General features: G+C 60.7%; 6 protein-coding genes across 27 annotated transcripts; 1 reads left to right on the top strand and 5 right to left on the bottom strand.

Annotated features, from left to right (window-relative positions):
• The first annotated feature begins 283 nt into the window (after positions 1 to 283).
• Positions 284 to 2,955, top strand: LOC101683564 (ret finger protein-like 4A). Its single transcript, XM_004776965.3, has 2 exons — positions 284 to 584; positions 2,083 to 2,955. The coding sequence occupies exons 1-2, from the start codon at positions 299 to 301 to the stop codon at positions 2,667 to 2,669; spliced, it is 873 nt and encodes a 290-aa protein (XP_004777022.1). The 5' UTR covers positions 284 to 298; the 3' UTR covers positions 2,670 to 2,955.
• Positions 2,956 to 5,162: 2,207 nt separating this feature from the next.
• EPN1 (epsin 1) lies at positions 5,163 to 19,658 on the bottom strand. Of its 6 annotated transcripts, none has more exons than XM_004776960.3 (12): positions 19,387 to 19,657; positions 17,067 to 17,227; positions 16,288 to 16,612; positions 11,998 to 12,247; positions 10,941 to 11,065; positions 10,541 to 10,615; positions 9,889 to 9,972; positions 8,377 to 8,662; positions 7,641 to 7,751; positions 7,393 to 7,476; positions 5,872 to 6,129; positions 5,163 to 5,772 (listed from the first exon to the last, which is right to left on the bottom strand). In XM_004776960.3, exons 2-12 carry the CDS (start codon positions 17,225 to 17,227, stop codon positions 5,564 to 5,566), a joined length of 1,968 nt encoding a protein of 655 aa, XP_004777017.2. In that variant the 5' UTR covers positions 19,387 to 19,657; the 3' UTR covers positions 5,163 to 5,563. The 6 variants fall into 6 exon arrangements, with proteins under 6 accessions (XP_004777017.2, XP_012903602.1, XP_044932825.1 ...); XM_013048148.2 differs by having other exon boundaries at positions 16,288 to 16,628; XM_045076890.1 differs by lacking the exon at positions 17,067 to 17,227 and having other exon boundaries at positions 7,393 to 7,473; positions 16,288 to 16,628; positions 19,387 to 19,658.
• A 523-nt stretch (positions 19,659 to 20,181) lies between these two features.
• On the bottom strand, positions 20,182 to 36,325 carry U2AF2 (U2 small nuclear RNA auxiliary factor 2). Of its 4 annotated transcripts, none has more exons than XM_004776980.3 (12): positions 36,134 to 36,325; positions 32,805 to 32,940; positions 32,030 to 32,074; positions 31,628 to 31,731; positions 31,176 to 31,327; positions 29,782 to 29,898; positions 29,512 to 29,650; positions 25,026 to 25,105; positions 24,821 to 24,943; positions 24,459 to 24,545; positions 23,966 to 24,214; positions 20,182 to 20,936 (listed from the first exon to the last, which is right to left on the bottom strand). In XM_004776980.3, exons 1-12 carry the CDS (start codon positions 36,180 to 36,182, stop codon positions 20,802 to 20,804), a joined length of 1,416 nt encoding a protein of 471 aa, XP_004777037.1. In that variant the 5' UTR covers positions 36,183 to 36,325; the 3' UTR covers positions 20,182 to 20,801. The 4 variants fall into 4 exon arrangements, with proteins under 4 accessions (XP_004777037.1, XP_004777038.1, XP_044932828.1 ...); XM_004776981.3 differs by having other exon boundaries at positions 24,447 to 24,545; XM_045076893.1 differs by lacking the exon at positions 32,030 to 32,074.
• A 1,442-nt stretch (positions 36,326 to 37,767) lies between these two features.
• CCDC106 (coiled-coil domain containing 106) lies at positions 37,768 to 42,415 on the bottom strand. 7 transcript variants are annotated; one of them, XM_045076894.1, is made up of 7 exons: positions 42,279 to 42,415; positions 41,539 to 41,675; positions 40,865 to 40,940; positions 40,601 to 40,708; positions 40,330 to 40,506; positions 39,067 to 39,279; positions 37,768 to 38,618 (listed from the first exon to the last, which is right to left on the bottom strand). In XM_045076894.1, exons 3-7 carry the CDS (start codon positions 40,893 to 40,895, stop codon positions 38,302 to 38,304), a joined length of 846 nt encoding a protein of 281 aa, XP_044932829.1. In that variant the 5' UTR covers positions 40,896 to 40,940; positions 41,539 to 41,675; positions 42,279 to 42,415; the 3' UTR covers positions 37,768 to 38,301. The 7 variants fall into 7 exon arrangements, with proteins under 7 accessions (XP_044932829.1, XP_044932830.1, XP_004777032.1 ...); XM_045076895.1 differs by lacking the exon at positions 41,539 to 41,675; XM_004776975.3 differs by lacking the exon at positions 42,279 to 42,415 and having other exon boundaries at positions 41,535 to 42,226.
• A 901-nt stretch (positions 42,416 to 43,316) lies between these two features.
• ZNF581 (zinc finger protein 581) lies at positions 43,317 to 45,352 on the bottom strand. Of its 6 annotated transcripts, none has more exons than XM_004776966.3 (2): positions 45,110 to 45,352; positions 43,317 to 44,364 (listed from the first exon to the last, which is right to left on the bottom strand). In XM_004776966.3, the coding sequence occupies exon 2, from the start codon at positions 44,343 to 44,345 to the stop codon at positions 43,749 to 43,751; it is 597 nt and encodes a 198-aa protein (XP_004777023.1). In that variant the 5' UTR covers positions 44,346 to 44,364; positions 45,110 to 45,352; the 3' UTR covers positions 43,317 to 43,748. The 6 variants fall into 6 exon arrangements, with proteins under 6 accessions (XP_004777023.1, XP_004777024.1, XP_004777026.1 ...); XM_004776967.3 differs by having other exon boundaries at positions 43,317 to 44,367; XM_004776969.3 differs by lacking the exon at positions 45,110 to 45,352 and adding an exon at positions 44,853 to 45,054.
• Positions 45,353 to 45,425: 73 nt separating this feature from the next.
• On the bottom strand, positions 45,426 to 47,450 carry ZNF580 (zinc finger protein 580). Of its 3 annotated transcripts, XM_013048126.2 has the most exons (3): positions 47,106 to 47,220; positions 46,454 to 46,458; positions 45,426 to 46,354 (listed from the first exon to the last, which is right to left on the bottom strand). In XM_013048126.2, the coding sequence occupies exon 3, from the start codon at positions 46,340 to 46,342 to the stop codon at positions 45,824 to 45,826; it is 519 nt and encodes a 172-aa protein (XP_012903580.1). In that variant the 5' UTR covers positions 46,343 to 46,354; positions 46,454 to 46,458; positions 47,106 to 47,220; the 3' UTR covers positions 45,426 to 45,823. The 3 variants fall into 3 exon arrangements, with proteins under 3 accessions (XP_012903580.1, XP_044932836.1, XP_004777040.1); XM_045076901.1 differs by lacking the exons at positions 46,454 to 46,458; positions 47,106 to 47,220 and adding an exon at positions 47,318 to 47,450; XM_004776983.3 differs by lacking the exon at positions 46,454 to 46,458.
• Between the last annotated feature and the right edge of the window lie 5,672 nt (positions 47,451 to 53,122).

A 53,122-nucleotide genomic window follows, 5' to 3' on the forward strand; every position in this document is an offset into this window, starting at 1 on the left:
GGGAGGTGCAGGCATCCTGAGGTGGAGTGAGGCTCAAGGAGGAAAGGCACAGCCGGGGAAACAAGGTCAGTGGTACGGCACAGACCCTCTCAGAACCTCGCCTGGAGCCAGACAGTGGGTCCAGTCCTTCGCTCCAATCAGCATCAGAAGCCCCAGGCCATGAGTCCTGTTTGCCTGGATGCAAACTGGTTGTAGGGACAGCAAATGACCACGCACGTCGATGTGTCAGGGGCCCAATGCCTGATGTCCCTCTGCCTCCCGGAAGATCTCACCTGCCACCTTTCCCCACACAGTGGTCATGGCCGCACACTTGCAAGACTCAAGCAGGTGTCCTGTGTGCCTGACTTACCTGGAGGTGCCCGTGTACCTGAAGTGTGGCTTCGCCTGCTGCCTCCACTGCTTCGATTCCCTACAGAGGGAGCCCGGCAAGGAGGGTTTCCGGTGTCCCTCCTGCTCCGCACTCTCTCAGAGGAAGGACCTCAGGCCAGGCACGCATCTTGGGAGGCTGGTCTCCAGGATCAGGGAGTTGGAGCCCCAGCTGAAAGCCGTTCTGCACATGAACCCAAACGTGCACAAGTTCCAAGGTATGGCCTGCCCTCCCCCGCCCCCACAAGAGTCCCAGAAAACACAACTTGCCTATAGCTCTCCATCACACAAGGGCATGGGCGGCAACGTTGATCTTTGCTTTACTTACCCAGAAGTATAGATTAGAACCACCTATAAGAAGGGAAGCTTGACCCTGACCTGCACCTAAGAGAAATCACACCTGACTCTCTCACATCCCTGAGTTAGGGTGCGTTCTCCCAGCTCAGCTGCACAGCTCACTGGCTCAAGGAGGCCAGGCAGGACCTCCCAGCCTCCCTGGAGCCGGCTGAGTCCCTGCTCCTTCTGGCTCTGTCCCTGCTCTCCTATGATGGGTCCTGAAGAGTGGTGGTCCCTTGGTCTGAAGAGTGTGTGAGCAGTCCAGTGTCCTTGTGAAGGACAGGCGTCACCTCGTGTTCTGAGTGCACTCTAGCCCCGTGCAACTCGAATTCGTGATGGTGAACCCTGTCCCTGAAACGTGACAAGTCTTGTCAAGTCCCTGGGATGGTCAAAAAGGGAGCATCTTCCACAGAGCTGGGTGTCAGGTCGCCAAGTGAAAGACTTGGGCTCTGGTCCAGAGGGCTTCTTTCTTGGTTTTTTGTTGTTGTTGTCTAAGATTTATTTGACAGAAAGAGCGAGAGGGAACACAAGCAGTGGGAAAGGGAGAAGCAGGCATCCCGCTAAGCAGGGAGCCAGATACAGGACTCGATCCCAGAACCCTGGGATCATAACCTGAACTGAAGGGAGCCGCTTAACGACCGAGCCGCCCAGGTGCCCCCAGAGGGTTTATTTCTGATACTGTGTTGGCTCCATTCACGTGGTCCCCTTAGGATAGCCTCCTAGCCTCCTGGTGTGTAGGCAACCCACAAAGTCCCTGTGCTCCCATCTCCCTGCCCTCTGAGCCATGCCCTGCGACTAAGTCACTGCCAGACCCCAGCACAACCCCACTCATGTCCCTGGGGGCCCTTCCTCAGCCTGGGCTGCCCAGAGTTCACCCGGCTCCTCTCAGAACCCCCAGCCTTGTGTGTTTGCAACCCCAGGAAGCCAAGGGCGGGGGTGCATTTGCCTGTTAACAGCAGGAAGCGAGGAAGAAAATTGACAAGAACGAAGATGGGAGCAACTTCCAGATTCAACATTCTGTGCCAAGTATAATAGTGGCCACATACTTGCCGGGTGCCCATTTGTCAATGGAATGTGAGCTGGTTTGCATATTGAGAACAAACACGGGCACGGTCTCTTCATGTGTAATCTGTGCCAAAGGAAGGGGCACCTGTAATTTAACAGAGCATTTAATGTGGAGAGAACACCTAGTAGGAGTCAGAGGGACTCATTCTGATTAGGATCGTTCTCTCTCTACATCTGACCTCATCAGGGGCCAGAGACATCTCCCCAGGTAAATTCTGATCAGGGTGGAAGCACGGGGTGGAGAGAAGACAGGTGAGACCTTGGGGCTTCGTAGTCAAGTGCATGTTTGCTGATTGGCTTGTTTTCCCACCCCAGTGGAGGTGACCCTGGATGTTGACACTGCCAACCACTACCTCATCATTTCTGAGGACCTGAGGAGTGTCTGCTCTGGGTATTGCAAACAGACCCGGAGCGCTGGGGCCCAGAGGTTCGACTATGCTCTCTGCGTCCTGGGATCCCCTGGGTTCCCCTCTGGCCGCCACTACTGGGAGGTGGACGTGGGGATGAGCAAGGCCTGGGATGTGGGTGTTTGCAGAGACTCCGCTGACCGGCAAGGGCCCATTCTACTGTCCGCAGAGCTTGGCTTCTGGACAGTGGGCTTGAGAAAAGATCTCTTCCAAGCCAGCACCAGACCTGTGACCATGCTCTCAGTGAGCCCCCGCTTACACCGACTAGGGATTTTCCTGGACATGAATCTTGGCACCGTTTCTTTTTATCACGTGAGCGATGGAGCCCACATTTTCACCTTCACTGGAATCCCTGCTGTGGGGCCGCTGCGTCCGTTTTTTGCTCCCGGGAGTCCCACCACGGATGGTCAAGGCTTCCTGAGAATCTGTCCTGTGAGGAATCCAGCTGCTGCCAGTTGCTCTCCAGTGGGCTTGGATACAGAACACAGTTTCTAGAGAATTCCTGTGTGCTCACAGCAAGAGCTGAGACCCTTCCTGCTTGTTACTGTGGATGGTACAGAGAGCAGATGAGAAACATGGTAGAGTTGGCGAATCGTGAGCACTAAACAGATAAGGGAGAAGTGCCTTTAAAGCATGAAGTATCGCACAGTCGTTCTCGTTGGGACTTTCCATGTTTCTGTTCCAATGAATGGGTTCTGGTTTTTCAAATCAATTTCCAAATGTATCTATTTTTTGCAATATTAACTTAGTGTTAACGGAGGTTAGAAACTGAATAAAAACGTGGATGTCGCCTAACAGATTAATGAACTTTCTAGGTGTTATGTGAGCAAAACCTACAGAGACAGTAAATACAGGTGAGTACGTATGAAGTTCCCCCAAGGGCTGAAATGCACATTTGTGTGCACACCATGTGGAACACAGGAAGAAGGTGGCAGGGCAGTCGGGGGTGGCTTCCACTGAATGGGGGTACAGCCTGGCACCATAGGTGTGCCCCCTTAAAGCAAGAGATACCCCCTTGTGCAGGGGGGCACAGAGGGGGGCTGTCCCAGGGGTGGGAGCAACAGGTCTGCCGTCGCCGGGACAAGGGGCCGCAGGGAGCCAGCGGGGAGCCACCCCTTCTTAGTCCCGTGGTGACTACATTGGGCTAGAGAGCCCCGTGGTGTCTGCCACCCCTACTTCAGGCTGCCTTTGTGGGTGGAAGCTGCCCTAGAGAATATGGAAACATGGGGCTGTGTTCCAGTAAAACTTTATTTACAAAAATCAGCAGGCAGCTAGACCCTGGCTGGCCCACCTCAACCTGGGCGTCAGGCGCGGACTGCCAGAGGGTTCATAGCCCAGCGCCGGCTGTGTGCACACAGAAAGCGCAAAAGGAGCGAGGGATCCGAGGTGCAGGGCTGGGCCGCATGGGGGCCACACCAGAGGACATTCTGCACAGAGGGTAGACCGAGTTCTCAAGGGAAGGTGAGGCAGAGGCTGGCTAAGATAGGTGAGCAGAGGGCACACAGAAGGCGTGCGAGACAAGCTAGGCCGAAGTAGTGGGCCGTGTGCGCGCAAGCGCACCGAGGTGCCTATAAGTGGCAAGCGCCATCGGGGTGCAGGCTTGTGGGCTGGGATCCCCCCCTGCAAGCACAGCGCGGGGGGGCCTCCGTCTCCAGTACCACAGGCCAGTCGCAGGCCCAGGCGCTCCCCTGACAAGACCCCAGCCATCCTGCCCCTGTAGCCCTGGGGCCCTGCAGACACACCCATGACGGGGCAGTGGGAGCAGCTCCACGGAGCCCAGCGAGAGCCCGGGGCAGGGACATCTGGATGGCTGCACTCCTTCAGCATGGATCGCGAGGGGTCACTGCAAACACAGGCGCTACTGAGACATGGTGGCCCGCAGCTTCTGGACAGATGAAGGAGCGTGGGAACAAAAGGTGTTTGGAGCCCAGGGGACTCATGCCGAAGGAAGGGAAAGGAACTGACCCCAGAGCGAATGCTGACACGTGTGACAAGGAAAGAAAGGCAGACTGTCACAGCCTTCCCGGAGAGCGAACCCAGGTCTGAGTTAAGGGCTGCTTCGGTGTCTTTCCAAAGGAAGTGGAAGAAGGGCCCACAGGGCTCCCGGAAGAAGAGTACCACAGGGGTGCAGTGCTGACCTGGCCACCCTGTGCCGCCCCTGACCCCAGCCACAGCCCCGCACCCTCCCAGGTCAGCCAGGGAAACACTTCCTGCAAGTCCCCAGTGCCCCCAGGCACTTATCTTCTCTGGGTGGGGGGACTGCTGCTCTCCCCTCCGTCCACCCCCAAAATCCTAGTCTCCCCCATCTGCAGGAAGGAGCCCACACTGACCGCCGTCCCCCCCCACTGGACAGCAGGGACACAGTCCCACTGCCCTTCGCCCGAGCTCCTGCTCTGCATTCTGTCTCAGCCCCCCCTCCCCAAGACTGTGCCGGGGCTCACAAGCCACACTCTCAAGTGGGCCACCTCCTTGGGGAGACACGCTCAGTCCTCACCACCCTGGGACAGGGAAACATTGGGTGTGGATCAGCAGAGGAAGACCACAGCCCTGGCCAATAGGTGGCCCTGGGCTCCAGCAGAAGTGGCCACCAGTTTCTCAGGACCACTGGCTGGACGAGGAACATGTAGGGAGCTGGGGGCGGGGGGTCGTATCCACTGGGACATAGCATGGCAGTGCCATCGTGTGTCAAACACACGCAGTCCTCGCCTCAGGAGGAAGCCTTACCGCAGGCTCACCCTCAGCTCACGAAGCCTGGGACAACCCCCAACCCCCATGTGCCGCCTGCCAGCCCCCACCCAACAATGCCATCAGCTCCCCAGCCCTGAGTGGGCAGTGATGCCGCCAGAGCCGGGGTGCTCCGTGGAGCCCCACACGGCCCACCCCCAGGAGAGAAAGGCCAGGGAAACGTAGACCTCTGAAAAGACTGGAGCCTGGGGTCCCACAGCTGTGGGTCCTGTGAATCACGGATGGGAACTTGGGGGAGCCACACCCATGAGAACTGCCATTTATTCCCGAAGTCGCCAAAATTATCACCAAGGATTCACCAGGGGGTGTGCATGGGGATGAGAAGGCTCAAACACTGATTGAGGGGCCAGTTGGGAGGGAGAGGGATGGTGGGGGGACCCCCGGCTGTCCCTCCCCTCTCTAATGCCACAGGAAAGGGGTCCTCCTCTGGCCAGCACCCCTCCCCATCTCCCATGTCCAGTTTCTCTCCGGGGAGGTGGGGCGGGGGGACATGGAAGAGGGTGTAGTGTGAGTGGGCCCCAGGAGGGGGAGGGTGCTGGGGTTAGGGCGGGGGTCCCCCGCTTCACATGCACTCACAACACTGGTCTCCCAGGGAGCAGAAATGGGGGAAGCCAGGCCAGGCCAAATTCCCCCCTCCTCCTGGATTATAGGAGGAAGGGGTTAGTGTTGGGGGCCGGGGGGCCTGGGGGCATCATGGGGGGCAGGCCAGGGCCCCCACCAAGGGGAGAGATGTATGTTGGTGGTGCTCCAGGGACCGGGGGCACAGGGCTGAGCCGGAGCTGGTTCAGGGTGAGCGTCGCAGGGGGTGTGGGCTGGAAGGGGTTTGTGATGGAGGGGCCGGAGGTCGGGGCTCCTAGAGGAGAGAAAGAAGAGGAGACATGCAGAGCAGAGTCAGGGCTTGGCCCGGGGAGGAGGAGTGCGAGCGGGACTGGCCTGGGAGGCCCCCACTTACCGCTTGGCAGGAAGGGGTTGGAGGCCTTGGCTCCTGGGGGCGCAGGGCCCGGCCGGCTCACCAGCGAGTCCAGGTCGACCAGGGCTGCATTAGGGCCCAGGAAGGACTCCGGAGTCTTCCGTGTGGGTGGTGGCGGCGTTGGAGCAGCTGCAGGTGGGGGGCTGCCCACAGCCTCAGCCAGAGAGCCCCCGACGCCACTCATGTCAAACACCCCAGGACTGCGGGCGGGCACCTCTCCGGCGAGCAGCTCCAGCTCCCCTAGAAGGAGCCAGAGAGGGAGTCAGGGGAAGACGGGAGTGAGGGCCTCAAACAAGGAGGCCTTGGTGCTGAGAGACAGAGCTCAGGGACACTAGCCCAAAGAACAGCAGTGGATGACCCCCAGGGCAGAGTGCCAGGGAGAACCACCAAGGGATAAGTGTACCCAAGAGGTACTCACATGGCCCCACAAGAACCCCACCAGTCCCATGGTCCCAAGCAAGTTCATGGTGAACAGACAGCAGCAGGCACCAAGAAGCCCAGCAGCCTGGATGACATTTGTTAGCACGAGATCTGATTTTCTTAAAGAGAGGTTTTGGAACCCCATCTGATGTTGGGAGACGCACGAACTGGTGCAGAGAGAGAAGAAAAAGCCCAGAGGAACGCCAACTGCAGACCGCACAGTGACCAAGGTGGGCCTGGGGGCCAGGAGGAGACCGCTGGTGCCCCATCAGTCCCATGTCCTCCTGCGGGCCCACGTCACTCAAAGACCAACATGGAAAAGAAACAAAGGGACCACACTCCTGTGGGAGGAGACAGCGGGCCCCTCCTGGTGAGAGGCTCCTGTGTCCTCCTGACATCTCGCAGGGAGGGGTCTTCTAGCAAGGACAAAGCCAGCCTGAACTCTGCCAGAAGGAGGATACACAAAAGCCAGGGCGTCCACAGGCCAGGTACCCCGTGGATGGGAGGGCCTGGCCGGAAAGATGTGCTGAGCCCTGAGGCCCCAAAGGGCAGCCAAGGAAGGCGACACTCACCAGAGGCCCCCTGTGATCACCGCACCGCTGGTGACACAGGGTGCAACTGGCCAGGCCCTCAGAGACACCCAGAGAAATGTTCCAGGGGACAGAGAAATCAGGTTAGTGCTTGGGGAGGCTCCAGAAACGGGACTCTTTGCACTATTCTTGCAACTTTCCTCAAGTATAAAACCACTGGAAACAAAGTTAAAGCTTCTTTCCCAGCATAAACCATCCAGCTCTGAAAACACAGCCTGGGCTCTGGATCCCGTGAGGGCTGCAGTCCACCCCACTTAACCGTGCACTCAGAAGGACACCCACCTGACCTGGAGGGCCCCCTGCATTGGGGGAGGGAGACCATACAGGGTGGGCAGGGCAGGATGTGGCCTGGTCAGTGAGGCCTGATGGGGATGGGGACAGGGAGGGGTGCCCATGGGTGCAGCGGGGGCATGACCTGGGGTGGGGCACTGCGCAGGCAGGAGTGTGGGTGGGGGGTGCAGCAGGGCTCAGCGGGGCAAGGGAGGGGGCTCACCCGTGCTGCTTCCAGAGGCCGGCAGGGCCGTGCGCAGTCGGTCAAAATCAGAGAACTCATCAGGCTCCGTGTCAAACCCCACTGCTGTAGGGGCCCAGTATGTCAGCTCAGCTCACTGAGGGAACCAGCCTCCCGCTCCCCCTGCACCCCCAGCACCCAGGAGACCAGACACCTCACCCTCCCCTGCACCCCCCCCCCCACACACACACTCTGACCCCCTCAGTTGAACCCCAGAGCCCACCCAGTACCTGTGGTGCCATTGGTGCTGGGCTTGGCAGGTGACCCTCCCCAGGGGTCTGAGAAGGCCGGGGCTGGAGCCCAGGGATCTGAGGCAGGGGGTCCTCCAACTGGAGCCCCACCTGGGTGAGGAAGGAGGCCTGTGAGAGGCTGGTGGTTGGAGCACTCATCACCTATGGATCTGTGCCCGCCACCCCCAGCCTTCCTTCTCAGCCCACCCCTCCCAGAAGTCCTGCCTTGTCCCCATCCTGGGACACAGTTGGACATCAGGGGGGCTCCCAGCCCAGCCCCAGCCAGCCATTACCCCCTGATCCCTACCATCTAGCACGGGTACATGTATACTGCTGGGCCTTTGCCCACGTGTCCCTTCCTGGCAAAACCCTCCTCAGCTATAAGGCCTCTGGAAAGCCCCCAAGAAGCAACCCAGCTGGTGAAGGGGCCTTGGGTGTGTGCCTCACCTAGGCGAGCCCAACCCCCACCCCAAAACCCCCACCCAGCCTGCCTGGACCCAGCCTCACCAGCCACACCATCCTGAGTCCTCCCGAGCAGCCTCTCTGCAGCCCGACACCCCCTGGTGCCCTGCCCGTCATCCCTCAAGGCTCCCTCACCCACCCTCCTCTGGGCTGTCTTATCTGAGCCCTGCAGCAGCCTATCACCCCCTTGACCTTCTCTGCCCCTGTCCCCAGGGTGTGCCCCAGACTGTACACTGGATGTCGAGGCTGCAGCAGGCAGGCAGCCAGCACTCACCGTCAGAGCTCCCCCACGGGTCAGGCGTGGGCCCCTCTCCAGCTGCAGGGGCCTGGGTCCCACCCCAAGGGTCAACTGGGGGCCCCGTAGGAGCAGCAGGCCTCCAAGGATCCCCAGAGGCTGCTGTAGGGGCCGGACCCCCCCAAGGATCAGCAGCTGGAGGGACAGGGCCCCCACCCCAAGGGTCCGAGGTGGGGGCGCTCATGGGCGCTGGGCCCCCCCAGGGGTCTGAGGCTGGTGGTGGAGCGGGGGCCGTGAAGACATCGGCAAGATCCATGAGGGATGACTGCAAGACACAAAGGGGAGACTGCACATGAGGCGCGAGCATGCCAGGCCAGAACACTGGGAAGAGAACCTGGAAGAGAAATGGCCCCAGAATGAGAGAGGGAGCCGGGCACCTTGGGGCGAAGACCCACCACCAGAGAGAGATAGCCAGGGGCCGTGAGACAGAAGGAGGTGGCCTCCCCGCCCCCCATTCCCACTCCACCCCGCTCTGTCCGCCTCCCGCACCAGCCCAGCCCCAAACGCTGAGAGTCTCACCTGGTCCTGCCCCCATCCCTCCATTCACTCCCCAGTTCCCACTGGGATTGAGGACAGAGGCCAAACCCAAAACCACCCCTACCAGCCTGGCCCGTGCAGCTCCCATGCACTCTAGGAGGTGTGTCCAGGGTCGCCCACCCTGTCTCGGGCCGCCGGCTGAGGCCCAGTATGCGTCCCACGTCTCCGCACACACCGGGCTTTCCGTGCTTCACGGGAGCAGCATACGTGTCCCCGTGTCCTGGCGGTGAGCCCAACCAACCAGAGTGGCTAGTGTCTCTGAACACGGTGCGGCTGCGCCACCCGTCCCCACAGCACGCAAGGAGCAGAGTGCTGGGACCGACCCTCCTGAGCACCAGGGAGACCCTTGGCCGAGGACGGGAGGGTGTCTGTGTTCCTCCCATTGGAGCTAGCCCCGTGGCCCACCCCACCGTGAGGCCGACTGTGCCACAAAGACGCTCAGGTCTCCCACAGCACCCGGTGTGAGGCCACAGAACACGCCAGCTTGGAAACCCTAGCCGGTGACTGACCTTGGCCCTGATGTGCAGAAGACACCCATCCACCCTCAGAGACAAGAGAAGGGTTGAAACTGCGCAGACGGAAACATCAGCCGACATCGTCTGTCTCCCCTGGGGGGACCGGAGGCCCAGCAGCTTGGGGACCAGACTGGTCTCGCTCGTGCACCGAGCCTTGGAATCCAGAGTGCGCGCGGACACAGAGAAGGTACCCAGAACACGTGCGTGAGCACGAGCTCGATGCCATGCCCTTTCCGCCCAACCAGGCCGCTCAGCAACAAGGACCGAGCAGCACCAGCAGCGTCTCCGACAGCAGGGGCAGACAGCAGTCGCGCCTCACACATGGAGTGCTCTGGGCACTGATGGAGCGCCCTCCAGTCTGCACGTTCGTCCATGAGAAGACGGCGCCACGCCCACGGCCCCAGAGCGCACGTAGGCAGGGTGGCCTGCCCATGCTCACCTCCTCCTGGCCGCCGGTCTCCCTCCTGCTCTCCTCTATGGCCATCTGCAACCTCAGATCATCCCCACGGCGGATCCGCTCTTCCTGTTGGGGTCACGGAAGCAGGCAGCAAGGGAGGATTAGAATGGAAGCCACCAGGCTGGCCACCCCCCAACAACAACCACACGGTCCCACCCAAACAAAAGTAACAAAATTAAAATGGGATGTGGACAATGTGTGGGAAGGGGGGACGGGGAAGAACGTGCAGTCCACGGGATAGGGACACAGGGGTAGTGTGCGGGAGACGGGCCTGGCCCGGTGCGGCTCCGACGGCTTGGGAAACATGGGGCCCCGGGGAGGACGGGCCCTCATGCCGGATGCCTGACTCTGCAGTGTCGGCTGCACTGGGTGGAGAGGACCAAGCCCTGGGCTGTGCTGGAGGGTGAGGGAAGGGCTCCCTCGCCACCCGGAACAGCTACAAGGCATCTGCCTCCCATGCTGGGACTGCACCCATCTGAGAAGCCATGTGACACAGGTCCGCTGCTGGAAATGTTGAGGCAGAGTGTGTGTAAACCGGGGATGGGGCTGGTGGGGGGGCGAGGAGGGGCAAGGAAGCGGGGACCTGGGGAGGGTCTGAGGGGAGCCCTGCAGAGGGTAGGGAGGCTGCTCTGACCTTGTCGTGCTCCTCTCGGCTCAAACTAATGGCCAGCTGGAGCTGGACGTCGTCCTCGGGGCCGCAGGGCGGGGGCTGGGGAGAGAGCGTGTGAGGGGCCAGGCGGGAGGCCAGACAGGGGAGGGGAGAGGAGGGAGAAGAGGAACGGAGGAGAGCATTGGAGGGAGAGCCAGAGATGGACAGAGCCACAGACACGGTCACAGAGTAGAGCACCCACACAGAAGAGACAAGAACTCCCAGGACGAGAACAGACGGTGGGCGGGGGGCAGGGGGAGAAGCCGGACAGATCAGAGAGGGGGCGCGGGGGCGACACAGAGAGCACTGGCCCTCGGGAGCGGAGCAGTGAAGGATGGAGACGGGATGGCAGAACCAAAGTCAAACCCCCGCTGTGCCCCACTACCTGGTCAGCCTCCTCCTTGCTCATGGCCAAGGCCAGCTGCAGCTGCAGCTCCTCCTCCCCGGTGCTTTGCGGCCACGCCTGCTCTGCCTCGGGTGGGGGCCCAGAGCCCACCGCTGCTGAGGAGGCTGCCGAGGGGAGAATCAGCTGAGACCCAGGTGGAGACAGAGAAGGGGGCCCCCGCAGCCCAGATGGCGAGCTTCCACTGGGGGTGGGGGGCGGACCGTGGGCCGGGTTTGTCCAGTGTCCCCGGAATCCCGCCAGGAGGGACGGAGGAAGTCCGGGAGCCTCAGAGCCCATGCCCCTGCTACCCACAAGGGGCACGCCTGGGGCCTGCACAGAGCCCGGGGGTCCCACAGAGCTCCCGCGTGTCCAGGGCCTGCATTTCTAGGGCTGCTGGAGATCTTTATGGCAGGACCAGCTGGGCGTCAGAGGAAGAACAGCACTGCATCCAGAGCCCCCCACCTCATGCTGGGCGCAGCAGACACCAGGGGTGACGTGGAATGAAGGAAGGCGAAACAGAGAATGGGAAGGGGGTGACCATCTGGAAGGAGGGACGGGCAGAGCGCAGGGAACTAACAGGCAGAGAACCAGCTAAGCTAGGGGGAAGCGCCCACCTGCCCCTCCCAGCTGGTCCGCCCTGGTTCTGGCGTGAACGGTCCCCCTTCAGAGAGCCGTCCCCAACCTCCCACCCTGGGCAGCCCCCTCCAAGTCCTGTTCTCTTTGTCTCAGGCACTGAGTACCCTTGGGCAGGACTGCGGGCAAACCCATCTGTAGCTACAGGGCCCAGCCTGGGGGCAGAGGCACACTGGGCCCTTAGGTGGCTCTCGGTTAACACCTGAGGGTGAACAGAACAGTTTTGAGCTCTTGGGTCCCACAACAAGGGGGACGGGACAGGCAAGGACAGTCGTGGAAGGGGAGAGCCTGCATCCGGAACTCCGGGCCACCTGGCCAGGAAGGAAGGGAAGCGGGAGGGCTCAGAGGCTGGGCTGCTGGGGCTTCAAGAAGAGGGGCGGGGCCTGCCTGGAGAGACCTAGGTTGGGAGCCCTGCAGCCCTCACCCGTGGCAGTCTGCGCCAGCTTCTCCTTGGTCTTGAGCGCATGAGCGCGCTCCTCCCGCAGCCGGTCCTCGTCCCGCAGCAAGGCCACCAGCTGCTTGGCCTTCTCACGCACGTTCACGCCCTGGTCCTTGCCGTCACGGTCCACGTACTGGAAGTCCTTCAGTGTCTGCACGGCGTACATGTTCTCCTTGCACTGCTGCGACACGCGCTCCGAGCCCGTCTTGATGAGGTACTCCATCAGGGTCATGGCCTTCAGGGCAGGAGCACACCGGTCACTCACGTGGTGGCCGGGAACCCCGTCCCAGCACCAGCCCGGGGGTCACCAGCTGGCAGGCCAACAAGCGTGGCCCACAAGCACCACGGACACTACCCAGTTGTGAGAAAGAACAGAGCACTGCACAGCGGCCACCTGCGGGGCCGACCCCAAAGATGTAGGACATGTGGCTGCACTCACACCAAGTGGCCTCGATGAGGAGGCTCACGGCCGCCAGGAGCTGGGGGTTTCTTAACGGACACAGGCTTTGTGTCCAGAATGAACATCCTGTGGACCCAGGATGCGGGGACGGGTGCAGCGCCTGGGAACGCACCTGCTGCCCTGGGACCGTACGCACGCTCTATGAGGGTGACCTGTGCCGCATGGCGTCCACACGTGTCTCAACAGGCACATGGAAACAGGGAAGTGCGGCCCCACCCGCACTTCACTCGGCGTTCAGAGCCCACTCTCGTTCTCTAGGAGAAGGACCCTAAGGAATGTGGCCACAAAGACCCGCTCATACAATCACGCTCCAGAACAGCCCAGGACACGGGCACGCGCCGCTTCTCTACTGTCCTGGAAGTCCGGAAAGTGTCGCCACTTCCAGTGTGAGACTTTACAAGTCTGAGGGCAACAAGGGGGAGACTCCCTCCCCCCAAATCAGCCGTCTGGAGGGAGGCACCGAACTGCTGGGTCTGGTCAGGCCTCGGCTCTCTGTAGGGACACACGCGTGCTGGGAGCAGCAGGATACCTGGCAACAGCAGCTGCGTTATTGGTCGGGAGGACAAATTCTCATTCCAACAAGTGAAAATTAAATGGCAGAGAAAACCACCAGTCCTCAGACAACAGAACACCTCAGAGTGTGCAGGGGGCCTCTGGGGCCACATGGGACCCCGGAAACCTCCCCAAGAGCACAGCGAAACAACACCAGGAGGCCCGGGCCAGGGGCACAGAGCTGGGTGGGCAGCTGGGGGATGAGCTGCGGACCATGCCATGGGTCATTAGTGACGCCCCACCGTCCACCAGCGCCCGACCTGGATCTGGCCAGCTTCCCGAAGGTGTGCAAACAGCAACCAGACGTTAGTCTTTAACCAGCCAGGAGACATCCATGCATCACGACAAGAGGGAAAGTGGCGCCCGGTGGGCATTGGGGGGCAGGCTCCCCGAGTCCTGGGCCAGTTGTGCTCAGACCACAGCGGCTGCACCCACACGCCACACCGGCCTCCCCGCAGGCCAGTTAAGCTACGAGAGCAATGGATCCACACAACCCACCTCAGTCTGGAATGGGACTCGCCCCCAGCGACTCTGAGACCTTGTTTCCAGGGCCCTGGAGACTTGGGCAGTGCAGTTAAACAGACCGTGAACCCGGAAACAACTCAAATGCCCACCGAGGGCCAAACATTCACGCACGACACACACTGTGCTCGTGGAGCAGGAGCGGCCCAAACACAGCAAGGTAGCTCAAGAGACCCCCAGACGCAGCAGACACAAAGGACTAGGAGTGGGAGCCCACGGAAAGTTCTAGAACAAGCCTGGCGGACCTAAGATACCTCAGGATGCTTCTGGGGAAGGGGTGTCTGAGCAGGCCCAGGGGTCCTGAGCCCTTCTGGGGAAGGGGTATCTGGGGGGGGGCGGGACACCCTCCATCTCATGTGGGTGCCAGCTCCACAGGTGTGTGCGTGCGTAAGAGCCGACCAAGTCACACACTCATAGTGGGGGCCACAGAGGCAAACATGTATGTTTTCTCAAAAGCAAACAATAGGACAACCCGACAGTCTCTGTTAATTTCCAAAACCACTTGCTCCCGGATGGCGGACGCCCGCACAAGAGAGCTAGTCTAAAACAGGGGACAGCGAACTTCTTTTGAAGGGCCCACGTGATCAATAACCCACTTTTCCAGCCACATGGCCCGGGGGGCAGAGGGGGGCCGGTGCACAGGAACGGGCCTGGCCCTCCTGCAGAGCTTCACCTACTGGGGGAAGCCCTGGGGCCGTCATGTGTTCACCTCTGGTTTAAGAAAAAGACCTTGAGATCCTGATTCCTCAGAGCAGGGAGGAGACATGGCCAAGTAGAAGAACAGGCTCTGGGGCTCCTCTCCCACCCCTTGCCCCTGGGTGGCCCCGAGCCTCCTCATGCCTTCGTGTCCCCACCTACAAAGTGGGGACATTTCACAGGGGTTCTGTGCCCACAGCAGTGTGTCTCCGGCTGAGAGTGTGTCCGGGCCCGTGAGGACTCACCTCCCCCAACACAGTCCACGAGCCCCACCAAGCTTCTCTCAAAGTTTCAGGAGGCCCTCCAGGTCCCATCCCCTCCCTTCACCACCACACGAAGGCTCACCCAGACCCCTCACCACAGCCACCCAGTCCTTCACAACAAACAGCCACAGAACAGACCCAGGAGAGAATCCACAAGAATGAGGACCCAAACCAGGGCTGTCGGGATGGACGTGAAAAGAAGCCAAAACATTTCCAGGTCTCAGAAATGTGGGAACCACCGAGAGCCAGGCCAGCCCAGGCCCCAGCTGGAGTCCATGGAGCAAGCAGCTTCATCTGCCTCATCCACGGCCACACACTGAGCAGACCCTCAGCTTGACCCTCACTGAAGAAACAGCAGCAGGAGGACCTGCCACCACTGCTGACCCTCCTTCCAGCTCCTCGCCAGCTGATAAACGTGTCTGAGCAGGCCCAGGGGGCCTGAGGACCCAAGGGGCCTGGGGATACCAGCTGCCTCAGAGAGGGAACTGGGCTCCGGACACACAGCCAGCAGTCAGACCCTCACACAGCAGGAAGTTCACAGGCCGCTCTGAGCCACACAGCCAGGAGTGGGACCTAGCCACTGGCCCCAGCCTGTGCCCACTGTGACTTCTTCTTCTTCTTTTTTTTTTTTTAAAGATTTTATTTATTTGTCAGAGAGAGAGAGCGAAAGCGAACACAGGCAGACAGAGTGGCAGGCAGAGTCAGTGGGAGAAGCAGGCTTCCCGCGGAGCAAGGAGCCTGATATGGGACTCGATCCCAGGACGCTGGGATCATGACCTGAGCCGAAGGCAGATGCTTAACCAACTGAGCCACCCAGGCGTCCCCCCCACTGTGACTTCTTGACCCAAGGGAAGGACACCAGGCCCCAGGCAAGAAAACGGAAAAACTGCTCACTGAGCATTGCCCAAAGTCACATTCCCTTCGACCACAGCTTGCGGTCTTGTCTGCTCACTGGATGAGGACACGTGCACGCCTCACTAGGGACCAGCAAAAGGGTTCCTGTGGAGAGCACTCTGTCCACGTTTATCAAAATGACACGTGCGTGTGCCCCTCGTCCCAGAAATCCCCGTTCTAGACAACGGCAAACGCACGAGGCTGCTCGCGGCAGTCTCGTTATCAAAAGCAAAACATCACAGACCGCTCAAAATTCAGCACCAGGCAGTTGTTAAAAAGGAAAGGAAAGAAGGATGGGAGAAAGGAAAAAAGAAACAAAAGGAGAAAAAGCTGACATGTCTACACTTTGACAGGGAATGATCTCTAAGACACAGCCTCACCTTCCTTTTCAAAACCGCGCTGTAGTTCACCCATGATAAGATTCACCAGTTCTCACAGGCAGCTCTGCGTTCTCTTAACTGCCTGTGGCCACGTCACCACTGCAGACACAGGAGAGCTCCACGGCCCCCGAGTTCCCCCGGGGCCCAAGGACATCCACACACATGCCTGGGGATACCAGCTGCCTCAGAGAGGGAACTGGGCTCCGGACACACAGAGGGACAAACGCGGGGTACCCACTTCGGCCTTCTCCATGGAGAGATCTCACAAACGTACCACGGTTTCAAAAAGAAGTTGGAGTCCTAAGACTTACCATTCTCCAAACCACATGTTTGTTACCTCAGTTAAAAGAAAGGAGGGACGAAGGGAGAGAGCTTGCACATAAAGACCGAGAACGCCAGCTCCTCCACAGCACGGGGGAGGTGGGCCGGGTGGCGCCCCTGCCTGAGCCCAGCGCCCGCCCACGCAGTTGCACACCCAGGAGGGCCCGCTGCAGGCCCAGGCACTGACCTTGTAGACATGCCTCCAGTTCTTGCCATGGTCATTGAGCCGCTTCCAAATCATGCTCATGATCTCGGAGAAGGCAACGACATTGTAGGTGAGGTCAGCGATCTCAGACATCAGGGAGCTGGATGGGCCCCAGGGGTCGTTGCTCGTGGCTTCTCGGACCTTGATCTCGGCTTCTGAGTAGTTGTGGACTATGTTCTTCATCTGGCGCCGCAGTGATGAGGTCGACATGGTGGCAGGCAGTGGCGAGGCGGCAAGCCCCCTGGGGTATGGTGAGATGGAGGACTCGAGAAAGAAGACAGCGGCAGGAGCTGGTGGATCACCACATCTGAGAAGGAAAGGCCCTTTGGAGACACAAGCGGGACCTGGGGCTGCACGGCCTGCACCCACACCCTTGTGGGGCTCCTCACTGCCCCTGGGGCCTAGACGGCTCTGGCCCTCATTAAACCCCATCTTAGTCACCCAGTCCATCTTTCAGTTCCTCAAACATGCCCAGCTCCTTCCTGCTTGGGGGCCCGGCTCAGTGAGGCAGGGAGGCACAGTGTGCAGTGGGGGAACCACAGGCTGGGGGCAACACAGTGTAGCGTGTCCCAGCCGGCTGCCTTGCTCGGGGGGCCAGGGACTCCTGCACCTCAGTTTTCTCCTCAAAGAAGTGGGGTTCGTTCCGTAACCCTGGGAGCTGAGAAAACTCGCTGCATGGGAAGTGCGCTATAAACATGGGCGGTCACGAGATGGTCACCTTGCTCTTCCTCTCCCCCACCACCCAGATCATGCCCACTCACCCTGAGAACTCTGTTGAAGCTTCCCAGATTTCCCAAACACCGTGGTCACTGTTTCCCAGGGGCCCCATGGGTAGACTGAGGCACCCTCGTGATTTTATACTTGTCTGTCTGCCCTTGTGGCTAAGGCCAGCCCATGAGCCCCATGGGGATAGAAACCACATCTGTATGGACATGAATTTTCCCATCAGAGCAGCTGCCCCCAGAAGAGCCATTCAATAAACCACAGGAAGGAAGGGAAGGAGGGAGAACAGGAGAGACCTCTGGAGCAGGAGTGGAGAGGGCAGAATCTGAGACAGAAACAAGGATACACAGGGAGACCATAGAGGGAACAGACAGGCAAGAGGCAGGCAATGCCAGGGGTACAAGGTGTCCCAAGGGTGGGGGAGCTGGAGGCTCAGGGAAGAAGAGATAAGGATGAGCAGCGGCTGCCTGGGTCCCAGCCGTTTGCCAGGGACTCGCTGACCAAGAGATGCCCATTATCCCACCCAACGCCACCAAGAGCATTCTAACTGATGAGAAGACGGGCGCTCGTGGAGGCTAAGCACTTCCACCAAGGTCGCACACCACGCACAGCAGCACAGACTGCACCTCTGGCTAGGACGCCCAAACCTACACTTTTAAACCAACCTGTGCTGAGAGTAAGGTGATGGGAAGAAAAAAGAGGACAGGAACCAGGCAGACGGGGACGATCACAGCAAGCAGCCACACAGCCCTTACCCTGTGCCAGGCTCTCTTCCCCGTGGTTCACACACAGTGACTCATTAAATGCTCCCAACTCCATGATTCACAGCACCTCACAGGCAAGGAAACTGAGGCACAGCAAGAGCCACTCCCCTGCCCTGGCTCCAGAGGAAACTCGGACCGCCACAGTCCACAGCCACACCAATGAGCCCTCCACAACGTGCCTAAGTCCTGCGACTGGCAGTGGGCCCCAGCTCTGAACTCAGGCTGGAAAGCAGGGCACTTGGAGACACACGTGAACAGCAGGAAAGACCCAGTCAGGGGGCCAAGCAGGCCAGCCAGACACACTGAGAGGAAGAGCTGGTGGGATGGACACAGAGGGACAGGAATGAGACAAATGAGGGGAGAAAGAGGCACAGAGAAACCCGGGCAGAGGAGCTACCCAGAGACATGGTGAGCAGAAGTCACAGGAGACAGACAAAAACAGGGTAGACAATGAGGCAGACGACAAAGAGGAAAGACTGAGACCCTGAACGAAGAGACAACAACCTGACACTACAGACTTACAGAGGAAAAACCAAGACAGAACAGAGAACATGTGAAACTGGGGCCCAAATCCTGGCCAAGAGCTACCAACAGGGCAACTTCCTTGAGACTGAGTTTGCAAGACTCTGACACGAAGGAAAGAATTCCTACCTGGCAGGTTATGGATCAAATAAGATGGGTACATACAGTGCTACAGTGCGTGGGGCCCTGCCCCACAGAGCGGAGGAGCTCCTTGAGGCTGCCGCCCATTATTATCAGAGCCGAAGAGCATTTCCCAAAGGGTAGTCCCAGAAGACGCCCCGCTCGAACGCTGTGAAATTGTACCAAAGTGCCCTACAGAATAGTGAATGGGGCACCAAAGCTAAAACTCCCAATATCGCTTAAAATGGGACCAAGCTTTTCAAAATAAACGGCCTCAAACACAAGGATCTGGTTAAACAGAGGACGACAGGGCAAAACTCCGCGAGGAGTGTTCAGAGGCCTGACGGCACACAGCGTGGAAGGGGAAATCTGGGGGCAATAACGGAATCCGGAGCGGCCAGCAGCTGACTGCAGCGCCAGCCGGCGCCGGACGTTCCCCGTACCACCTCCGTGAACACGCACGGCCCTGCCGTGAGAAGCCACCCGAGGAACACTACCGGCCGGCACGCAGTGGGCCTGATTGCAGAGCCAGGCTGCGGACCACCGCACCCGAGACCCGAAAACCTGCGCGAGGGGGCACGTCCCAGACCGAGCCGCGCGCGCGCGCAGAGGACCCCGGGCTCGCGGGGAGGTGCGCAGGGACGGCAATGAATGAGAAACGGGGGAAGAGGATGCCCGGAGTCCCCGGCAACTGCAGACGCGGAAGCCCGGGGGAGAGAGAGAGGCAGAGAGCAAGAGGCGCACAGCCGCCACCCCGACCACCGCGCGCCGACACCGGACACAGACAGGCGCACGGGCCCCCGCAGCACCGAGGCCCGGGCGCAGGCCAGCGGGCGCCCGATGCCGGCCAGCCGGCCTCACACACACAAAGGCCGCGGGGCTGAGCCGGGGGGGATCACACACGACGGACGCCCGAGCGGCCCGGCCCGCCGCGCCCCCGGCCCGCGCTCACCTCGGCCCCTCACGCCGGGCTCCGGGGGGTCATGGCGGGCAACCCCCTGCCCCCGCTCGGCCTCGGTGTCGCGGGGCGCGCGCCTGGCTGCGGGCGGCGGACACGGAGGCACACTCGGGCGCACGCGCGGACGCACGGAAAGGCCGCACGCCGACGGCCCCGCCGCCCCGGCGCCCGGGAGCGGCGCAGAGAGCCGGGCGGGGGGGAGGGGAGCCGCCGAGCGGACGGAAAGCAACCGAAGGCAGCGACGGACCGGAAGCGGAAGTGTCTGTGCGCCCCTCCCTCCGCACCGTACCCGAGGCCCCGCCCGTATTGCGCCTGCGCAGCCGCCGCTTCCGCAGCCCCGCTCGCCCTGCAGCGTCACTTCCGGCGCGCGGGCGCCGCCGTGAGGTCCCGAGGGACAGGCGCGGACAAGTACAAATGGCCTCAGCGGGGCGGGCCGGCAAGCGCGGCTGAGGCAGGCGGGGAAGGTACCGCGTCGTCGCCAGCCCGCGCGGCCACTCCGCCCCCAGCACTCCACGACGTCCGAGAGAACTCCCCCTCTCTCGTGGGGCAGGAGGAAGCGGCCGGCAGCCGCCCCCTCCACAGCGCCGCGGCCTCCGCGCAGCGACGCCCCCCCCCCCCCCCCCCCCCCCCCCCCCCCGGCGTGCGCCGAGCTGGCGGCCACGCTGGCGGGGTGTGCCCCGTGGGGCGCGCCAAGGACGCCCGGGCCAGAGGTCAGAGCGGTGGGGCTCCGCGGAACGGGAGTGGTGGGGGGCGGTGGGGGTGACACACACCGGACACAGAGCAGCTCCGTAAAGTAAAATACAACAAAATGTTTAATGAGCAAATTCGTCTTAGCAAATATGAAACTGCCACAGAGAGAAGAGGGACGGGGCCACGGGGCTGGGGCGCAGGTCAGGGAGACTAAAGAGGAGAGTCAACTACGTAAGAAACCAGGGAGGGCTTGGGGACCAGAGGCCAGGAGGACGGGAGCTGTGGTCCTGGAAAGGGAGAAGGCAGGGCACCGGGCGGACAACAAAATTCAAAATAGTTTGGCCATAAAATATAAACACACTATGTTTCTACAGTGGGGAAAAGGAGGAATTGGGGAGAAGGGAGAAGAGAGGCTGTTCTGGGGAGGGGCTGTGGGGGTCCTACCCCGCCCTGCTGTGCACCCCCTCCCCACCCCGACCCCTTCCCTCTGTCTGTGGGTGCATGTGTCTGTATGGGCCTGTGCGCACACTTCCCCCATTGCCCTCCCCACCCCTACCCCCACCCCACCCCACCCCACCCCCAATTGCTGCCATTCCAGTTGCTGCCGGCTGTCATTCGGCTGTCACTCCTCTGCCCATCTTCTTCAGAGGGGGAAAAGAGGGGGGGCGGGAGGGGGAGAAGCCCCCAACCAGCCCTGCCCCCACCCTCCCCCTCCACCTCTACCAGAAGTCCCGGCGGTGGTAAGAATCGGGGTCACAGTATTTTGTGACAACCACTCTGTTGGCGAACTTGCGCCCCGTCAGGCCCTGCATGGCTTTCTGGCAGTCAAACACAGAGGTGAACTCCACGAAGATCTGCGAGAATAAAAGACAGGTTGTGAAGGCAAGGTGGTCTCAGCCCCCAAGGATAAACCAGCTCAGCCACAGCAACCAGCCACCATCTCCCCAGAAATCTGCAGGGGAGGGAGGGAGGGAAAGGGCCTTGCTGCAGGTCTGGGAGAACTGACCCAAATGTCCCCCAGAACCCAGGGTCAAAGAATAAGAGTGTATAGAGCAGAGCCACATGGAACAGCAGCAAGCTCCTCAAAGAAAGAGGGGCACCTGTGTTCAGTGTCTCCCCTGTGCCACACACCTTGCTGGGCTTTCCCGAAGGGCTGTGTTCTCCCCAGAAGACAGATAAAGAAGTTTAAAAAAAAAAAAAAAAACCCGGGGGGCAGAGGGGTGACACTCCTGGGTGGCTCCATTGGTTGGGCCACTCCCTTTGGCTCAGGTCATGATCCTGGAGTCCCAGGATCGAGTCCCTCATCAGGCTACCAGCTCCATGGGGAGTCCACTTCTCCCTCTGAATTTCTCCCCTCTCATGCTCTCTCTGTCAAATAAATAAAATCTTAAAAAAAAAAAAATGACCTTGTGAAGTTTCTCATTTGTTTTAACCACCAGTTTACAAGGGAGTGAGCTAGGGGGAAGATAATACCGACCTAATTCACAACACGGGACTTCTTTAAGACAAATGCCCCGATGCTTCAACAAAATGCCTTGCCAAAAAACAGAGCATTATGTGCAACTGTTAAGTTTTAAGAACATTCTGAATAAAATTGCATGGACCCTTGTTTGGATGCTTAAACCAAGTTTTTATAAAGACACGTGAGACAGGGAAATCTGAACACAAATTTAAGTAAATCCTAAGAATAATTTTGTTACTGTAATAATGATACTGTAGTTTCATTATGATTATTTAGAAGTTAACTGTTGAAAGTTTAAAGCAGTAGTTCTCAACCAGCACAAATGTGTACCCAAGCAATATTTTGCAACATCTGGAGATGTTTTCGGCTGTCCACAGGAGGGGGGTATTAGTGCTGCCATGCAGGAGGAGCCACCATCTACCGGGAGGAGGCCAGGAATGGGGCTACACATCCAAACGTACATGGCACAGTCCTCAAAGCAAGACTTACCAGGCACCAAGTTATCTGTAGCTCAGACATTAGAGAAATATACTTGACTACTACAGGTAAAATATAGGAAATATGCTTTAAACTATTTCAGGAAAAAAAGTTGGGAAGCTAAATACAGAAATAAAGAATGACAAGCTACAGTTAAATTGAAGCTGGGTGATGAGGCACTAGGATATATAAATACTATAACAGAATGGAAGTGACCCACAGTACTAGGTCACTACATTACTTGTACTTTCATGTACATTTGAAAAGAATGACAAAGTCTAAAAACAAAAGATAATCCCAGACACCAGGCAGGTCTACCCGTTCATCCTTCCCACAAATACTGACTCAGTCCCTCAGGAGCCAGGCTCCATCCCAACACCCATGACAGCACAGAGTGTAACTAACATGCCAGGTATGGGGGCTTCCACCACACCATACCAATGAGGACTGGGCAGGAGAAGTGGGGGGAATGCTGCCTATCATCCCCCCAACACTGCTCCCAATCCTGTCCCTTGGCCCCTGACACTCACTCTACTGCTCCCTGGGCAAGCTCATGCAGCTGACACCAAAACAGGAACAGTGTGTTGAAGACGCCTCCGTTTCTATCAGACCTCAGGCCCGCAACACAGTTCTGTCCAGCTCACTGCTTCATACATCTCTGCCGAGGTGTCTCAGGACCTCAGACTGCCCGCAAACACTGTTCCCCAACACTGACCCCCACCCCCAAACCTGCTCATCTCCCTTGCTTCTCACCTGCCATTTCCACCCAGTCACCTAAGCCGGGAGTCAGAGCAGCTTACTCGACTCCTATTCCTCTGGCTCCAGCACACCCCAGTCAACCACCAGGATCGGAGTGTTTACAGGTACTGGGCCTCAAATCCACAGACTTCACTCCACCCTCTGGCTGCGACTTTCTCTCAGGGTCACCATCTTCCAACTGGCTGACCACAAGCTGTCAGCTCGAGAAGCTCGAGAGAGCACACCTCCAGCACCTCTGCCCCCTCTGCGTTTCCGCCTGCAGAACCCACTGCTGGGGGCTGGAGCGTAAGCAGCTGCCTAGCATCCCTGACTGCATTTACCTGGTTACGGGACCTCTCTTCATGTCAGGCAACCACCACACTCCACACCTCCCAAAGGCTTCCTTCTCACTCCAGGAACACCCAACATTTTTCTAGGACCCAGAGAGGCTGACAAGACGTGCTGTACTGGGCCCCAGCTCCCAACCTCAGACCTCCCCTCCCACCACTCTCTGCTTAGACTACACGTGCCTTGCCACTGTCCCCACATACACTGGGCTCCTACCCCAGGGCATCTACATTCACTGGACTCCCTGCTCAAGACCCTACCTGCCTGCTGGGATGATCTGGTGTCATTTGGGCCTACTAACGCCACCCCCTGACCTTACCTTCCTGTCTAAGAGCATCAGAGTAATTCTCCCTTCCCAGCTGCTACCTGAGGTAGCATACACGCTGTCTCTGACAAGGCAGGCCCCAGGACTTCCCTGCTTAAAGGCCTGAATCACTAGCTGTGTGGTTAGATGACCTAAGTCCCACCCCCACCCTCTGCCCCAGAAGGGTTCGAAGTGCTTACAACCTGGCACAGTGCCAGAAGCGACATGACTCAGTGGCCTGGGAAACCAGACTACAAGAATTTGAGCTCTGACCCTGTGGCCTGAATGCTGTAAAGGTCCAGAGGGGCCACAAAGATAAGCTTAGTGAGCACCTGGCCAACAGGAGATATAAGTGGGTCTGCTGCTATCATGACTATTTTTAGCACTTTTCTCCCCATTGCACAGACAAAACCAAACCACCTGCGTAAGGGGCATGACCAAGTCCAGCAGTTGCAGGGCCACGCTCTGGGGAGCCCCACACCCATCTGGGGTGTAGCAGTATCGTACACTTGTGGACAAGGGGGAGGGGGCGGGGCGCAGGCACCCATGCACACCTTTCCGCAGCCGGGCACTTCGACGCCATCCACAGGCCGGGGGATCTCAATGGACTTGACGAGCCCGTACTTGCTGCACTCGTCCCGCACGTCCTCCACAATCTCCTCATACTCCTCGTCGTCCAGCAGCTCCTCGGGCAGCACCATGTTCATGAGGCACAGCACCTCAGTTGGGTGGCCGCCCATCTGCACCTGGGAGCTCATGAGGCCCGGCACTTGCAGGGTCACAGGGGTCTGGTTGATAGTGCTCTGTGGGGAAACAGGCGGGGGGGGGGGCGGGAGAGGACTGTCATGGCCAGGGCCACACAGCACCCCCAGAGGCCTACCCAGAGAAAACCCCGCACCCTGCCCCTGAAGGCCCATGTGTCCACTGTCAGTGTGGCCCAAGAAGCCAGAGTCACAACTTACAGGGACCTGCTCCCAGCCCCTCCCAGTCCTCCCCACCCCCAGGTGTCCCTCTAGCCAATGGAAGATGACGTGCCGGGGGGCTCACCAGCGTGGCATTCTTGGCTCCCACACTTGCCCTCTGGACGAGCAGTTTCTTATCCCCCAGCTGCATCCCATTCAGCCCCGCGATGGCCTGTGTATGGAGGATGGGGCGAGGGGGCGCAGTGAAGAGGTGTGGGTCAGGGGCCAGGCGCCTGACACCTCCCTCCAAGCCCCAATAGCCCAGAGCTGGGCATTGGTGGGGAGAGCCTGGAAAGAGCTGGAACCGAGGGAAAGGGGCCGAGTCCCCCGGCAGGACCCTGCTGCAGGCTGGCCTCCTCCCTCCCACCCCGAGGAAAGCCCTCAGTGCGGACGCAGAGCAGGGTGAGGCAAGGGTGGAGGCAGCAGGGCCAGGGACCCGGGGCTCACCTGATCTGTAACGTTGATGTCCACGTACTCACAGAAGGCGTAGCCCTTGGAGAGCCCCGTAGCACTGTCCTTAACCAGGTTGAAGGCCTTGAGAGGCCCGAATGAGGTCAGCAGCTCTTTCACCTGCGGCGGGGCCGCAACTCCATGAGGGCTGGTTTGGGCAAAGACTGGGAGGGGAGAAGCCAGGAGGAGGCAAGGGGTCTACCTGGTCATCGTTCAGGTAATTGGGTAAGCCCCCGATGAACAGCTTGTGGGCAGAGTCGGGGACCACCGTGGACACAACTCCTGGGGAAAAAGGGGAGTAGACAGGCTTTGGTTTCCAGCATGAGGTCTCTCCCCAAGAGCCCCGGGGCGAGCGCACAGGGATAGGCCCGTTATGCCTGCTGTGACAGCAACAGGCCAGCATTCCACCATCCACTCACCTGCCCTAGCCACAGAGGCCCAGCAAATATTGTCTCGCAAACCCCCCAGATCAAGACTCACACTAGCAACTTTCCGCCACACTGTGACAGACCAGCGTGCACAGCAGCAAAAGTCCCCGCTCAGCAGCCACAAAGACACAAACTCACACCCAAACCTGCCAACTATAGCAGCTCGTGTGGGCTTGCACCCTCCTCCCTTTGAGGCGTCAGGATGACAACTTCCCGCCCCTCCCCAATCAGCCAGACCCCAACTCCAAGCCCTTTCCTCCCACCTGATGTTTACATCAGCCCTCCCAGTGGGACTCGTGGCCCTTTCCTCTATGGTCCTGTACCTTTTGCAACTACAAGCAAGACCTTCTCTGTCCTCTTGTGTGTGAAATCAGAAAGGCCTGAGGCTTCAGGTCCGGGAGGGCAGAGACATGCCTGATTCCCACAGACCCGTGACTAGAGAGACCAGCGAGGATATCACAGGGGGCTCGTGTCCACAAAGCGCTTTTAATGACCACTATGTGTCCACCCCCATCATGCCATCTCCACTCAACTTTGGATTCAGACACAAGTGCCTCCCAGGTGGCTCAACCCTTTGGTCCCACCAGCTTCAATTCCTGGAGGCTTCCTATGAGCTGTGAGCGACCCAAGCTCCAGCTGGCTGTCTGGGCTCTGTGTTAGAGAAAAACCTCAGCCACCCAGCCCAACCAGCCCCAGACTTTCCAACGGCAGCATGGCCTTGCCCACCTCAGTCCACACCGCCCGCCCTCCCGATCTCCTCCTGTCGTAGGGAGGAACAGGTGAGATGGAGGATGGGAGAAAGCACCAGACACTGAGTCACTGGACTCGAAGAAGGGTGCCCCCTCCTCTCCTACCACTACGCCAGCCACCTGAACAACCAGAGCCGAGCCATGTCAGGGTGGGGCCGTGGGGATGCAGACCACGGAGGCCCCATGTGTCCAAGGCAGGACGAGCAGAGGCCCCAGGCCAGACACTACAGGCAGACTCCCTGGATCCACTGCCTCAGTGCCCCCCAGGGCCTCACCCATGGTAAGACAGCACAAACTAAGGCAGAGAAAGGAAGCTCTACCCAGGATCCACACACGCAGGAAAAGCCATCCCTAGAGCCCCTGTGACCTATGACTCCACAGGCAGTTCTTGCCGCGCTGAGGCACCATCACTCTGAGCACCAGCAGACGAGGCTGGGGCGCATGTCCAGTGGTGCCAGAAGAGGAGGAGCAGCGCCACATGCACCTCGGCAGGCTCATACCCGCTGGTCGTGCACCCCAGGGAAGGATATGGTGCTGAGGGCACCAGGGTTGGGCTCCCTGGGTTCCAACCTGGGGAGCAGCCCCAAGTGAGGCTCCCCTGGGCCTCACCGTTCTCGTCCATGCAACAAGAAGAGTCCTGCCTGCGACAGAGAATGCAAACCACCCACGGGGAGTACGCACCCGAAACGGGGGCCTGAGGCCAGGCCGGCACCAGAGAGAAGGGAGGACCACAGTGACCCTGAGGGCGAGACGGTTTTGAAGCCAGGACAACAACACACAAGGTCATACAAACAGAAAAGGGGGATACAAACCAGCCCCGGTGCCCAAACATCAAGCCCCTGGGCAACCTCCTCTCCGAACACAACAGGGGGGCTCCTCGCTGACCTCAAACCTACGGTCTCCGGAGAGCCACCCGGCACACGCCTATCATCCTCTCTCTGGAGGGCCACCCAGCGCACACCAACTGAGCAATCTCTTGTATCTGGAATGTCACTTCCTCCTACCGTGCACACACCACTGGACCTGGCCGAGACCTCCACTAAGAGAGTGGGACTTGGCCCTGCACTGAGCAGGGAGCCTGGCTTGGCAGGGGCGGGTGGTCAGGGCTGAGCTGAATTCACACCCTGAATGGCTATTCGGCTTTCCTGCCTCCAAAGCACCTCCCGCACTCCATGTTCTCCCCATCGAGGTTTCCCTCTGGTCTTAAGAGGAGGACCAGGATCCCATTGTCACTCCCGAATAACTAGGCCTGTCTTCGGTGGGAACGAATGTTTAAGGTTTCACGACTCCAGTGGATACGAGCTTAGTCTTAGTTCGACATGCTTCCATCAAGGTCAAGAAGTCGCCTTCTGGGTTCCTGATTTGTTCCTCTCCCAACCAAGAATGTCAGCTGAATTTCATCACATGGTTTTTCCCCGTTAAGCTCTTTATATAACAAAACTGTTTTTATAAGTGAAAATTAGAGATCAGAACACAAACTTTACTATACAGAAACACCAACCAGAAAACGCTTATTAACCTAGAGACCAGATCCCACCTACTGCCATTTCCGGCCACACTCCCAGAACTGAGCATGCCCGCCTGGGCACTGGGACTGTAGACCCTCGGGCTCTCTGGGCGGACAAATCCCAAAGCAAGAACAGTAAGCAATCTTTCAGCAGCTTCATCACACCAACAGCCCCTCTAGAAAGGGGCCCATGACTCTGTGAAGACCATCCCAAGCAGCTGTCCCCGGGTCTAATGGTGGCCTTGCCATGCTTTCCTCCAGAGTAAAATGGGAACCCGGTGTCCACACGGTGGCCAGCACGCTGATCACTAAAGTGCTGAGCGGTGAACTTTTTGTTTTGGCCCACAGGGTCTCTGTCCCTCAAACTGGCCACCACTGCCCCTGAAACAGGCCAGAGACAGGCAACGGGCTGGGCTCTACTAACTAATCTTTACTTCAGAACAAGGCAGGGGGTGCCTGGTTCAGTCATTGGACCATGTGCCTCATGCTCGGGTTCGGGAGTTCGAGCCCCAGGCTGGACGTGGAGCCTATTCAGAAAAAGAAGGCAGTAAGCTGCATCTGGCCCCCCAGCTGTCGCTCACTGACCTTGTACTACAGGCTGTCACAAAAATAAAATAAGACACAGAGCCCACTGGGGAAAGCACCTGACAGTAAGTTCAGCGAGCGGACAGGCTCCTTACACGATCTACCGTGACTGGAACGCACTAAATTCCCTGAGCAAAGGGGCGCCTGGGGAGCCTCGTCAGCTGGCTGCTTGACTCTTGCTTTCAGCTCAGGTCACGAGCTAGCCATCGTGGGACTGAGCCGACAACAGGCTCTGCACTCAGAGCATGGTCTGCTCCAGGTTTTCTGCCCCCCCTCACTCTAAAAGAAAATTTCTAAAAAGTTTACTCTGCACAAAAGAAGGTTCCATGGCTTCATCTGGGACAAGGTCCCACAGATGCCAACCCACAGAATGTCACCGCGCCATGTGCTTAAAGCACGTCAGTGCATAGGACACTGCAGTCACGTGGAACCCCGGAATTCCACGGAACCTACCAAGTGATTACGGCAGAAGACACCAGCAATGAGCCAGCGAACCAGCACCCAGTCCTGATGTGCCAACCTCTCTGTGCCTCCACATCCCCTGCTTTGCCAGAAGTGGGCTTGGTTTCTAAAAGGTGTCCTTCAGGCCGAAGCCTCAGCCCGCTGAATCCCATGTACCACTACTTCCTCCCCACCAAGCCCAGAGCACTGGTGCTCACCCACCTCTCCCGGAAGAATTCCAAGGGCCTGAACCCCAGGACCCCCCCAGCTCCACTACAGCACAGGCTCCTCCAAGCCCACTTTGGTCCCTGCACCCCAGCACGGCCACACCCACCTCACCACAAGGGACGGTGACTAGCCTGCAGGTTTAGCCAGGCAGGCAGGCCATTTTTGCACAGCCTGCAAAATTTTCTAAGGGCTACTATACGACATGTGATGAGACAAGAATTGGGAAAGCCAGTACCCGTAAAGGACAAGGCCGTCCCCATTCACTCAGGGATCAGAAGGCTGCGTGTGGGCTGCCACATCACAACAGGACAACTGGGACCCAGATGGCATGACCCACAAAACCAAAGGTATCTACTGTCTGACCCTTTGCAAGAAAAACTCTCCGAGCCCAGGTCTGCTATGCTCTCCGCTGACCCAGAATACTACTCGACACGGCTATGAGAAACGGCCCAAAGCTCAAGTTAAGAGAAACCCCAAGACCAGAAAAATAAACAACTATCCACCTGCCGTCCCCACACTGGGAGCCTGACAGCTTGTACTCACGCTGACTGCCAAAGTCCCAGAACGAGAATGACAGTCAGGCTACAAACCCTTCACCTCCCTCAACATGTCCCCCAGCCACTGTGCAACCCCAAGCGAGAATGCCCAGCTCCAGAGGTTTGGGGAAATGGGTGAGAAGCACTCACACCATTTCCCAAGTTATCTCCAGCTAGGCCAGAGACAGAAGGGAGGGACAAAGCCCCAACTCACCAGGCACATAGACAGAGGGATTCTCTGACATGCCAGGCAGGGGCTGGTAGTCGTGAGGCCTGCGGATCTTCAGCGACTGGCCCTGGAAGATGATGCCGTCAAACGCCATAGCCTGGGTGGTCTCATCCACTGAGCGGAACTGAAAGAGTAGCAGGTGGTAAGGGTCAGGGAGCCCAGTGGACAACAGCCCGAGGAGACAGGGGCTGCTGGAGAGGTGGTGCTGCCGGGAGGAACACACACTTTCCTGACCCCACCATGCACCCGGCTCACCTCCAAGAAGGCAAAGTTCTTGTCTTGGTTAATCTGCACAGCCAAGACGGGGTTGCCAGGGGCCTGGGTCAGCCCCCCAAGGCGCATCTGGGCATTGAAGAAGTCCATCATGGCCTCCTGCAGAGGGAATAGGAGACAGGGGGGGGCGGGGGGAGGGAGGTGGAGAGAGGAGGGGAGGGTGAGAGAGGGAGACACAGAGGGGTTTGGGGGTGAGGGGAAGGGAGGGGCCAGGGAAGGGTGGAAGAAGGGAGGGAACAGTGGAATAGGGATGGGGGCAAAGAGATCAATAGTAGGAACAAAGGCAGGAAAAATGAGAGAAAATAGGGAAGGAAGGAGGCAGTAGCGAAAGACAGCCAGGGGCCAGAATTGTGGGGAGGGCCACGGGGGCCCCAGAGAAGAGACGTCGTTCAAGAAAAACACATGGAAACAGGGACAACAGGAAAAAAAAAAAAAGGATCAAATAGAAAACGAGTAGATTGAATGAGAGAGAAAAAGCATCCAATGGCAATAAGAGGAAAGTGGTAAGAAAGCAGCAAAGAAAGAGCAGGCAGAAACACAGAACACCAAGTCAGAGAGAAAGAGGAGCAAAGGGACAGGGAGGGTGGAGGGAAGGAAGGTGGGGTGAGGCAGGGTGGGCGGGAGGGGAGGAGAAAAGAGTGATGTGGCGGGATCTGGCCCTGGAGTCCGGGGGCTGCTTTATCAAACGTAGCAAAGTGCAGGTTGAGAAAGTCAGAATGGACCTTACTTGCCTTCGACGACGGTAGCAAACTTTTTGTTGCTACGAGGGATCTCAGCCCCACAATATTTCACTTTAAAGAGAAATGGAAACAACTCTTTGATCTCGGGATTCTCGGGGTGCCACGGGAAGGGGTTGGGGAGAGGGGAGGGGAGAGGAGAGGTGGGGAAGGTTGGGGAGGTCAGGGCCATCAAAAACAAAAGAGCAGCGACCACGGGAGGGACGTAGGGAAAGGACGGGGAACAGGCGGCAGAAAACCAGAAGTGTGTCAGAGAAATCTGAGGGGAGCGTGCGTCTGTGTGTGTGTATGTCTGTGTGTCAGCCTGCGCGCGCGTGCGAGTCTCCCTCTCTGTCTCTCTCGATACGGATTCATGGATTTTCGTAGGTTCGTTATGTGTGTGCTTGATCCCTGGGTTGTTGGAGGAGGTTGGGAAAGGGGAGACGGGAGAGGGGAAGAGGGAGGGAGGGAGAGGGCCACCCCCAGCCCGGCCCCTGGCTGGCTCAACTCCATCGGTCCGTCTGGGAGGGGGCCGGGGGGCCTTGCAGGAGCAGAGTCTGACCCGTGCAGGTTGAGGGAGGGAAGGGAGGGAAAGGGAGGAATGGGGGGGAGGATGGGGGAGAGGGTAGGGGCAGGGAAAAGGCAGGGGACGGGCAGTACCTCAGTGATGCCAAAGGGGATGTTGCCCACGTAGAGGCGCCGGGCCTGTCTGGTCATCTGGCTCCCGACCACGGGCACGGGCGTCGGGGTCACAGCCAGGCCATCAGGGGTCATGGTGGGGAGAAGGGCAGTGGCTGGAATCTGACCCGCAGCTTCAAGAAAGGTAGAACAGGATTATCCTCTACACCCCTGACCCGGTTTAGGGACCACCCAATGTACACCCCGAGAGCCACAGGAGGGCAGCTCCCCAAGGACCAGCCCGATGGGAGGCTCAACCCCACTCTGCCAAGGGAGTCTCCCAGCATCTCCTCTGTGGTGGTCTAAAAGGCAGAAACCAGGAGGCCCAGGACACAAAACTTACCCTGGCCCCCCGCCCGGCCCCCACCACCAGATCAGAGTCTGCCCCTCAGGCACCCAGCACACTCAGCCCATCACCTACTGAGATGTGGTACCTTGCATGGCCTTGTACTGCATGGGAGTGATGTGCTCAAAGCCAGGTGGCGGGACATCCCAGTATTTACGGACCTTCTTCTTCTTCTCGTGGCGGGGGGAGCGACTGGGAAGGGGGGAGGGGAGAGCGGGGCAGGACAACCTCAGTCTGACCAAAGGTGGGCCTGCGAGCACCCCAGGCTCCCCTCAGCTCCCCACCAGGAGTGCAGCGCTCTCCAGGAGGGAGAGGATCTGGGTCAGGGCCGCACCCAGGCCTGGGGGAGGGTGCTGGTTTCAAGGCCAGTGGAATCTCCTCCCCAGTACTTGGGCTGGGGCTGGCTGAGGACAGGGAAGGGTGCACGGGGGCAGGGGAGGGGACAAAGGGAGTGGACATCGGGGTGGAAGGGGCAGGAAGAGAAGCTCACATCAATCCACCGTGCTCCTCTTTAGCGCCTCTGGTCAAAGGTTTGCTGGGGGGTGGGAGGGAAAGGTATGGGGAAGGGTGACTGGGGACCCTCGTCTTCCCCACACGCCATACCTCCCCAAGGGCTCAGAGCCCCAGGGCTGGGGCCAGCAGGCCCCCTTGGCCCTGCCATGCCCCCCAAACTCCCCCACCCCAGGAAAGAGGGACTGAGGAAGGGCAAAAAGGCCACATGGACCACTTTCTACTTGGAGAAACTGAGGTGGAAGGAGGCAGGAGAACTTCCACCTACCCCACCCTTCCTCACCTAAAGGGACAGAAAACACAGAGCAGTCTACGAGGAAGAAGCGTTAGAAGAGCAGAGAACAGGCAGGGGTCAGAGATGCTGCCGCACTTCAAGAACCACCTCTTCCCAGGAGGCAAAGCTCAGGACCCAGCAGACGATCCCACACAGAACCAGACAGACAGTGGGAAAAAGAAACCAGCCCTGAGTGACAGAGACTGGGACAGGGTCACGAAGGAAGAAAGAATCAAGTGCCCTGACTCCACACTCAACTCCAAGATAAAGAAGCTACTGTCCTCGCCAACACACCAGAAACTGAAGGAAACTCCAGAAACAGGAAAAAAAAAACCTAGAACTCAAGCAAGGAACAGACCCCTCCCTCAGGTACAGAGAAAAGCCAGAATCCCAGGCACACAAGGTTTGAGCGCACCAACACCCCATTCCCAGGCCAGCCCACCCCACCTGTGCCCAGCCAGGAGTCCCCAAGCCCTGGTACCTTCGTCGCCGCCTGTCCCGGGAGGCGCTCCGCTGGTCCCGGTTGCGCCGGTCCCGACTCCGGCTCCGGCGCTTGCGGTCCCGGCTCCGAGAGCGGCTGTGGCTACGCTTCCGGTGCCGGTTCTCCTTGTCCCGCTCTGGCCCAGGGGGAGGGGGAGGAGAATGAGCTGAGGGAGGACACGGCCCAGCCCACCCACTCACTGGTGGCTAAGCCCCGAGCCCCAGGGAGGCCACCCCCAAGGGGAAGGGACTCAGTGGAGGAGGGCAGACAACAGGCTTCCTGGGTCCACAAGCCAGTCCAGGGACCCTGGGGGACCAAGGGCACGGGAGCTGGTTACCTGAGGGGACAGGGCCTGGAAACGCCCCCGGGGTGTAAGATACCTGAGGCTGCTCAGGAGGAGCTGGGGAGCCAGAGAAGACAGAGGAGGCTGGCTCCTGGTCCCCCTCGAGGGCTGAGGGGCCTGACCCCAGGGTCGTCCCTGAGAGGGGCAGGGCTAGAGGCTGGGGAATCAAGAGACCCAATGATGTTTTCCTGAATGAAGAAAACTGGCGACCCCTCAGGAAAGACCTCCTCAACCAGCTGGCACCCACAGCCCCACCATCAGGCCCCGGGGTCAGCTGCCAGGCAGGATCTGACATCCCCAGGAAGCCAGGACACCTGACGGTCCCTTCCCAACCAGGTGAAGAATGCAGGATGCCCTCCTCTAGGGACATGCCCCTTTCTGATCCTGGGCTACAGAGGAGGTACCTGGCCCCACCTCAGGAGCTGGGGGAGGAGCGTGCCCTAGCCCCCGCCCTCACAGGCTGGTATCCCAAACCACCCCATCCTGCCCACCCTCCCCCAAAGCCAGGGACTGGGGTCCAGGCCCCAGTTGGCTCCCTCAACCCCCTCAATGGCCTTGGGGTGGCAACTCAGAATGGAGCACAGCCAGGCCCATAAAAACACAGAAGCCTCCGCTCAAAGACCTCTCACCCCAGGAAGGAGGTACAGACCAACCCACCAGCACCGAGTCCCAGTGCATTTCCTTATTCTTTGGTTCGAAGTCACCCCAACTCCTCCACTACCACGCGTCCATGGACAAAAGCAGTGAGATGCAGTAAGGACAAGGTGGTGGCCTTTAGCCCCCTTGTTACTACCTCATCCTGTTTCCTGAGACTTCCTGTGTGAACTTTCTATAAATAAAGCTCAATTCCAGAACCACTAAAACTCAAGATAAACAAGCACCTCAGAAAGAGAAAAACCAGAGCAGCAGACAAAAGAATGCTCCTAAAACCCATCTATGCTGAGTAGCCCCACTTGCCCTCAGCCCTTCCTGTGCAGAAAAAACATTTCAACCCAAATAACATAAAGAGACCGGGGCCAACACGACAGTGTGCCCGGAAAGTGCACCCTGAAACGTTATCAAGTATGGTTAGGCACCTGGACACACTCCTTAACTCAGGATACGCAAAACCCTCAAGGGTCTGCCTAAAGCTGCCAGTAATGATGCTAGTATCCCTACCAAGTTAGGAAAACGAAAGCTGAACTGGTCCTAACCACGGTTGGGGTGCAGCAGGAACAGACCAACCGGCATGGCACCAGACATGCAGCAGCTGCGGCCTGGAGCTGCGGGCCTCTGGCTCCACACTGGTAAATGAACAGGCTCTGAGCCCCAAGAACTCTCCCTGAGGCGAGGGTCTGAGATGGACACACAGCCAGAGGGACGGCAGAGGAAGCAGAGATGCCCGCTGGATGCCTGCCACCAGAGGAGGAAATTCACTCTCAAGATAAACGTCTTGACACACGTGCCCCAGGCATGGGCTGAAGCTAGAGGCTGGCCCCCAGAGGGGAGGATCGGCAGGCAGAGCGACACGTGCACAGAGCTTCCCGCCTCCCCACAAACACAGCTCCACCAACCGCACTCAGGCTGGGGCTCAGGGCTGGCCCCCCAGTGCCGCAGAGAAGCCAGGAGTGGGAAAGAAAGGTCTCCAGCAGTACCGGCCGGCAGCCCGGCCTCCCACCGGCCAGATGCAGGGAGGACTGCAGCCTTTCTGCCTCCTGACGATAGGAAATCACGCAAACACAGCCAAACCTCCTTGAAACAAAGGTCCCGTGGGCCCACGCGGTGAGGATGCGGCCCGACGACACTTGCAAAGCACCTCTCGGCGCCGGCGCCACCTCCACGAAGACGGGCCTCTCCGCTTTGGAATGCGACAGCGCACAAAGAACAGTTTCACAAAAACCACGCCGCTTATCAAGCCCTTAGCGTATACCGAACACCACGGCACGCGCGCCTCTCCGTGTTCCCCGCGTGACCCGGGCTCTGCCCGGGACCAGCTGAGGTCCGCGGAAGTGCTGAACCCCGAGCCTGCCTCCTCGCGCAGAGCAAACACATCGGCTCCGCCTCGCGCGCTCCTAAGACAGCCACCGGCTCAGCAAACAGCCCAGCGCGGGGCGCGCGCCCAGATCACTAGCACTACGGCCCTCCTCGATGCCGCAAACGCAGGGCCGCGACACCCACACAGGGGTCTCGGGAAGCACGGCAGCCAGCGCACGGACGCTCGAGCAGGGCCTCTTCCTGGCCGCCCGTACCCGCACACGGACCGCAGCAGCGTGCACCTCCTGCCCTGGTGCTGACACCCCGCAATCCCCACGCCCCTCGTCCCACACCGCGCGGCACAACACGGCAAGGACCGCGTCCACGCGCCCCACCATGGGGACCAAACGAGCAGCCAACACTCCACGCCGCGGGCGCCGGGACGGCCCCACTCCCGCGCCCCAAGGACGCACGCGGGTCCTCTCCCATGAGGGACACCGCCGCAGCCCGCCGCCTCGGAGCGGGGGGCGGGGCAGACCCGCGCCCACGTGAAGGGGGCTCTCAACCGCCATTTTGGGACAAAAGGGGCGTGGAGACCCGGGCCGCGGGCCCGGCCGGAAGCGGAAGTGCCGGGGCAGCGGGAAAGAAAGGAAGCACCACGGGATCGATACACAGAAACCCTCTTTTCAGAGTATTTTAAAAAGGAAAAAAATAAAAGAGGGTGGCGAGTACGCGAGGAAACTCCCAGCTAGCCCGCGGGTCCGCGCCGCCTCCGCCGCGGACCACGTGGGGCGCAGACCGGAGCGCGCCGCGCATGCGTCCGGGACCCGCGCCCGCCGCCCCCTCCCCTCCCTTCCCCTCCCGCGCGCCGCGGCACGCCGGGTAGTCACGTGAGCGAGGCGCGCGCAGCGGAGCGGTGGGGGGGGCGCCGCGCGGCCCTGAAAGGAGGGGGAAAGAGAGGAGTAAAATGGCGCGGGACACGGAGAGACCAGGAGCCACGCCGCCCGCCGCCCCACGCCCCCGGCGCCCTTACCTTGCTTATTCTCGTTGAGCTGCCGCTCGAACTCGTCGAAGTCCGACATGCTGAGGCGGCCGCGTAAGGGCCTGTGCAGCTCTGGCCTCGCCTTGCCGCCCGCCCGCTCCGGCCGCTTCGGCTACTTCCGCCGCTCGCTTCGGCTACTTCCGGCCGCCGCCGGCGCTCCGCCGCCTCCTACCTAATCAAGCCCGGGACGCCCGCCCCGCCCCGCCCCGGCTCCGCCCCTCTCCCCGCCCTCCCGCCCGCGAACCGCCCCTCCTCCCCAGAGCCTGGCTCCAAATAGCGTCGGCTATTTCCGGGCCGTAGAAGAAATCGCGAGCGGCGGCTTCGGCAGCTTCCGAAAACACCCGAAGCGAGGATTTCACGGCTTCCCAGGCTATCGTAACTTTTCGGAAACTAGCTCTTCAACGTTCGGGCGTTTTCGTAGGTCCGCGCGTTCCTCTGCGCCCAGCGCCCCCCCCTCCAAGGGTTCGGCTTCTTCCGACAATTCAAACCGTCCCCTTCTCTCGCTGCTCCCGCAGATTCGACCCGCTCTTCGCTGCCGGCCCTATACAAGCAATCGGCTACTTCCGACAATCCTAAACGTCCCGCACTTCTGCGCTTTCTGAAGGTTTCCAGCGCTGGCTCTCGAACCCGAGGATTAAACCCGATGCCAAGCTTCGGCTCTCTCCGGACACTGCACTCACTCCTCCCCAGCCGGTGAACTTCGGCTCCTTCCGCCACCGCTTCGGGAAGGCCTCACTCACGGGAGACAGCTTCGGTTTTTTCCGTCGGCGCTTCGGCTCCTTCCGGCTTCGGGAACCGAAAAGGGAGGGAGGACAGAGACGAGGTTGGTCAGGAGAAGGGATACGGAAAAAGGGCGGGGTCCCGGCTCTCTGCCGCTGGCCCTCCGGGTGAGGAGAGCGGAGGAAAAGAGGGGCCGATTTCGCAGAGGTCCTAAGAAGGTTGCGCGAGACAAAAGCAGGCAGCGGGGTGAAGGGTGCGCGCGGCCGCTGCGGAGGTTGCCAGCGCGGCTTTGTGCGCCTGCGCAGAGTGGAAAAGGAGGAGAGCGAGTTGGGCTTCTGCGCCTGCGTAGAGGTCGGTCTGAGGCGAGGTTTCGCGAACGGGTGCCAGAGGCCCCAGCACGCATGCGCGAGACTTTCCCTCACTCCGGGAAAGGTACTGGATTCCAGACCGTTAGGCACAGCCGCCGTCTCCTGGTTGCTGTAGCAACAGCGTAAGCGCGCTCGCTCCCCTCCCGCAGCGCAGGCGCAGCAGGCGACGTAGAGGGCACTTCCGGAAGAGCGGTAATTTGGCAGTACCGCCTCCTGGCGGGTGGGCGTGGAAGCCTCCGCCCGAAGGTGTCTTTTCCCGGTCCCCGCCGGGGTCGCTCCCGCCAGCGGTCACTGAGTCCCGGCCCCTGCCACCGCGCCTCAAGTCGAGCTAGCCTCTTTGCCGGAGCTCTACCTCTCCGAGTTGCCTGGGGCACAGCTGCTTTCCCTCCTCCCGCCCCTGCCGCCGGGGGTGCTAATTACACCCTGTCTCGCCGAGCTCCTGCTCCCTGCCTGACCGCCCGCTCCGTGGAACTCGCCGGGACCCCCGTCACTGTCTCCGCGGCAACTAACACCCCTCCAAAAAGGAGCCGGACCTAGTTTATTCCAAATTTTATCGTCTCTCTTTAATTTAAATTCTCTGAATAATTCTTTCTTGCCCGGAATGCGGGTGGAGAGCTCCTGGCAGAGTGGGCCAGCCTCCCCTCGGGGCTGGGGGTAGAGACGGGGTATGTACAGTGCCTGGCCCCGCAGAGAGTCTCAGTGTCCCCCAGAGGAAGTGCCCGTTGAGGGCAGGACGGTGCAGCTCGCGTGGGAGGGGTGCCAGTGTTTGGGAAAGGGCAGAAACCTAATCCTGGGGGCTTCGGAGCCAGGCTAAGTGGACGCCCCTCCCCAGGGGTTAAAGAGAAAGGGGAGGCTGCTAGGAACATGAGAGGCAAGGAGGGGACCAGATCTATATACGAGGGACCTGGGGTGAGAGTGGGGATCTGCAGGAGCAGGAGAGGCACGTGCAGAAACACCCCAGGGCCTCTGGAGGAGCACGCCACTCATGCACACGCTCGCCCGGTGCCAGGAGGGACACAGGAGGGAGGGAAGTGGGGGCCAAGGGCGTGTCCCAGGCCAGGTGGGGCAGGATCACCGCTTGAATCGGTAGGTGATGGGGAGCAGCAGCTTGCTCTTCTTGAGCGCCTGCACCTTCTTGAGGGTCTCGTCGTCCAGGGCCAGGAAGCAGCGGCGCGAGTACTCTAGCAGACGCTCCTTAGAGGGGTCGAACTCGCCCACCTCCGCCAGCTTCTCTGGGGCCACAATGAGCAGCTCCGCGATGGGCGTGGTCAGCGCCACCGTGTTGCGATCTACTCGGTGGTGCTCAAAGGCCCGAGACATGCTCTTCAGCTTCTGGAAGGTGCCCAGGATCTTCTTGTAGCGGCAGAGGACTCCGTCTGCATCCTTCACTGTAAGGCCAGGGCAGGCAGAGAGGAAGACATGAGGAACAGAGATGGACATGGGAGGCAGAGCTGGGGCACGGACAGCGAGCCCCATACAAGAAGAGCCAAGAGAACAACATGGAAATCCAGAGGACACGTGGGTGAGGAGTCAAGAGGTGGTGGGAGACATGGAGACAGAGCGAGACAAGTGCAAAAATCAGAGAAGGCAGGCCCAGAGAGGAGTTGTTCCCAGCCCCCGCTGAGCCTCACCCCCCTCCCCTTGTTACTGATGAGAAACCTGAAGCTCAGACCCAGATGGCAAGGCTGGTGAGGGTGGACTGCGAAGTAAGACTACATGGAGAGTCTGTCTGGGACAGACAACCAGGCTAGGGGAGAAGGGAGAGCCTCCTCCAAGGTCACAGCAAGCCCCCAGCCCAGACCCTTTGACCTCCCACCCCGAGTGCGCCTTGCTCACCCCGCTGCCTCTCCCGTGCCTTGGGCTTCCCAAAGCGCCTCCGGCCAGCACCTCCCTTCTGCTTCTGTCTCTTCCTCTCCACAGTACTGCCTTCTTCAGACGCTCCGCTGAGTGAGGAGGCCGCTGATTCCGGATCTGAGGCCTCGCCCCCAGCCCCACCCCGGCTGTCACCCTCAACCCGCCTGGGCCCAGGCTTCACCCGGCAGTGGTCCTCTGGAAAGAGGTAGAGAGAGAGAGACCCGTAACATGAACTTCCAGAACAGAAGGGAGAAGGAGGCAAGAGGCTGTCTGCAAGATTGGGATAGATGTCACATCATATACAGGTCCCCAGGAAGCAGGGGGGGGCCTAAACGGGGCTGGAGCCCCCAAGGAGACAAACAGACAATACAGCATAGACGTTGCAGTCCTTAGCAGGAGGGCTGAGAGCATTTGGGGGCGGAGATCACAGGTGGAGCGTGGGTTCATGCCCCTCAGACTCCTAAGCTCTATGGCAAGAGATCTGCGGGAAGGGCTGAGAGAACCAAGACCGGACCAGACACCTCAGAGAGTCTGTGACTCTAGACTCCCATGGTGGAGGAGCAGTTTTGCGGGGACTCGGTGGGACCTCCAGAAGAGTAGACACTAAAAATCTGGGATGCAAGCAAGGCCTTGGTTGAGGTGGGGGATTCAGACCCTGAGAGAAATCCCGGGCTCTGGGTACAGTGGGCTGGGGGGATGTCCAGTATGGGGGTTTTCACTGAGAAAGTCCAGAAGGCCCTGAGCCGAGGCTTCCTAGGTAGGTTCCCATCTGCGTGGCGAGACAATGGGAGGTCCCAGCAACCCAGGCCACAGGTGGTCCAGAGCAGAGGGGTCCCCAGTAACACACATGTTGAAAAAAAGGACCCCTTTCCCAGGCTATCAGGTGAATCACAGGGGACTATGGGGGCCTGCGGGGGGAGAGCCAGCCAGGGGCTGAACATCCTGTGGAGGGGAGCAGAAGCTGGACTCTCCAAAACAGGCTGTTAAGATTTAAAAAAGGAAAGCCCTGAGCATCCCTGGCTGGGACTGGCCACAAGATTCTGCCCATCAGCAGTGGCAGGAGTTGAGCAGGAAAGAAGCTGATCCTGGGGTCCTAGAAACAGCTTTGGGAGTAGGGAGAGATCGCCACTGGACCACCAAAGAATGAAAGCAGAAAAGGGTTCTGTATCCCGGTTCTGTATCCCAGGCCACAGCCTAGTGTCAGGGCCCCGGAGTGAGGCAAGGGACTCTGCTCACGTGCCCCACCTGCATCCACGCGCGCCGAGGAGATAAACTTGTCCAGCTGACACCGCAGGAAGTCCCTCTCCTCCTCCAGGTCCTCAATGCGCTTCTGCAACCACGAGTTTCTCTCCAGGGCCATGTGCAGCTGGGCCCTGACACCATTCATCAGGGCCACGGTTGGGGATGTGGCATCCGGAGACTCTAGGAACACGGGGGAACCCTGGTCACACCCCAGGCCTTAAGGACCCTGCACCCCAGCTGACTGGGGTCCCTCTGAGCCTCCCCCCCAGCTCACCCTCAAAGTTTCCCCGAGAGGGGCTCAGACTGTAAAAGATCTGTGGGTCTAGGTGGGGCGTCTCATCGAAGGGGATGGAGATCTCGAAGGCCTCATCGTCTTTCTTCACTGGAGGGGAGAGGCCAGGGGTCACCCCAGGGAAGGCCCCAGCCACCTCAGACCAGCCCCCAACCACAGCAGCCCGGGGGAAGAAAGGGCAGGGATGGGCAGGGCCCGGGGGGGGGGGGGGTGTCCAAGGGTGAGGCAGGGTCCCAGCTTCCTCACGTGTCCTCCTCCGGCTGTTTCGGTCATTCATGGCTCGGCCTCCAGTGAACCCAGGCAGCTTGGCGCCTCAGGGGCACTGGACAGAAAGGGCAGCCACAGATGGAGGGACATCCCAGGGACGGTGGGGCCCAACTCTTTAAGACTCGGGGGTGGTGCGAAGGGCCAGGATTCCTGGGTCTTTGGGAGGACACCTGGGGTTTCAAACTCCTGGGCTCCTAGGATGGGGAGGCTGGGGGCCCAGACCCCGAGCCACTGAGAGAAGGAGTGTGCTCCCCGCGGGGTCGACAGAGCCAAGACATCCTGGCCCGGATGGGGCCGACCCTCATCACGGTTCACCTCGCGGCCAAAAGAAATGAGAGCCGCAGGGAGGAGGGGACCGTGCCCCAACTTCCAGGCATAGAATGGGGATCCAGCCCACGCGCTGCGCCTCCCCACGCCCCACCCCCGCACTCGTGTGGGCGAGCAGGGCCCCTCCCCGTGGTGAAGGGGGCGCGTGCGCAGTGCGGGGGAAGGTCACGCGTGGGGATGCGCCCCCGCCCCCGCCCTTTGTCCCCCGGGTGGGAGGGGGAGCGATGTTGGCCAGGGGTCCCTTCGTCAGATGCACTAGGCCGCGGGACCACCCCCCGCCCACGGGTGCCAGGGGTCGGAGGGGCCAGAGCCCCGCGCTCACCCACCCGCGCGCGGAATCCGGCCAGGGGACCGACAGCGGCGGCGCCCATGCCCGGCGCCGGGGAGCGTCTGCAAAGTGTCGCGGAGAGTGCAGGGAAGCGCCCACCCGCCGCGGGCAGGCGGGGAGGCTGAGGCGGCAAGCCTGGGGCGGGGTAGCGGGCGGGTGGGAGAGGACAGGGACGTCAGCACTTCCCCGCCCGCCGGTCGGTGCGTTTCTCCAGGAGCCTCCGGCCCCAGGTGAGGCCCGCCGTTTGCGGCCGAGGCGCGAGCTGCACTTGCGCGGCGGCCCCTTGCCACACTATCCCCGCCCTTCGCGAAGCCCGGGTAGGGAACGTCAAGAAACTCCCAATTCCTGGAGAGCTGGCGGCTCCGGGGTCCCCGGAGTTGGGGGAGATGCACTGAGTCGGGCCCGGGAGAGGGAAGGAGACAACCAGGAAAGTTGAGGCACAGAGAGAATCCTTTTCAGCGGTACCCTGGGAACTGGCCCCACGGACCCCCGTAACCCGCCCTTTCATCTCCCGCCGTCCGTGCATTGCCAGCACAACCGGACCTCACGCACGGTTCCTAGGACCATGGGAGAGTAGGGGGTTACAGTTACCCTCCCTGAAACCAGGGGCCTGGAACACCCCCAGCGCCACCCCTGTGGCAGCGATAATGAGCTGCTTGGGATCATTTAGTCCCAGTCTTGGCCGCTCCTCCTCCCTACCCTCCCCGGTCCACCCCGCCCCCGCCTCAGTTTACTCACCTGTAAAGTGGGGGAGGTCACGGTCCTTTTTAGGTTCCTTGTGAGGGTGGATGGATATGTGCAGGCACAACGCTCAGGCCAGCGCCTGGCCATAGTCTAGGCTCAAGATCAGGGCGCTGGCAGTGGTATTTGAGGTCAAACAGCGGGAGGCTCTTTCCCTCTCTGGGGAGTGAATATGGCTAATTTGTTCTTCCACCCAAAAAGAGGTCGGAAGAAGGAATGAGGCCCAGCACAGTGCCTGGCACAAAGCAGACATACGAGGACAATTCATTAAGAAGGCTGGTGTTTATTCGCTTCTGGCTGGGTTCCCTGCCTCTCCTCCCAGTCTCCAGTTGCTACTGGAATTTTCGCCAGCCCTAGGAGATTAGGGCTTTAACCTTGCAGGAAGAGAACGTAAATGTCTGCACCACCCCCCTCTCCTACCTGCTTCACAATACAGATAAACTGCTGGCTAGGTCAAAACGTCCAGGGGGAGGGACCTGCCCTAGATCCGTGTTTTGCAAACTACAGGTTCATGGACTGGGAATTCAATAGGCTAGAACAGAATGGGCAGGAGGAAGGAAAAGTGGACTGCACATAGTAGAGATTCAGTATTGTTAAAGTTTTGTTTCACATATAGTTTGTGTGATGTATACTGGGTGGCCAAATAAAATGTTTCATACAATAGATCCTAGCTTTAAGGGAAAAGAAAAAGGTTGAAGAACACTCTGCCTCGCTGATGCCCCTTGTGAGTAGCCATGCTAGGGCGGACCCCAGTGCAGGAGACCAGACTCGGATGGCCTGCCAGGCAGGCCAATCATTTCGCACCGGTAAGACCCAGGCAAGATGCTCAAGCCCAGCAGCTGGCCATAGTCTAAGCTCGACATCAGGGCACTGTTCCTGCTATCCGAGGTCAGACAGTGGGAAGCTCTTCCCTCTCTGGGGAGAACAAATGGCTCATTTGTTCTTCTGCCCAAAAAGCTGAGCCAGGCACTTGCTGAGTCTCCCTGTCAGGCAGCAGGCGGGCCAAGCCGCTGTCCCCAAAAACAAATGTCAAGCTCAAAATGGGAAAGGCGTTTATTGAGTGTCCAGTGTCTGGCTGGGGTTTGGGAGGCAGGTCTGGGGCCCCTTCCCCCAGCATCAACATGGAGGGCCTCAGGAACCTGGTGCAAATTCTTGACGGCTCCCAACCACATTTTTCACGCTGGAGAATTTCCACACAGAGCACTCTCCCCCCACACCTCCGCTCAGGGCTCAGCCTGAGGCTGGGGGGCTCCACTCTGCAAATGTTAAGGTCTTGTTTTCAGCTTATCTCCAATACACGAAGGCTACTCATGGGCTCCTCCTTCAGGCAGGACTTGGCTTTTGCAGGTGGTGGGTCTGTGTCCAGGGCTGCAACCCAGCCTTCCGCACTGGCCAGGTGTCTGAGGGCAAGGGGAGTCCAGGCTCCCCACAGAACCCCGTGGCACCTGGGGTGCCCCGCAGCCTGGCTCATGGATGCTTCCACCGAGTGTGCTTTTGCAGCGTGTTCTGCTCCATAAACCGGCGCGGGCAGTGGGGGCACTGAAATGGGCGCTCCCCCGAGTGCACCCGGCTGTGCTGGGCCAGCTCCCCCGCCTCTCGGAAGCGGCGAGGGCAGAGCGGACAGCCATGGGGTCGCCCACCGCCGGCCCGGTGAATAGAGTGGTGCCGAGCCAGGTGGCTGGCCCGCTTGAATGCCTTCCCACAGGTGTCACACTCGAAGGGCTTCACCTCTGAGTGGGTGATGCTGTGCCGCTGCAGATAGGACATGTACTCGAAGACCCGGGAGCACACGGGGCAGCTGTAGCACTTTTTCTGAGCGGATGTCCCATCTGCACCGGGCTCTCTCTGGGACTCCTGGTCCACCAGCACGGTGTACGGCACACCCTGGGTGTCAATAAGCAGGTAGTGGTTGGGCCTTGGAGAGGAGGAAGTCTGCGGAAGTCCTGTGGCGGAGGAAGGTTCGGGTTCTGAAGACCTGCCTGTCCGAGAGGGCGGGGCCTCCATGGCCTCTGCAGAGGGAAGCGCCAGGGGCTGCGGGCAGGGGGACGACGGCAGCACCAGCATCCGGAGGGGTGGCTAAGGCCTGCTGGGCAGGAGAGAGGATGAAGTTACACACAGGAGGGAAGCTGGCTGCGCGAGCTCTGTTCTTCACCCTCTGTGGAGTCTGCTCAGAATCTGTGCGTCCCTGGACTCTGTGACCTTCTGTAAAGCTTCCAGGGTCCTGGTCCCATCACCCACTGCAAGCACGGGCACACCCAGGACCTCGCTCTGTTCTCCTCCTCTGTACCCTCCTCAGGTCCCTGGGCGCCCCTGCACTCCAGCCACCCTCAGGGCTTCCCCAGGCCCCACCCCCTAGACCTGCAGGTCTCGCTCTCGACTCCCCATGCCCCTGACTCGGGTCCGGGTGTCGCCCCATCCTGTTACTCCACCCAGAAGCCTGGTCTACCCCTTCCATGTTCGCCAAGCCGTGTCCGACGGTCTGCCACGCTAAGACCCGCAGGTCCTGGCCCGCCCTGCAGCAGGCTCCCTGAGCACCCCAGCGCCCCGCCCCCCCGCTCCTAGCCCGGCTACCTCCAAATTCTCTCCGGTCCACGCCCATCCAGCTTCTCCACTCCAAGTTCTTCCTGGGTCCTAGCGCTCTCCAGGGCACCGCCCCCCCCGTTCGTGGCCCGGCCTCTGAGCCCCGCTCGGCGAGTTCTGGGCGGTGCCCTCCCGAGCCCCGCGGCGGGCCCCTCCCCGCCCCGCGCACAGGTACCCGGCTCCCGGCCCCGCCCCTCTCGCGGCCCGCGCCCCGCTCCCGCCCGCCTCCCGCCTCCCGGCCCCCGTACCCGGTGCAGCAGCCTCTCGGGTCCGGGCGATTCCGGAACGGCCCCGGGCTACCCCCGTGGTCGCAGGTGGGAGCGGGACTGGCGCCTCGGGGTGTCCCCCGGGAGCTGGTGGCACCGGTAACAGGAGAGCGGACCCGGGTGCGGAGAAGAGGGGCGAGGGGAGGAAGGTGGGGGCGGGGCGCCCGGGCCTTCGGGAAACGGATCCGGCCAGAAACACACGCCGAGAGGAAAGTTCCCACGGGCTGACGGCCCCGGCTGCCCGCTCCCAGCCGCTGCGCACCCCCCGACACACACACACACACATCAGAGCCCCGAGGCGGAGTGTGGAATGTTTATTGAGTATGGGGCGAGGATTGCGGGTGGAAAGGGGGAGATACAGGAACGAGCCAGTGCTCGTAAAATCGTGCCGTGCTCTTGGGTCAGCTCTTCCGCGCACACGACGGCTGAGCCCTCGGGAGCAGGAGAGCCGGGCCCCGAGACGCTGTGCGCCTGCGAGGGCTCGCGCGGCCCGGCCCGGCCGGGGCCCAGTTCCGAGACTGGTTCCCCGGCCCAGGGAGGGGCAGCGACGGGGCCGGCATCACACAGCGAGACAGGAAGGTAAGGAAGGAAGGGGGTCTCTCCCTCTGGGCAGACGGGGAGACGGGCCCTGGGTAAGGCAGGGCGCGCGTGTGGCAGCGCGGCTGTGTGGCTCGCGAGGCCCCGCCGGTCGGGAACTCAGTGGAGGCGGACGTGCTGCGCCAGCTCCGCGGCGTCCTGGAAGCGGCGTGGGCAGAGCGGGCAGGTGTGCGGTGGGCCTGCACGGGCGCGGTGCGTGGCGCGGTGCCGCGACAGGTGGCTGGAGCGCTTGAAGGCCTTGCCGCAGGCGCCGCACGTGAAGGGCTTGAGGTCCGAGTGCGACACGCGGTGGCTCTGCAGCCGCAGGGGGCTGGCAAAGACACGAGCGCACTCCGGGCAGCTGTAGCCCTTGCGCGGCCCCGCTTCTCCCGGCGCGGCCTCGCGCTGGGGCGGGCCGCGAGGCTCCTCCTCCAGCTGCACCGTGTATGTGTAGGGGACCCCGTTGGCGTCGATGAGCAGGTGGCGGCCCAGCCGCGGGGGTCGGGGCCCTGCCGCCGAGGATGGAGTGGAGGAAGGGCCTTCCGTCTTGGGGAAAGGGGGAGTCTTGGGGGGCGGCGGGTCCATGGCCTCTGGGGAGGAGGACCGAGGGTGGGGTGGCCGAGGCGGCAGCAGCAGCATCTGGGGTGTCAGCTGGGAGCAGTGGAGAGGAGAGAAGTTAAAATCGCTACTTGCTGGGGGCAAGTGTCCCCATTACCACGGCTTGGCAGGCCCTCTGTACCGCTGACCTACCTCTCCTGCAAAAAAGGAACTGACTCCAGGCTCTGGTTCCAGCAAGCGGGTCCCAGGACAGCCCCATGAGAGCCGGGCATACCCCTGCCCGCCTGCCCCCGCCGGCCGCCCCCGCCCGCCTCTCTCCTGCGGCTCCGTCTCAGCCCCCAGACCAGGCCAGACGGTGCTTTCCTGCCACTTTTCCTTCGCCCAACTCCGCCGCAGCCTGTCAGATTACAAGTCTGTTTCCTAACTCGTTCCTAACGGGTCTTCCCAGGCCCCGGGCCGGCCTAGCAGCCTCGACCCTGGAAGGCCTCCCGGTCTTCGCGCACAGCGTGGCCTCGCTGAGACCGGTCCCTGGATACGCCCCCAGGCTAGTTTTCGGCCTGGGCTCGTCTTTTCCGACCATACGCTTAGCACCGCCAGGTCTCAGCCTCCCCCGCGCCAAGCGGACCCGCCGTCCGGGTTTCACGCACACATCCCCTGGGACGCCTCAACTGCCCGCTTCTGTGCACCCACACACCCTGCGCCCTCTCTCCCCCTAACCCCTAGACGCAAGCCACCGACATCGTCCATTTCTTCCGTCCGTGCCCTGCGGGGCTTCGGCCCCCTCGCCGCTGCCCGCACCGGGGCCCCGGGAGCCCCGTCCCTCCCCTCTGCGAGCATCTGGCACCTCTGTTTCTCCATCCCTCCAGCCCGCTCCGCTGCTCCGCCTCCCTAGGCAACCCCAGCGCCCGGGCCCTCCTCCCGCCCCCTTCCCGCTGCACCCTCAGGGCCCCCGCACTCCCTCCGGTCCCACCCCCGCGGCTCCCGCCCCTCCCCCAGCCCGGCCCGGCCCCGCGCAGTCCCGGAGCCAGGCTCCTCCCTCCGTCCCGGCCCCCGTACCCGACGCGGCGGCCTCTCGGGACCGGAGGAGCGGGCCGAGGTCCCGGGCGGCCCGGTCTTCCCCTCGCGAGTGCTGGCGGCGGCGGGACCGAGACTTCCGGGAGCTCCGGGCCCGCGGCGCCGGGAACGCGGGCGCGGGGGGCGCGGGCACGGGGGCGCGAGGGGCGGCGGCGTCTCTGGAAAAGGGCACCGTGCGGAAACACGCACGCCGCGACGAGGGTTCCGCGGTCCCGGAGCGGGGAGGCTCGCAAAGTCCGAGTCGCTGCAGGCCTGGGGTGCGGGAGGAGGGCACGGGCGTCGGCTGCACAGCGCCAGCCCTGCCCCCGTCCCCGAAGGGGACTGTTCGGGTGCCTCGACACACGTGCGTTAATACACAGGCTAGGCTGCCTGTGTTCTCTCGACGCTCCCCTAGGAAGGGGCGTACCCAGGTTTGTCCACTTGCGGCCGGGCCGTCCCGCGTGCTTCCCAGCGCAGCCGTGCAGAGGGCGGGTTCTGTCGGTCGGGCGTGGCGCGCCCCGGGGGTGGACGCGGACCCGAGCCCGCGGAAGGCCAGACAGTGCTGGTTGCGGAGGTGGGGACGTGCGCCTCCTCGCGTCCCGCTGATGGGGAAACTGAGGCCCGAGGCGGCGCGCGGTCGTGTCTTGGAGGTGCCCGGCACAGACCGCGGTGCGCACGGGGAAACCGAGGCAGTGCCCCGTTCAGGCTCGTAGCGTGCCCACCCACCGGCCGCGCCTGCAGCTTTGTTCCGGGAGGCGGGGGGCAGGTGGCTGCAGCGGCGGCGGGGCAGAGCGGGGAGCCGCGCCTGGGGCGCCTGCGGCCTGTCCCGCAGCCACCGCGGGAACAGTCCCAGAGCAGGGAGTGGCGTGGCGGGCAGCGCACAGCGGAGGAAGAGAAAGGGCGTTACTGGAGCTGGCAGCCTGGGGACCCGGGGGAAGTGGGGGGCGGTCAGAGCTGCTTGGCAATGAGCTACCAGAAAGAACTGGTCTGTGGTGACTGGCCAAGTGTGGTCCCCGCGACCGAGGACCGGAGCTTTAAATGCTCTTTCTCTTCAGGTAAATCTCAATGGCCACACGTGGCTAGTGGCTGCCTGTGGTCTGGGACAGCTCCCGCCACCCTCAACCACTTGCAAACAGGAGGCCTGCAGGCCAGAAAAGGATTCAGTGTTTGGTCTGGACCATATGCTATTTTTCAGTGTTTTACTAGGCAGTATCCAAGAAGCCAGAAAATACGCAAACTCAAAATCCCAGACACACTTGGAAAACAATTTCCGGATGTGGCAGTAAGCTGGAGCTGAGAAAGCATTCTTCCGAAAACCTTCCAGAAACCTCCAGACATGTGTGGAATTCGGCTAAAACTAAAGCCCCCCTTGTATGGTGCTGTGGCTCAGGGAGGTTTGATGAGGGTCTGGCCTGAGGTGAGCCATGCTGTAAATGCAAGACGTCCCCCAGATTCTGAAGACTTATTCTGGAAAGAAAAGAGGCAGGACCTTTCGTGAATGACTTTTAGATGGATTATGGTTCGCAAGTGGTCATGCTTTGGATATACTGGGTTAAGTAAGGCATCATGTTAAAACTGATGTCACCCATTTCGTTTCACATTTCCCAAGTGTGGCTCATTCTGATGTTAGGGGACAGCATTGTCCTCAGTGGGCAGTAGGGAGGACAGGGACTGGTGAGCAGAGGGCACACCTTGTGTGCAGGGCAACTGCACCATCTGTCTACACTGGGGTTTCCCAGCTCTGACTCTACCAGTACTTTGGAACTGGATCATTCTTCAGTGTGGGGGCCTGTCTTCCACACGGTACTGTCCAGATGCCTGTAGCACCTCTTTCGTCCCCATCTCCCTCAGGTGAGAGCAGGCTTCCCAAGTGTCACCCTGGGCAATAGGGGCTCTGGTCTACACAGGCAGCTAACCCAGTGAGTCTGCTGCAGTACTGAGTGTATTGGTGTAAAGGATCCGTTTTACGGGTGAAGTGGCAGAAGCTGGAAAAGATCATGAGATTGGCCTGGGGTCCTCAGGACAGCACCAGCTTCTGCCGGACCCCAGCCACAGCTGGTGTCCACTATGCACACTGTGGTTTGCCCCCTGATTACTGGGACAGCCTCCCACCCACCCTCTGGTACTTTCTCTTTACAGCAATACTGCAGCCCCTATATTTGTTTAAACCCAGGGAATCGTGTCTCCTCTGTGGACTTAAAACACTCCACAGGGGCACCTGGGTGGCTCAGTGGGTTAAAGCCTCTGCCTTCAGCTCAGGTCATGATCTCAGGGTCCTGGGATCGAGCCCCACATCGGGCTCTCTGCTCAGCAGGGAACCTGCTTCCCCGCTCCGCCCCCCCCCCCCGCCTGCCTCTCTGCCTACTTGTGATCTCTGTCTGTCAAATAAATAAAATCTTTAAAAAAAAAAAAAAAAAAAACCCTCCGCACTGCACTCAGAATGAAGCCCAGAAACCCACCAAGCACAGTGCTGCCCCTACCCCTCTCCCAGCCTCCAGGGCCTTCATCTGCTGTTCCCTCTCTCTGGAGTATCGCCCCTAGCCCCTCACCGGGATGGACCCTTTCTGATCCCTCAGGTCTCCACTCAGATGGTAGTTCATCACTGAAGCTTTGCTGACTGAGTCTGAGGTCAAGCGGGTGGCACCTGGCTCTGCATCCTCATTGTTTCCTTCCAGCATCCTGTAGGGCCGTCCATGGTGGTCTGGCTCACTTACCAATTCGCTCTTCTGTCTGCCTTTCTCACTCCATAAAGGCAGAGAAGTCGGTCTGGGATGACGCTGTATCCTCAGAATCCAGCCAAGGTCTTGGGAGAGGGTAAGGGCTCAATTCAGTTTTGGTTGAATAAATGAATGAATGAATGATTTCAATCCCCCCATCCAAAAGTGAAGCATTCCCTACCCACAGCCATAAAACCCCGCTTCTCTCCTGGAATGTGGTCACCATGACTTCCCACATGCACTCGAGTCCAGAACCTTGGATGGTCTCATTCTTCCCTGCCCCCGCCTTCCTCAGCTCCCCAGAGCCAGACAGCACCTCACAGCCCCCGACCGGACCTTGAACTTACACGGCTCTAGGTGCAAAGGCTCCTGTGTTTTCCTCGACTTGCCACTCTTCCCCTTCCTCTGACTGCGGCCTCCTCCTCAGTGTCCCAAATCCTGTGCCCTGGTTGGCAGGGACACTGCTCGTGCTGGCTGACATTCCCACCCACCAGCTCAGCAATCTCTCCAGCCTCCTCTAGGACCCATTACCTGTGTCCCCAGCCTTCAGGTCACTCTCCCTCTCAGTAATCCAGTGGGGCTGGCACTCCCCTGAGCCTCAGGAAGGGCAGTCCGCTCCCCCAGCCTGAGTGGCAGAGACCATATCAAACCCACTCCCCACCAGCACCCTCCCTTCCCTCCACAGCCTACAGCCAGAGCCCAGCCTCTGACAAGTTTTTCCTGGACCGCTCTCCTCTCAACATCCACCGCTCACTCCATACGACCTTGCACTCCCACACAACAAGTTCTTCTCTCCTTTGGGAAAGAAGTGATCGCCAAGCCTTTGCCTCTGGGTCAATCTGGGTCTTAGTAATCCACTCACCAGCTTCCTGCCCTCCTCTCTGCACCCCATCCCAGGTCTCCCCGACCCTCCTTTTGCAGGGGTTCTCTGTCTCCAAGCCCCCCTGCCCTTGGGGCCACTGAGTCCCATACCCGAAGTCCCTTGTGTCACCCAAAACCCTCACTGCTCATTGGGCAGGATCCTAACAATGCCACATTTCCTGCTCCCACTCACTCCTCCAAGCCTTGTCTCAGCCATGCTACCCTAAGTGGATGCATCGATGCCTTCCCAGAGGGCTCCAGCCCACCCAGACAGAGGCAGATGTGCCTAAGGTCTCTGGCCAAGAACTTACAAAGGAAAAGTTCCCACATAATTTGGGTTTCAGCTCCACCCCAACAACTTAAGAATCAAAACTCAAACTGAGGGGCTCCTGGATGGCTCAGTCATCAAGCATCAGCCTTCAGCTCAGGTCATGATCCTGGGGTTCTGGGATCAAGATCCACACTGGCCTCCCTGCTCAGCAGGAGTTTGCTTCTCCCTCTCCCACTCCCCCTGCTTGTGTTTGCTCTCTCACTCCAACCCTGTTGTCAAATAAAATCTTAAAAGCCCACCTCACATTGATTTGAGCCTGTCTGAGCAGACCCCATGAGTTGGGAAAATAGGTAGGGGAGCGGCAGGTGCTGCCTTTGAGTGGCACCACACACCTGTAGCTCCCTTATCATTCCCACGTCTCATTCCGTCCCACCTACAGATGGGAAACTGAGTTACAGCATGGCACAGCCGTGCACCCCAGGCTACAGAGAGGAGCTGTGGCAGGTAAGGAATCCAACAGGAGGCTCCTGCCTCTCACCCCTGACCAGAGTTGGCTGGGAAACCCCACCTCATTTCCTCTTCCAGGACCGAGGAAACAGGGGCTCAGGTCACAGAGCATTTAAGACCAGGGCCTCTGCAATCTGTACCAAAACCAAGAGAGTCTACAGAGTTTTCGTGGCCTCACCGCCGTCCAGCAAGTTCCTCCCAGCCTGCAGGTGCTGCGCCAGGGCCCCCAGAAAAGCGAGGCCTTGCTGCAGCGCTTGCAAGCTTGGGCCACGCGCTGGAGCTCCGAGCGGGTGATGCCGTGGCTCCCGGTGCATGCAGGGATCATTGGGGGCAGTGAGGGTGGGCGCTCTGACCCGTGGACCTCCTCCCTGCACATGAGCACCCCGGCCACTGGGAGGGGTCCGAGACCGCCAGTGGGGCGCTGGGGCAGGCGGGGCCGCCAAGGGGCCCCGGACCCAGGCGGGAAGAGCCCGGGCAGGACTACCTCCGGGCGCCCAGCCCCAGTCCCCGCGGTGAGCTCCAGGGACCGCCCCTTGCAGCCTGGCCGCCACTGCCAAACAGCGGTTCCGGCGCCACAGGGGTACCGACAGCAAAATCAGAAGGGGCTGGCCGTTTCTCGGTGTCCACATAGGAAAGACAGGCCGGAACGACCACCGCCCTGTGACAGCAAAGTAAACCCGGTCTTAACAGTTAATACATCCCCCGGCGGTCGGTGGTGTCCCAGGGCCAGGTACCCTGCTGCCAGGCCCTCTGTGGGCCAGGGTCCTGAAGTCAATGATGCCCGGATCCAGCGCAGGAAAGGAGCCTGAGGCCCAAGGACAGGAGGAGAGCAAACCCGGGGGAGGGTATTCGCGGAGGGCGGGAGCAGCCTCCGTTGATGAAAGGTAAGCCAGGGGCATCCCTGAATCCAGGCGGGCAGCTACAGGAGGAAGACCTGCGTGGGTGGTGACCGAAGGACTTCCCTGCGTCCCCACGTCCCCCTCCACCCGCTACCCCCTAACCCGCCGGCCGACGCGGCGCCCCACGAGCCGGAAGCTGGACTGGCCGACTTCGCCGCCGCCCCGCGCTCCCCCGCTCGCACGGCCTCCGGCGTCCACCACTCGCTCAGCGGTGCGCACTGAGACCCTCCGCCGTCCCCCGGACCCCGCACGACGCCGCGGGGCGCGGAGGATGCGGCTACCCCCGGCCCCCTGACCCCTCCGCGCGCCCCGCCGCAGAGCAGCCGCCGGCCCGCAGACCGCAAGCCTGTCCAGCAACACCGGGCGTCTGCACCCCTCCCGCCCCGCGTACCCCCTCCGCACAGCCGCGCCGCTGTCCGCCCCGCCCATGCCCCCGACGGTCGTCCGGCCCGCGCCCAGTCCCCGGGCGCTCAGCCCGCGGGAGCCTCGCCTCAGACTCTCCGCAGAGCACTCCCCCTCGGCGCGGGGTCCTTCAGCTTCCGGCCCGTGACTC

The sequence above is a fragment of the Mustela putorius genome, unplaced genomic scaffold, assembly GCF_011764305.1.
Source record: "Mustela putorius furo isolate JIRA1106 unplaced genomic scaffold, ASM1176430v1.1 tig00000196_pilon_pilon_pilon, whole genome shotgun sequence".
NCBI classification, from domain to species: domain Eukaryota; kingdom Metazoa; phylum Chordata; class Mammalia; order Carnivora; family Mustelidae; genus Mustela; species Mustela putorius.

Coding starts and splice junctions, on each gene's coding strand:
- LOC101683564 (XM_004776965.3), top strand. CDS start 299: ATGGCCGCACACTTGCAAGACTCAAGCAGGTGTCCTGTGTGCCTGACT. Junction 585..2,082: donor AAACGTGCACAAGTTCCAAG/GTATGGCCTGCC, acceptor TTCCCACCCCAG/TGGAGGTGACCCTGGATGTT.
- EPN1 (XM_004776960.3), bottom strand. CDS start 17,227: ATGTGGTTTCTATCCCCATGGGGCTCATGGGCTGGCCTTAGCCACAAG. Junction 8,663..9,888: donor AGACCGGCGGCCAGGAGGAG/GTGAGCATGGGC, acceptor TGTGTCTTGCAG/TCATCCCTCATGGATCTTGC. Junction 7,752..8,376: donor CCCGTGGGGGAGCTCTGACG/GTGAGTGCTGGC, acceptor TTCCTCACCCAG/GTGGGGCTCCAGTTGGAGGA.
- U2AF2 (XM_004776981.3), bottom strand. CDS start 36,182: ATGTCGGACTTCGACGAGTTCGAGCGGCAGCTCAACGAGAATAAGCAA. Junction 32,075..32,804: donor CGGGACAGGCGGCGACGAAG/GTACCAGGGCTT, acceptor CCCACCCCCCAG/CAAACCTTTGACCAGAGGCG. Junction 31,732..32,029: donor GAGGAGCACGGTGGATTGAT/GTGAGCTTCTCT, acceptor CCCCCTTCCCAG/TCGCTCCCCCCGCCACGAGA.
- CCDC106 (XM_045076895.1), bottom strand. CDS start 40,895: ATGAATGACCGAAACAGCCGGAGGAGGACAC. Junction 40,709..40,864: donor AAACAGCCGGAGGAGGACAC/GTGAGGAAGCTG, acceptor TCTCCCCTCCAG/TGAAGAAAGACGATGAGGCC. Junction 38,619..39,066: donor GGCACGGGAGAGGCAGCGGG/GTGAGCAAGGCG, acceptor CTGGCCTTACAG/TGAAGGATGCAGACGGAGTC.
- ZNF581 (XM_004776966.3), bottom strand. CDS start 44,345: ATGCTGGTGCTGCCGTCGTCCCCCTGCCCGCAGCCCCTGGCGCTTCCC.
- ZNF580 (XM_045076901.1), bottom strand. CDS start 46,342: ATGCTGCTGCTGCCGCCTCGGCCACCCCACCCTCGGTCCTCCTCCCCA.